The sequence below is a fragment of the Durio zibethinus genome, chromosome 16 (genome assembly GCF_047325235.1).
Source record: "Durio zibethinus cultivar Kanyao isolate XHJ-2024 chromosome 16, ASM4732523v1, whole genome shotgun sequence".
Classification (NCBI taxonomy): Eukaryota; Viridiplantae; Streptophyta; class Magnoliopsida; order Malvales; family Malvaceae; genus Durio; species Durio zibethinus.
Window position 1 is genome coordinate 5,825,959 of NC_143177.1, and position 72,089 is coordinate 5,898,047.

Consider the following 72,089-nt stretch of genomic DNA (forward strand, 5'->3'; position numbering starts at 1 on the left):
AAGTTATCTTCTTTTTCTCCTTTGTTCTATTCAAATTGCTAAACATCATCGTGCATCATTTCCTATTCAACCTTTTAAGTCTTTTAAGTCATTTGCTCTTATTCATAGTGATGTGTGGGGTCCATGTAGAATAACAATTTCTAGAAAAAGATGATTTCTAACATTAATTGATGATCATAAAAGGATTTGTTAGGTTTATCTACTTAAAAGAAAAAAAATGTCGAACATAATTTGAAAATTTTTTATAATATGGTTGAAATACAATTTTAAGAAAAAATTCAAGTGTTTTAAAGTAATAACGGGAAAGAATACTTTAATTGAATTTTTAGAACACATTATTTGAAAAAAGAGATTATTTAGCAAAACTCTTGTATTAACACTTACGGTAGAATAGAATAGCAAAAAGAAAAAATAAACATATTTTGGAAGTAGCTAGGTCTTTAATGTTTACAACTAAAGCACCTAAACACTTATGGGGGGAAGCTATTTTTTTTTCTTTGTTCCAAAAATCAAAATTTTCTTTTTTCTTTTGAAAGCAAATCTTTTTTTTTTTAAAGCAAAACAATTTATTTTTTTGGATCAAAATGAAAAAAATTCCTAAATATCAGGACACTTTTTCCAATTTCTTATATTTAGGTAAAGCTTTAAAAATATATTTAATTTGAAAGCTTTTAAATTACCTTATAAAAACTGAGATGACACCTCACATAAATAATAGCTATTGAGAGTCCCCGTATATTTAGGCCAAATCTAAAAAACTATATTTATTTGATATATCATCTTATTTAAAAATATTTTTTTAGAAAAAACCTTATTAATAAAACATATGCATTGAGTGCATGAACATAATGATATATGATGAATACATAACAATCAAACGTGAATGATACAATATTAATGCATAATAATTAAAGAATGCATGTGACAACAAAATAAAATGAAATGCAAATGCGATAATTCTATTTTTTTAAAATTATCATGTACTTAATTAGTTAAATTTTAACTTACTTGATTTAATTTTGCTTGATTATCCACCTTAATTCTTTGAATTTCATGTGTAGGAAAAATAGAAACGCCATGCCTGCACTTAGTGTGATCATATAAGCAATGATTGAACTTAGTGAAAAATTTGTCAAGTCAATTTAAGGGCCTTTAGAAGATGAGATGGGTTGATTTCCATGAGAAAATGGAACCATAAAGAAGAATAAATAAATGCCAAGCCATGACCATGAAGCCTCAAGCTGTGAGCCACCAATAAAGGCATGTGAAGCTTTCCTTTCTTGCATAAGATAGCTTGCTTGAGAGGAGTTACTGTAAAAGCTAATTTAGGGGAGATTCAAGCTGAGTTTAGAGCTAAAATGAGATAAAAAAACAAGCTAAAAAATCAAGTAAATTTGATCAAGAAGATTTGGCAAAGAAGGATAAAGCAAAGGGAACAATTTGCAAGTCAAGCTACAAATGAGAAAATAATGAAAAATAAAAGTCAAGCATGGCTACTGGTTTGCATGGCTCAAGAAACCATTTATGGGCTAAGAAAAAACCTAAGATAGAGCTAGAAAATAGAATATTATGGTAGGAAGCTTTCAATTTTACATTTTTGCTCTTGTTCCCTTTACGTTTTTAGCAATGAATTTTTAGCTTCATTTTCAGTTTTTCCCTAGCTTTGGTTCTTTCTAGTTTCTGCCTTAGATTGTTTATATTTGAGCTTTTAATTGGAAGAAAAGGATAGTCTAGGGTGGCCTTAGCTTGAGATTCCCATGGAGGCATTCTTTCTTTTTATTTTCATTTCATGTTATTTCACTTTGTATTAATCTTTGCCTAGTTTTCTTTTTTCTTTTTTTTTTTTTTTAGTGTTTTGCCTTATGGTTTTTGGTGCATGTTTTTATGATGTTTTTGCATTTAAAAAATGATAAAAAAAGATGTTGGTTTATGTTTTGTGAAATTGTTGGAAAGTTGTTTTGGTTTCCATGCATTTTTTTGCATTTTTCTTTACTAGTTTTCAAAATTGTTTTGCATCCATTTTCGGTTTTGTTTTAATGAAGTTCCCTTACATATTTTTTTTGTTCATTTTCATGTCTATTTTAAGATTCTAGGCTTAGATTTCATGTTGCATTTATGCATTTTTTTTATTTTGGGTAGCATTTATTCTATTAGATTTTCATTTTAGGCCTTATTTTGCTTTTGGTTTGAACACTGTTTTGCTACTTTTTTGGTTAGTTTTAGGCAAAGCTTTCTAACACCTCTTTTGCTTGTTTTTATGTTTCTTTTAAGGTGTTAAAACAGTTTTTGTAAATTCCTTAAGTAGAATTACATTTGCCAAGCATTTTAGTTGATAGGTGTTAGTGTCCATGCATTCTAGTATTTTGGTTTGCATTTAATTTTCTACAATTTGTGTACTGTTTTAAGGAGGGATCACATTCATCTTTTTTTTTTAGTCTATTTTATGATAGAAAAAGATTTTTTGCAAACTTAAGATCCTTAAGTAGGGTCAAATTTGCATAGCATTTTAGGCCATAGATTTTGTGTAGTGTGCATTTTTTGGTTTGGTTTTGCCCTTTAAATTTTTGTATTTTTGGTTGGTATTCAAACATATTTTTCATACATCATTGTAGTTCATTTTTAGATATATTTTTATTTAGTTCAATTAGTTTTTACAGTACCATATAGATTTAGGTAATTTTCATGCTATAAAGTAAGCTAGATTGCATTTTAGCTTTAATTAAGATGTTTAACAAATTTTAATTATTTTGTGTTGTTCTACATTTTTATGTCATTTTCATTAAGATTAGCTTAGATTTAATTGGTTGCATGCCTTAGAATTTTGATAAGTTAATTTAGGAGTTTGCTTGTAATACATTAGGTGTTCGGTAAAATGCCTCAATGAAAATTGATGGCTTTGCATTTAGATTTTAGTTTAACTTTTAGGTAGTCTTTTAATTTTATTCTTAGGACATCATTCCATGCATTTTTATGTCAAATTTATGTTTAATTTTAGTTTTACATTTTCATGCATCTCAAGTTAGGTTAAGAATTTACTTAAATTAATTTTAAATTAACATTGCTAATTTTTCTGTTTATGTTTTGTTAGGTTAATTTCACTTTTTATTGCTGAATTCAGGTTCTATTTTTATTCTTTTACTATTAAATTTCAATTTTAAATTATACTTTTAATTATGTTTAATTTAATTTTCAAATTTGTTGCTTTCTATTTTTAATAACCTGTTATTTTAGGAAATGACCTTTTTCAGTAATTTTCTTTGTAGATCTTTAACCTTTATAATTTGTAGTTAAGTTTAGGTTTTAATTATTTGATAATTTTATTATATTAATCTTAGGTTAATTAGATCTTTAAAAAAAAATTCGTAAGACCAGATATACTTGAAATGTTGAAATCAATATTTACCTCTAGGTTTAGAACTCTCAAATCCCTAAAGAGATCATATTCGGAATACTTCTAATCTTTATTACTTTTGTGACCGATACACTTACGGTACGCCTGATGGGTAGCAACAAAATACATGTATAAGATCAAGTTGGTTTTCAAGTTTAATGGTTGGTTTGGGGTCTAGAGTTAGGGTTAGAGTTTAGGGTTTAGGGTTGAGATTTAGGTTTAAGTTAGGGTTTAAGGATTAGGTTTTGGTTTAAGGTTTAGTATTTAGGGTTTAGGTTTAGACGGTTTAGGTTTAAGATTTGGATTTAAGGTTTTGGAATGCATGGAACAAAATTATTGAAATGCCATCGATAAAAATGCAAAGTTTGATGCATGTAAAAAAATTACAAAAATATCATTGGTAAAAATGTAAACATTGATGCATGGGAATAATGTGACAAAAATTACCAAAAATACCATTAATGAAAATGCAAACTTTGATGCATGGACCATATATGAAAGCAAACATATTATAAACTGAGGCATATTTATAAATATATTACAAATTAAACATGTATGCAACAATATGGTAAAAATAGATCAAACACCAAGGGTTTAAAAAAAATTTAAAGACATGTTCCACCATTTTTTTGTTTTGAATTAAAACAAATGCAAACAATATAAAATCATCAAAACATCTACTAATCAATCATTTTTATTCATTGAAGATTTCATCAAACACATAGATAACATAAAGAACAAATAAAAACTCAAGCAACCGTTACGTAAGCAACATTTAGCCATTTGATAAAAAAAGAATTTAATGGTGAAAATTTTCTATTTCTTGATCCTTGTTGTTTCAAATACAAATTATTGATTAGTTGGTTCAATTTTTGGATCAAACTTGGAGTTATAGAGGAAAACAACCATGTAGAGAGTTGTTCCTCTTTCAAAAATTATAAAAATCAAAGAAAACTAACATAAAAAAACATAGAAACTATCAAGAAAATGTATGGGAGTAAAGATAGATTTATACCTTCCAAAGCTTCTCCGAATTTTTCTTTTTTTCTTCCTTTTTTATCCCTTTTCCTAGTTGATTTCCAGCAGCCACCTTCTTTTTCTTTTAGCCATAAAAGATAAATAAATATCTCATACAAAATGCATATAAGCCCTTGGATGCATTTTTTATCTAATGGCCATTGATCTTTTCTCTCTTTTTTTCTCTTGCAAGGAGCCATCTTTCACCACTGGATTCAGCCCCACAAAATCATTCCATGGCTCAGAATGTTCATGGCGAAAGTTTACATTTTTAATTCTATCATGACTGTAAAAAGACCATTTTACCATTATTAGAAAGCTTTCACCTTTTATACATTTTTTTTTATAGAACCATGATCATTTTTTCATTTTTTTTTAATTTTAAAGCACTAAAAATCTTGAAATAGAAATGATCTAAAAGTTTTCGTAAAAAATCAATTTTGGAAATGTCAAATTACGAAAATATTTTTAAAGGATATTTTGATAATTTCACACATTTTGAGGTGTGATCAAGGTTTTCAATGCATCAAAAAACATAAAATAATTTAAAAACATGACCCAAAATGTTTTGTAAAAAATCAACCTCGAAAAGGTCAAATTATAAAAATACCCCTTAAGGATATTTTGGTGATTTCATACATTCGTAGGTGCAATAAGGGTTTTTGATATATCAAAAATCATAAAATAATATTTAAATGTGATATGAATGTTTTCACAAAAATCCAACTTTGAGAAAGTTAAGTTACAAAAATACCTTTAAAATGTATTTCAATATTTTACCTCTTTTGAAGTCCAATCAAAGTTTTTAGTGCTTTAAAATCACAAATATCATTCCCAAGGCTAATTAATCCATTTGGTTATGAATTTTAAAAAATTGTCCTGAGTTCAATATGATTTGATTGATTTTAATTGATTTTGACTAAATTTGACCTTAAGGCATTTGGGTCAAATTGGTCCTAAATTTGATTTTGAAAGCTTGTCAAAATTAAAGAAATATTGGATTTGAACTGGGTCAAATTTTAATAACCTCACTACTGGTTGGATTCTACCTGAATAAAATTAAGTGTTTACAATAGTTGTCTTTTTTTGCTTATTGTTGAAAATAAGGAATAGAGTAAAGATAGAAGACAATAATTTTGTTTGGTCAAATCAATTTACATTTTATGACTAAACAAAGACAAAACACAACAAAAACACCAATATAATATCACAAACATAAACTTACTTAAACTTAGTTCTCGACCAAAATCCCAAATTTTGGTGTCAAAAAATTCAACTGACCATTGAAAACTTCAAAATTTCTAAATTTTAACCACTAGAAATTCCTTTAACTAGCACTTATCGACATTGAAAACACCTAAAAATTTCTAGAATCTCTTTTTTTCACCCTTCATACGCTCATAATTACTAGATTTTTAAAAATCTATGCCAAAAATCTTAGATTTGCACCTAAAGCCTTCGGTTTCAAAAGTTCAAATCCCTCATCTCCACTATCTTAATCGTACTAGTTTTTTATATGTAATTCCCTTACCTTTAATCTTTCTTTCCTCAAAATTTCAAGCCTAGAGTTCACTTATAATACCTTAAACTGAAACCATATGAGAATACCTTTATATATATTTTTTATTTTCTTTGATTTTTTATGGCTTCCTTTCGAGAACGATATTGGTAGATGTCAGGTTATTTCTTGTTATTGAATTTGAATGGGTTTAGGATGGGTCTTGGTTTTTTTGTGTTTGTGGTTTTAAATTTCAAGTGGGTTGCTTAGGTGTGCATCGAGGTTGTTGACAATGGTGAGGTGTTGGTTATGGTTTGGGTAGTGGTGTAAGGGCTAAGTTGATGGTTGTAGTGTTGGAGAGTTGAAAATACAAATAGAATAGAGTTTGAAGATTTTTGTTTGTTAGGTTCTTTTTTTAATTTTTTTTTTTTTAAAGATTTGGAAGCTTGATTTATAGATCTAAGTAAGGGTTTAAATCCTAGAAAATCTAGGAATTAAAGAAGACTTTAGGAGTCAATCGGAGAATTTTAGGACAACATCGAAGAATTTTTTGGCCTTGTGATTTTTATTGCAAAATTTGGTCTTTGGCAAGGTGGCTTGCAAGCAATCCATTGAATGCATATAAACTTCGGGAGAAAAAAAAGAAAAAAGAGAAGAAAAAGAAGAAGAAAAGAGAAATAAAATAAAATAATATTTTTGATCGAATTATTTTTAGGCTTGATGAGATTGGGTTTAATAGTTTGACTTGGGCTTTATAATTAATTTGGGCTTCTAAGTCAAGACTAAAATTGACTAAGGTTTCATTGACTTTAAGTGAAATCCAATTAGACCTAACATGAAAGCAATTCAATATATCTAATTAAATATTTGAACAAAATTGAATAAAATTAAAAAAATCGATTCAAATTTATTTCAAAAACAACATTTGAATTTTTTGAACAAAATAAGTGTCTATACACACTGTATGTTAAAACTATATGGTTTTTTTAAATAGAGGATATAATTTTATTTATTTTTTTAATAATTCTAGATGCTTTCCTCACTTTTCTAAGTTGGTTTTTTGTCTAAAATATTTATAAAAAAACCTTAAATTATTCAACTATCTTTTCATTTGTATCCATATAAACTCTTATTTCAAATAAAAAATTGATTTAAGAACTTATTTAGATATAAATTAAAGATTAAGTGTTTATTTGGATACAGATTAAATGTAAAGAGTTTATTTGGTTACAATAAAATATAAAAAATTATTTAAATAAAATGATAAAATTCTAGGATTTTTTTATTATTTTAACCTAATTTTTTATTACATCTAATTAATTTCATTGATAGGAATCAATTGTATATGTATAATATTTTTTGGAAAAAAAAAAGAAATTACAATATAGTATTTTTTCCATCTCATTTTTTATGCATATTTTCTTTTTGTAATATCTCAAAATGATTTTTTTAAAAAATTTTGAACACAAAATACTCTTACTTTTTTATATTTCAAATTAATTTTCATAATTTTATTTTTAACAATAAAAATAAAAGAAATTACATCCATGATCTTTAAACTTCAAATCGTGTATCATTTGGATCTTTAAACTTTCAAAAATAATTTATTAATCATTATATTTTCAATTTTCTGTCCTTCCATTAATATTTCTATTAACTTTAAGGTTGAGTGCCACGCACCTAGGCAACACATGTCACACATTGCCGAACACTTGTTTGACAATGCGTACATAATTGCTTTGTTGAAAATTTTTAATTTAGACTTAATTTTTGAGAAAGCTATTTTCTATTTAAAAAAGAAAAATATTTTACTAATAATTTATATTAAAAAATATAAATGCTATGGCTTTTGATTTATAAATTAAATTAATTTCTTTGTTGAAAATTCTTATTTAATCTTTATTTTTAAAAATCTATTTTCTATTTTACAAAACAAAAAAATATATTTTACTAATAAATCATACTATAATAAAAAATAAATGCTAATGGTTTTTAATATTATAAATTAAATTAATTACTTTGTTGCAATTTTTTAATTTAATTTTACTTTTTTAAAAAACTCTTTTTTTTTTTCAAAAGGCAAATAGATATTTTTCTAAAAAAAAATCATACTATAATAAAATTAAATACTAATGATTTTTAATATTATAAATTAAGACAATTGCTTTGTTTGAATTGTAATTTAATCTTAATTTTTTAAAAATATATTCTACTAATAAATCATATCATATTAAAAAAATAAATACTAATGATTTTAATACCCAAAAATAATTTTAAATTTTCTAATGTACCCTCGAAATGCACCCAAAAATCCAAAAATGTCCAAAACAAATTGAATGTAACCTCCATATCTAAAAAACAAATAGAGTGTGTCTAGATGAAGTTTTTGAAATTTTAAAGAATTTTAAAGTGCTTTGAAATAAATCAATTTAAAATAAGTAATTATATTATTTGAATAATTATTTTTTAAAAAGAAAATTTAAATATTAGAATTTTATAAGATAAAAAATAATCATAATATAGAAATAATTAATGATATTAGAGTTTGAAAAAGAAAAATATTAAAAATATAATACGGGTGTCATTAGATTTATAAAAATGTATAGTCATTACTAACAATATGGAAAAAAAATTAAAAAATAAATTTATAATGAGTTTTGTAATTAGAATTGCAAAAAATAAAGTAATGTTAAAAAAAAATTATATAATAAATATTGATTTCTTACCATAAAAAGAATTTCACAACTTTCACCTCAAGAGGTCAAATTTGAAAAGAATATTTGGGCCATACAAAACCGTATTTAAATTTCAAGAATTTTGACAAATTTTATTTTATCAAATTAGATAATTTTATTTTAGAATTTTAAAAGTTTCTTTAAAATTAAATCTCTCCTTGATAGAAAATTTAAAATTTTGAAAATATTTGAAATGCTAGCATCTTAAAATTTATAAATTTAAAATAACAAAATTTGTAATTAAATTGTTTCGATAATTATTTTTTAGCAAAAATTCTAAATATTAGAATTTAATGAGATAAAAAATAATTATAATAAAAAATAATGATATTAGAGATAGAAAAAAGAAAAATACTAAACAAATATATGCAATATAGATATTATTAAATTTGGAAAAATGTGTAAATATTGTTAACTATGTGAAACATTAAAAAAATTATAATGAATTTTTGTAGTTAAAATTAAAGAAAATAAAAGTTGCGTGAAAAAAGAAATATAATAAATGCTGACTTTTTATTATAAAACTAAATACTTTTATAAATTCTATGTTTTAAATGAAATTTGAAAAGAGAATTTGAGTCTTATGAAATTTTTTATTCAAATTTCAAGAATTTTAACAATTATAATTTTTACTTTGTCAAATAAAATAATTTTATTTTAAATTTTTAAAAATCTCTTTACAACTGAAATCTTTTTTTTTTTTTTTTAAATCTTCTTTCAAGGGCATCCTTAAAATATGTTTGGATGAAAAATTTTAACAGATTTCGAAATGCTAGCATCTAAACTCTAATTTCAATAAAAAGTCTTTGGATATCTAATATTTGCTATACGAGTTCACACGTTTCGTAGCATCATTCTAATAAAGAATAAGTTCAAATTATACTCTGTTTGTGAACAAAAATGGAAAGACAAAAGAAAAATAAAAAATAAGCCGTAAATGTTTCTCATATTTTTTATTTATAAAAAATAAGCAGTAAATGGTCACTAAGGTACTCAAGAACTTGCTGAATAATACCATACAATTTTTAACACTTCATTGTAAGCTTTTTTTATATTTAAAAATTTAAATATTTACTAAATATAATACTTGAGTTGGTGGAGCACCAAGATCATTTACTATAAATTGTTGTTGCACAAAATTCATAAGATGATCGAATCGATCATGTAATTGCTAAAATTTTGCACACTCTTGCGTCATTCTAGCACGTTCTTTCTCAATTTTGGCATGCTCCTGTTCTCTTTTTGCTTTCATTTGTTGAAAATGTTGTTGCATATTTTGTAACTCCCCTCTCAATATTGAAATGTCTTGCGAATACTGACTTGCTGAGAATTTAAATTGCTGAGAGCTATGTCCATAGTAGGCAGATGGTGTTGGACCCAATCCAAGGTCTCGGACCTGTCTATGCCTTTCTTTTCCAACAACTTCTATGAATATTCGATTTTTCATTTCTTGCATGTTGAAAGAACCATCAGACACTACTTCAATCTCAATAGCCATTTTCTTTTTCGCTTTTTCCTGTGAATTTGTCATATACAACTATCAAATTTAATGATTAATTGATAATATTTTAAAAAGAGTAAATATTTACTTTCTGTTAAAATAAATGATACAAATTACCATAATTTTTTGTGTTTTGACATTCATGTAAGATCTATCTTTTTTTGTGTGTGTTATGCGAAAAAGTTTCACACGTCCAATTATATCGCCCATCTTATTCTCTTATACCAAAACATATATTATTTGATAGGATACATATCAACTACAACTTATTCATGCATATCAAGCCTGTCAATCAAGTATTAACATTTCAAATAATTTTAATCTAATGTATTTATATTTTGACATCGTAACAACACAATAGTCTTAAACATACGCAAACAATAAAAGTATTTTAAGCTTTCACATATATCGATCATGAAAACTAAATTCACTTATTTTTTCTTGGTTTAATATCAAAGATTGAAGCCATTCAATATGTTGAAAGCCATCCAAAAGTTTAATTTGTATATTTGCCTTTTATTTGCAAAAATAGTCTCAAATAGACATAAACGACAGCTTTTTCTCCCATATCAACTATAGAAACCAAGTTCAATCAATCGGATAAGTTTAATATCAAGTATTGAAGCTATCCAAATTGTTAAAATACAACAATAACAACGAATTTGTATTTTTACCTAAATATACGTAAACAATAACTTTTTCATACATATCATCTGTGTCAACCAAGTTTAAAACTTTCGATAAGTTTAATATCATATATTAAAACTATCAAAATTATTAAAACAGAACAATTACTGTTAATTTGCATATTTACCTTTTAACATCAGAAAAAGTTCATTCATTGGAATAAGTTTATTATCATAAACTTACTATTTCTTTTTGCTTTCTTGCAAAACTTTTTGATCCACTTGTGTGGCTATATTTCTGTTGTTTTTTGCTACCAATCCCAATATGTTCTCTTTTCTGTCATAAAAAATAATTGTTTATATGATAGAAATATAAATATTACCAACTTAAACCATAAAACACTTTCATCATTTCATTATACTACACAAAGTTATAAACTAGTACCTCTATTTTTCTTGAGAACCAAAATCTAACTAATTGTTCATATTGCCACATAATCACATTATGAGGTAGATTTTCCATCATCGCCTCTGTAGAAGTATTTCGATCGAAATACTTATTTTTCAAACTATGCTTATAATATTTTCATTTCTTTCCCAATGACTTAAGCACAAATGAAGTTGGTATTTTAAGTACAAATCTTGATTGTAATAATACAATAAGAAAAGTTTGAGTAAGTAAACAAAATGTAAAATAAAATTTTTTTTATTTCTAATTAATCATACTAATACCTTACTAAAGTTTAAAGCATCGTCTTTAACTTCTTCTGAAACTTTATGTCATGTTTCATAATGAATAGGTAATTTCATTCCATTACAGGCTAGCATGCCTAGAAATCCAGCCAACAGTTGAGCCTCTTCACCAATTGGTTACCTATTAAAGTTTGCAGACACTACAATACGCTCATTAGGAGGTAGTGCAAATAATTCCTTTAAAGTTGTCCGACCTTTGGTCCTCCGTTGACCATTGTTATCAATTGCAACAAATAAAAAATAAATTTGTAAAATCGCAATACTTTTATCATTATACTCGAATTCTAAAATTAGAGTATATTATACCTGCATTCAAATTTAAATCATAATCAATTGATGGGGTACTATATAAACCTGGACCTCTCGTATTGCTAGATCCAATGTCAGTTGAAGGGTTAGAAGTGATGGAGTTAGATTCGACAGTACGTTCATTTCTTTCCAAAGGATTCAGTCCATAGCCAAAATCTACAGGTGCCACAATTGATTCTGAACTAATACTCTGATATATTTTTCTTTCAACCTACTCTTCCGCATTATAGCTTACCTACATCATAAAAGCGAATATAAAAAAGATATTAGTTTAGAGCATATATAAAGCTATTGAGAAGTTAAGAAATCAAAACCTATGATATATAAAGAACATATCGATTTAATTAAATCAAAAGATAATGTATGATTTAGAATACAATAATTATACAATAGCAAATGTGACATTAATTACATACAATCATTTACTACATTATGTCTTAAACACTCGAATTACAAATTATAGATGCACTATTTCATGGTTTATAAATGTCTTCAGTAACATTTTCGCGGACCCACTGAGCGTAGGTACTGAAAATATTTTCATCCAAATTTTGTTCAACAAAAGGATAACATTCAGTTTCATGTTCAACATCATCTCTAGTATCTAACCCTATATCAAATAAGTCTCTAGGTGTGTTTCGAAGAACAACAAACCAACCCAAATCTTTGGGATCTTTAAAGTAAAATACTTGTTTGACTTGAGATGAAAAAATATAAAGTTCATTGATGAGTTGTTGTTCAGTGTGAATTAATCGAGAAAAATTCATAAGTGTAAATCCATACTGATCTTTTTTAATATCTTTTGCAGTATTCACATCAGCCCAATCACACCAAAATAAGATAACTTTCCACTTGCCATAATAATCCAACTCAATGACGTCATTAATCATGCCATAATAGTCAACATTTCCTTCAAAGGGTTTGTGTCCCTAGCACTAACATAGCTAGTAGTTGATGAAGTCACAACAACTCTTGAATTTTGTGTACTTTTAAATCTCTCATATGATTTAGTGTGAAATTTAAATCCATTAATGATGAAACCTTTGTATCGTTTCACAATCTGGTTCGAACCGTGTGAAAGACACTTCACCTCTTTACTAACAAACCTTCAACTCCAAACCTATAAAAGTGGAATAAATATATATATATATGTTATTAATGTTATTTATCTCGTAAGCATTCTATGTAGATTTCTCAGAATGGAAAGTATGATATTACTTACAGTTGCTCTTAACCATTAATAATAGTTTTCAACGAATAATTTATCAAGCTCTCGAGGGTTTGATCATCGATAATATACATGATCTCTCAAATTATTTCTATACTCACTATAAAGCATCATGATAAAGTATTAACAAAAAAAAGACAATAAATTATGCTTAATGTAAAGAATAATTTATGTGCTAAAAAACTTACGTGCGAAACGATTCAATTGAGTTATAATGAAAAAAAATATATATCGATGTGTTTGTGCTCAAGATTTATCTTTTAACTCCACCAATTCAACTTTGCCTATTGGTTGTCCAAAACTTTGAAAAAGATAATTGTAGGCAAAGTCTGTATATTGCATACCAATATTTCTCGATGGTCTATTAAATCTCGTTTCAACATCTTCCAAATAATGGGAACAAAATGTCATAAACTCTTCTGTTAAATATCTTTTAGTAATAGAACCTTTCGGATAGCGTTTGTTGCGACAATATGACTTTAACCTCCCCAAAAACCTATAGCATAAAACATTAGTCATATGTTATTTTAAGTAGAGTGCCTTAATCATCAATAAAAACATAATTAATCTATTAACAAGTAATACCTTTCAATAGGATACATCCATCGATAATAAATCAGCCCATCGACTTTTGCTTCATATGGAAGATGGATAACCAAATGCATCATAATAGTGAAGAAGTTTGGAGGGAAGATTTTCTTTAAATGGCATAAAGTAATCGTGGCTCGATCTTAAAGTTTGTCAAACTCTTCCACATTCATACATTTTTGACATAGAGATTTAAATATGTTACTTAATTCAATTATGGCAGAAGTGACTTGGTTTGACATTGATGAATGTAAAGCAATCGAAAGTAAGTCTTGCATCAAAATGTGATAATCATGTGACTTCAATGAAAAAAGTTTTTGCTCTTCATATTCACACATTTCAATATATTTGATGCATAGCCATTCGAAACTTTGACATTTTTTAAAACCTTACAAAACACATCTTTTTTAGTTTTAAAAATCTCAAAACAAGCAATAGACAACCGATATTTGGCATTATGAAGCAACTTTAGATGAAGGTCTAGACGAATCCCCATATCAACTAGGTCAAGCTGACTTTTTAAGTCATTCTTGGATTTTCTATTCATATTGAGAATTGTCCTGATAAAATTTTCGTAGACATTCTTCTCTATGTGCATCAAATCAAGGTTATAGCGTAATAAAATTATTTTCTCAATAAGGTAACTCAAAAAAGATACTTTTTTTTCTACAACTCAGACTTATTGGGGTCATTTACTTCATTGTCTTCTTCATCACTTTGAACATCAAATCACCAACTTGAGTATGAGCATCACCAACTTGCATAATACGAGGCCATACACCTTCAAAGATGTCATTCACTCTTTTTTTTGATGAAGTCATTTTTCCATAAGTGAAATTGATATCTTTTAACTTTGACAAGATATTAAACCCACTAATGGGTAAAGGCGATCTCTTCAACTCTTCAATTCCATCAAATAGATATTTTTGGAATCTAAATCAATGATTATCATCTAATCATTGACGATGTCCCATATAACAAAATTTTTTACCATTAGGTAACCACGTTGAACATGTTTCTGCAGCACAACATGGACAAGCATAATGACCTTTTGTACTCCAACTAGATAAATTCACATAAGCAAGAAAATCAATGATAGTCCATAATAAAGCAGCATACATATTGAAGTTCTTTTCTTTTGATGCATCATAGGTCTCAACTCTTTCTCATAATTACTTTAACTATTTAATAAGAGGTTACAAGTAGATGTCTATATCAATACCCAGACCTTTTTCTTCGAGAATTATCATAGACAATATAAATGATTGTTGCTTCATAGCTATCCATGGTGGTAAATTGTAAGGAATCAATACAACTGGCTAAGTACTATAAGAAGTATTCATCATTTTAAACGGGTTGAATCCATCAGATGCTAGTCCAAGCATAACATTTCGAGGATCAAATGCAAAGTCTGAAAACCTAGAATGAAATGATTTCCATGCTAAAGAATCTGCAGAATGCCTCAATAATCCATTATCCGTCCACTTCTCATGACGTCAACTCATTGAATCTGCAGTTTTGAAAGACATGAAGAGTCGTTGAAGTCTTGATATTAATAAAAAATAACGTAAAACCTTAATAGGCTTTTTTTTCCATATACCTTATCATTATCCTTATTCAACCTTTCATCGGGGTATTTGTCCACCCAATGAGAAATACCACACAAATGACAAGATTCTTGATTTTTTCTATCCCCTCAATACAACATGCAATCATTGGGACAACTATGAATTTTTCATATTTGAGACCTAAATCTTTGATCATCTTCTTTGATTCCTTATAAGATTCAGGGATTTTTGTAAAAGAAAAACATTTCTTTCATAAACTATAATAATAAAGTTAGAGAGTTTACTGTCCATCCACATAAGCATTTTAAGTGAAAAAGACAAACACAAAAAGATAATCTTAAATGCTTCGATCCCTTAAAAAGTTTTTCATTATATCCTCAAGTAACCTATAAAACTTTAATGCTTCTCTTTTAGGTTGTTGGTCTCGTACACCTATCCCAAGTTCACCAAATTCATGCATTTCAACATTGGACTGATTAAATCCTTCATGTTAGGGAAAAAGATTATGAAAATGTTGGTTATGAATGTTAAAAATATCTTGTAACATGCCTTCAACGTCATCTACTATAAAAAGATCATGTTGGTGTTAGGGAGCCCTTGAAGTTAAAGGAACTCTAGTGAAAAACTTTGACGATACAGACTCTTCATGAAAATACCAATTAACATGTCCCGAAAGAAATCCAATACAAATTAAATGTTCAAAAACAACTTGACGTATTTGCTACTCGATATTAGCACACTTCACACATAGGCATAATATCATATTATCTTCACTTGTATTCTCAAATGCAAAATTAAAAAAATTTTTCACTCCATCTCTGTACTCTTGACTTAATCTTGACTTTTGCATCCAACTCTTTTCCATTTAGTACTTGCTACATTATCAGACTAAATGTATATAAATAATTTATATGAAAACGAACATGTACAATACTTAAGTTTATTATGTTTTAAACAAAAGATAATAACAAGACTAGTACTTACACAAAACGAGAACTCCTTGTTGTGAAGTAATTTATTAGCTATCAAATATTATGAATGTTAAAACTCTACTGCTAACATAGACAGTACCCAAGAGTATTTGTAGTTGGGGTTGAAATAAGGTAGGTTTTGAAGAAAATTATTTACACAAAAAAAAATCACGAATTACAAAAGCTGAAGGAATAGACAAATGAAGTAAAAGCTAAAGTAAATAAGTAATGAATAGTCAAAATAGGGTTATAAAAGACAATGCTCGAATACTAAAAGTTGAAGGAAAGGGAAAAAATTGTACTTAGTTTGAAAAGAAAAATAGTATAATAATGAAGATAAAGCTTAAAGTTGGTGATTGGATGCACTAAGTTTGGAAAGATTTTTATTGGATTGGATTATGAACGACGTTTACTAAGAAAAATGCCTACAATAATTCCATCTTAAATATTTTTTGAATATATTATAGGTGCCTTCAATAGAGTCGTAGTAGAAAAGTTGTGTAATATTAAAGGCATTTACGTCACAAAAAATGCTATCACTAATTTTATCTAAATTTTTTGTATATTTATTTAAGATATTTTTTACATAATACGCCTTCAATAACTTCTTTATTTTTATTTTACAATATCAGTGAAGATGATTTTTTACAAAAAAATACCTTTAAAAAATTTTTTTTAAAATTTTTTGGGATTATTAAAGGCATATTCTGTTGAAAATGCCTTTAATATTACACAACTTGAATTTTAAAGGCTTATTGAAGGCTTTTATTCTAGAAAAATACCTTAACTAATTCATTTTATTTTTTTAAAGCAATTTATTGAAGGTGTTTTCTAGTGCAAAATGTTTTCAATATTCCACTGCTCAAATTTTAAAACGGATATTGAAGGCATTTATTATAGAAAAATACCATTATTAAATGCTTTTATTTTATTTTAAGTACAAATGCATTGAATAATTTTCAATTAAAATTATTGATATTATTAATGGCATTTTCTAGCGAAAAACGCTTTCAATAATCGAGAACTTAAAATTTTTAATAGTTAGTGAAGGCATTTATTGTAGAAAATCACCTTTATTAAGTACATTTCCTTATGTACATAATTATTAAAGGTGTTATTTATAACAACCGCCTTCAATAATTTTTGTTTAAAAATTTTGGGATTATTAAAGACTTCTTCTACTGAAAAACGCCTTCAATATACCACTACGGTTATAGAAGGTGTTTATTCCATAGAAATGCCTTCAATAGTTTTCTTCTAAAAAATTTTGAGATTATTAAAAGCGTCTTCTACTGAAAAAAGCCTTCAATAATTTTATTTAAATTATCTACATAAATATTAAAGGCATTTCTTGATAATAAACGCCTTCTAAAATTTGTTGGGATTATTAAAGACGTCTTCTATTACAAAACGCCTTTAATATACAGCTACATAAATTTTACCATGGTAATTGAAGGCATATATTCAAGAAAAACACCTTTAATAATTCATTTTAAATTTTATAGATAATTAGTGAAAGCATTTTCAGATAAAAATAACCGTTGATAATTTCCTTTAAAAATTTTTTAAGATTATTAAATGTGTCTTCTACTGAAAAACGCCTTCAATATACCACTATGATTATAGAAGGCGTTTATTACAAAAAAACACATTTAATAATTCCTTTAAATTTAGTACATAATTACTGAAGGTGTTTGTTAATAACACATGCCTTTAATAATTTTCCTCTAAAAAAGTTTTGGAATTATTAAAGGCGTCTTCTATTGACAAACGCCTTCAATAAATAAATTTTAAATTATCTTCATAAAAATTAAAGGCTTTTCTTTATATAAACGCCTTCAATAATTTTTTTCTAGAATTTGTTGGGATTAATAAATGCATCTTCTATTGTAAAATACCTTCAATATAATGCCACACAAATATTAATATGGTTAATAAAGGCGTATATTCAAGAAAACATTTTTTATTATAAATTATCTACATAAATATTGAAGGCATTTCTTGATAATAAATGCTTTCTAAATTCTGTTGGGATTATTAAAGGCGTTTTCTATTGTAAAATGCCTTCAATATAACATTACACAAATATTAACACAGTTAATAAAGGTGTATATTTAAGAAAACATCTTTTATTATAAATTATCTACATAAATATTGAAGGCATTTCTTGATAATAAATGCCTTCTAAATTTTGTTGGGATTATTAAAGGCATCTTCTACTATAAAACGCCTTCAATATATAGCAACGCAAATTTTAACATGGTAATTGAAGGCGTATATTCAAGAAAAACACCTTTAATAATTTCTTTTAAACTTTTAGATAATTAGTGAAGGTATTTTCAGATAACAGGCACTGTTAATAATTTTTTTTAAAAAATTTTTGGGATTATTAAAGGCGTCTTATACTGAAAAAGGCCTTCAACATACTACTATGGTTAGAGAAGACGTTTATTCCAAAAAAATATCTTTAATAATTCATTTAAACTTAGTACATAATTACTGAAGGCATTTGTTGATAAGACGTGCCTTCAATAATTTTTCTTTAAAAATGTTTTTTGGGGTTATTAAAGGCGTCTTTTATTATAAAATACCTTCAATAATTTGTTATAACTTTTGAAGTCCATAATTGTTGAAAGCGTTTTCTACATAATACACCAATAATAATTTCTTTCATCCTTATCTATATCAGTAAAGGTGATTTTCTACTCAAAACGCCTTCAATAATTTTTAAAAATTATGAAAGGCATTTTTTAAGGATAGACACCTTGAATAATTTTATTGGAAAATTATTTTTTGGATTACTAAAGGCGTTTTTTTGTAAAAAACATCTTCAATAATCTTCAATAAAATTTTAAGGGGATTATTGAAGGCGTTGTTTCCAAAAAAATACCTTTAATAATAATTTATATATTCATTTCTCTGCCTTGAATATCAGAATCACAAGTTGTTAGTACACAAAACAATTAAAAGCTACATTATTCAACCAAACCTATATTTTTATCAAACCATTGGTTTTTTTATCCTTATTGTCGCCATCGACCTTCAACAAATCAACGGTACACACCTCTCTTTCTACCAGTAAGTCTTTTTTTTTAGTTTATTGTATTATTTATAATATTCGATAGAGATTTTTTTTCCAGTTCCTTAATATTTACATATTCATTTATATATTTTCATTAACTTTACTATAAGCATAGTCATCAAGAACCTTTCATTGCATTTATGCTATTTCTATGTAGTACGCTTTAAATATTGTGATTTGCTAAACCTTGTTGTCTAATTTTTTTTGCTGAATGATATTGTATGATATTAGGGGGCTGAATCATATGCTGAATGATTTACTGAACCTTGTTATATGATATTGTATTACCAAATGGTATTGTATGATATTGGGGGGCTGAATCATATGCTAAATGGTTTGTTGAATCTTATTGTCTGATATTGTTTTGCTAAATGATTTTGTATGATATTAGGAGGCTAAATCGTATGTTGAATGGATTGCTGAATGATGTTTCTGAGTGGTTTGCTGAAGGATGTGTCTAAGCACACTGTTGATTGGTGTGCTGAATAGTATTTCTGTACGTAATATGGTATTGATTGTATTTAATAACGTACAGTGTTAAATTTAGATGGTTATATTATATAATTCGTATAATTATGATCAACATTGTGGGTATCATAAACTCCAAACAACATCATTCCTCTTCTAATGAACATGCACAAGACACAGCTGTAGGCTAAAAAAAAAAAGGAAGGGGCCCAAATAAACAAATTAAAGTGACTGATATTAAAATTCATGTTGACTTCAATCAAAGTAGGTAGCCTGTGTCTGAAAGAGCTGCCAATATGGCTACTCATATTGGAGTCATCGTCTGTCGTAGGATTTTCATTACGTACACTGATTGGCAATGAGTTTTTGATGATCTAAAGGATGACATATAGCAGTCGGTTGTGGTATGTTTATTCAACTATTTCATAAAATTTATGAAATGATCATTTAATTGAAATTCAATGTGTTCATACTAATTGTGTTAACTTATTTAAGAATGGTTCAAAGTTCCAATTGACTGTAAAAAGATTGTATTGCAATCTACTGAGAAAGCATTCAGAGTCTTTAAAAGTGGATTGATAACCCAATATATTTTATCGCTGGTTGGTGAGGGTGATGTATTGGCTGTTCCACCTGCGGCATATGTAGATGTGATAAATGTTGAAGATTGGATAAATTTTGTTCAATATCGACTTTCAAAAATTTTCTTAGTATGCAAACCCATTACCAAAAAAATTATTTGTAAGTTTTTATGCAATATAACCTTTGATCTTTATATGTGATTGACGTAATTTTTTTATTTATAAAAAATCAAAGAACAATAATGGGATATTCGGGCCCAACAACAATATCACCATCGGACAACGAGAAAGGGATATGCAAATGTGAAGTATGAGCTTGTATGTATTCGCACTCTTGTTTTATACTCATTAATGAATATTTATGAACATTCATTTCATACATTTTGATTTTTTTATTAAGGTATTTTAATAGAAATTAGCAAACTCTGGCATAGAAGTTTCTAGATGGGATGTTTGAATGTTAGGAAATAAAGACATCTACGAAAGGATAGATCCTTTGCAGATGAAGCAATCGAAGAAATGACAAAAAAGATTGTATGTATAACTATTTTTTTAATATAATGTATGATTGACATTGTGGTTGTATGCATGAGTGTATACTAGCTTGTATAGATTTGTTGTCCTTTAGGATAATTATGCTGTCAAAGTCTAATATAGTGAACTGGCAACCCAGTATGGCGAAGATGTTTTGCCTTTAGCATTAGGCGTTAAAGAAAGGCCTGGTCGGGTTCATGGGGTTGATAAATTTGTCTTGACATTAAAATTTTTTAGTAATCAACAAAAAATCTCGTGAATGAGAAATGCACAATATGAAGTAATCATTGAGTAACAACAGCAATGAATTGATGACCAAAAGTAATGTCTCAATGAGCAATAGCAAAGACTCGTTGCTTTAGAGTCCATGTTGACAGTAATGCAGCATAACATGCTAGTACACTGGTCTGATAGTATCATTCTTGTAAGAGAAGCTTTTGTTGCAAGTAAGGAAGCGAACCCATCCTTCGCTACCACCTAAGAAATATGATATTGTTTATAATTTTAATATTAATTTGTTTATTACATTGATTGATTTGGTTTTAATACTTATATTTTATTAAATATTGTAGCAGGATGTTCGGACTCACAGTATGACCCCTGTTCAGGCTTCCATAGATGAGTTATCCAAATATTCACTGAAACATTTTTCAGAGGAAACTTCATAACCATTGAGTCTAAGGAAAGGTTATTTGATAATACCATCATTTTTTTTCATTGGTGTGGAAGAGGTTAAAGAATTTTGTGAACTGGATGAATTATCAGCTATTAAGATCGTTGCTTATATGAAGTTAGTTTATAAATACAAATATGCACATTCAATATGTAGTAATCTATATTAAGGTGTAATACTAACTAGCGGTGGTAGTTGTTATCGTGCAGCTTCTTATATAGAGAGCTAAAAGAGAGACAGTTGACCAACGGATTTAGATTCATTGACCCCAACTTCATTAGTGAGCAAAGTGAAATAGTCACTTATCATGCTAATCATGTGATCCTATGCATGAAAAGACTGACTGATTATTATTTGCTCCCGTATAATGCATAGTAAGCTATATTTCAACTTTAATTACTCCAACCTTACCTAAATTTGATCTAATGCGTAATCTGAGTATATCATTATTATTATTTTGCAGTCGTCATTGGGTGCTTATTGTGATTGACACCAAATCCTTAACGCTATACTTACTTAATTCAGTTAATCCGATAACGATGCCTAACATCGATATTCAAACTTTTATAAAGAGATATTACACTTTATTATATTATATAACTTCTGTTTCTTCATAAGTAATTTTATTTATGTATTAAGTAAATTTTTTCTTTTCAATTTAGGGTAATATCTGCATTCGATAAAAAGATAAAGAAACCGAAATGAGTGTCATTACTAATAAATGTGAAATATATTTTTTTATGTTGAGTTTGTGTAGATAAATATTTCCTAACCCACTCAATTTAATTTTTAGGTACCTCGTCAACTTAGTAATACTAAATGTGGATATTATGTCCTTCATTTTATGTGGGAGATAGTGTTACATGATTTTATGACCACACCATTCAAGGTTAGTATAAATTTCATAAACTCGTTATATCTTCAAAAAAATAAAAAGGTACATTATGTTCTCATTTCTTAGCATTTACTTCTGATTTTTTTTTAGTGGGAGAGCAAAGAAAGCTTTATGGAAGAGGAATTGGGTGAAATTCGTAAAGAATGGTTTGATTATATATTATCATTTATCAATGTTGATAAACCTTTAGGTTAGACATTGTTGGTTGAATGTAAATATATAAGAAACAAATTGTTATAATGTTTTGAACATGCCATGTTGAATGGAAACTTTAAGTTTGTACATTGGAGTATTGGTTTAAAATTATTCTTATACTTAATATGAATACACTATGTATACTTAATAAATCATTGAGTACGATTATTTCAAAAAAGTATATTAATATGGCAATGTTATCAGTTTTAATTTCGATTGTGTGGTCAATTTATTGAAATACAACAATGTTCATTATGTAAATTCCAAAATATAATTCGTGATATCACATATAAAAATCAAATGTTTTCTGGGCATTAATATACAACTGAGAGCAAACATTTTCTGGGTATAAACCTAAAACTGACTTGACATATACAATATCAAATATGTTTTTTTGATGGGATTAATGAAGGCGTTTTTAACAAGAAAACACCTTGAATCATCCATAATAAAAAATTTTGAAGGCGTTTTTAACCAAAATCGCCTTTAACAATCACCACAAAAATCAATTGTGTGAAATATTAAAGGTGTTTTGGGAAAAAAATGCCTTCAAGAATCCGTCACGTCTTTTTTGTATGGATTATTGAAGGCGTTTTAAAAAAATGCCTTCAATAATACCAACTCAAAATTAATCGAATGATTTATGAATGGTATTTTCCTACAGGTAACGCCTTGAATAATTCCTAACAAAATGTTATTGAAGACGTTTCTGGATATAACAGCCTTCAATAATCTGACTATTAAAATTTATCGTATGGAATATTAATGACGTTTTTTACCAAAATCGCTTTTAATAATCCTACCAAAAATTTATTGTGTGAAATATTAAAGGCGTTTTGGGCAAAAAACGCATTCAAGAATTCATCGCATCTTTTTTGTATAAATTATTGAAGGCGTTTTACGAAAAACGCCTTCAATAATACCAACTAAAAATTAATCGAATGGATTATAAAGGGCATTTTTCTAGGGCAACACCTTGAATAATCCCTAACAAAATGTTATTGAAGGCATTTTTGGATATAACTGCCTTCAATAATCTGATCATAAAATTTATCGTCTGAAATATTAAAAGCTTTTTGAGCAAAAAATACCTTTAAGCATCCGTTCAAACTTTTGTCTATGGATTATTAATGACGTTTTTTACAAAAACCGTCTTTAATAATCACAACAAAAATTTATTGATTGGAGTATAGAAGGTGAATTCGACCAAAAACACCTTCAAAAATTGGTTCTATGTTTTTTCTATGGATTATTAAGGGTGTTTCTTTGTGAAAAATGCTTCAATATTCTCTGCAAAAATTTTTAAAGCAATTGATGAAGGCGTTTTTGCTAAGAAAATCCCTACAATAATCAATTATAAATAATCTTTGCAAAAACCCAAAAAGGCTAAAAGGAGGGATCGAACATACAACCTTATAGTTAACATTTGTATGATCTAAACATTTTGATATGATATTTCTTAAAGGTGTTTTTAACAAAAACGAATTCAATAAGCCAGTGGAATTTTTTTTGTGTAATTATTAAAGGCGTTTCTTATAAAAATGCCTTCAATAATCTCGTATAATTTTTTATTAGATGATTATTGAATGCGTTATCTACAAAAAACATGCCTTTAGTATTCACTGAAATTTTTAAGGCATGATTATTCAAGGCGTTTTAGTCAAGAAACGTCATTGATATCAAGTCTTGAGTGGCATTTATAAGTAACAATGCCGCTATTTGAATATTTAGTGACGTTTTGATAATAAACACCTTAAATTTTATAAAAACACAGAAGCTAGCGACATTTGTAAGTGAATGGTCACTACAAAACTGCCTTTAATACATCATTTTCTTGTAGTGGTAGATTCAGGCCAAAAATAAAGCAACTGGTATAATATGTTTTCAATTTAGAATTTCTTCTCTTATAACATAAATTAATATCTTACATTTTAAGTCTAGAAATCATCTTTACATGATCATATATGGCATGCCTACATCTTGTTGAATTAGATGAATTGTATAAAATTTTCAACAACTTTCAGTAATTCATGGAGCACAAGATTTACCTGTTACAAACTTTCAGCCGATCAATAAACCAGGTAATGAAAAACCTGCTACTAAGTAAGGTATAATTGGCTGATTATATAAAATCCGACCTGTGATTTTAAACGTTTGAACAAGCAATGTGTCGTCTTATTGTCTGTATAACATCTTTTGTCCTGATTCTGGGATCGGCTGTTGCTGGAGAGTCTAGCTACTGCTCAAAAGTGGCAAATTACTTCTTCCCATGCTTAACATATCTAGTCGATTTTGAACTAAAACCAGCAGAAGGTTGTTGCGGTGGCCTTGAACAACTCAATAAAATGGCAAAGGACAAGAATGGTCCAGAAAATATATGTCAGTGCATTGAAGACATGGCTTATGTAATGAACGCTCTATTCATTGCTTCTCGAATCCAGTCTCTTCCTGAAGAGTGTCATATTCACTTCAGTTTCCCGGTTTCTATTAGCATGAATTGTTCCAGGTAACAGCGGCCACACTCACTCTCCTTTTCTATGCCAATTATACCTATCTGATCTCTTTCAGTAATCAAAATTGAAAGTGTTCTCTTGGCATTCTGCAGGGTTTGATGTTGAGAAGACCCTTTACTGTAAGAGTCCAATAGTAATCGGTAACAAACTAGTGTTTATAATAAGAATGAATCTACTCTATCAAAAAACATGCATGCATTTGTTAGGTAGGTTACCATGGTAAATAAAATTAATAAAATTACATGTACTCAATCAAAATTTAAAATTTAAGCCTAGCAGTATAATGCATACAACTGTTTGTATCCTTAAAGTATAATTAATATAAATTGGGTTTTTTTTTGTTATAAGATTTGTTACTGTTAGTTCAAATTATTAACGATGCAAAATTAAATATGTTGATATAATCATTAATCAAGTTGATTTATCGATATTTTTGAATAATTTTAAAATAAAGGAAGATAACGTGGAATTTTTTTTTTTTTTTTTGGTTAGATAGCCTATTTGTGAGGTCCATTATAAGGTTATCCCATCTCTTTTTCTTTCTTTCTTTATTCTGGTCTGTTGCCAGATTCCGTCACCGGCCACCACCTGACGTTGCCAACTGCCGGCGAGGATCACAGAGACCCCCTTTTTCTTTCTCCTATCTTTTATGTTGCGGTATCCTTGTAAATAAACTAGCTACAGAAAAGGCGATGGTGTTAAACACCTCGGTGGTGTTGACAATAACAAATGTGGTGGTCAGCAAATGTATGCCAATACATAGCCTGTAACCCAGAACGCTTAAGCAGCGATCAAGTCTTGCATCTCTTCTGCCTTGTCTCCATCATCTTCGCCCCTTTCCTGACTCTTTTTGGCTCTACCTATGCTTTAACCCTTCCCATCATCCTCTCTCTGATTACGGCGACGACGACAGCTCTCACTTAGAATGAAATTTCAGGCTATATATTTTTGAGATACCCACTTCATTTTTCTTGTCCTCTTGGTATTTGGATCAGGAATTTAAATAGTGATCGCGGTCACGTTTTCGGTCGCATCGCGTTTATCATGTTTTCGGATATAACAGAGATCATTGCGGTCACTACAGTCACCGTTGTCGTGAATTTTTTTTTTGTACAATTTATTATAAAATGTTATAATTATGATTATAATTATAAAAAAATATTATTCAATGATTTTAAAAATAATTTATGACACTCTATGTTTTTTATTTTTTTAAAAATTTATTCACAATTTTGTTTAGATTATAAAAGCATTCATATTTGGTTTATCCACAATTTTTCTTGGCCAAGTTTTATTCAATATTAATTCTAGACAAATCAAATATTAACAAAACATAATATGTTAAATACCAAGCATCTATATTTAATAAAATTACAAACTTAAAAATATAATAATTTTAAATTTCATTAACTACAATTATTGATATATATTTCAAATTTTATCACATGGTAGAATGGCGAGGAGGATCAAATTCTTTATCTTCACTTTGAGAGCCATGTTGATTCAATCTCCATCCCTGAGGCCTTTGTTCTTGATACATTAAAGGTGGAGGATATATTTGAGGATGATACATTTGTGGTAAATGATACATTTGAGGAGGTAAAAGATACATTTGAGGTGGATAACAACTATATGGAGGTAGATAATAACCATATAGAGGTAGATAACCATGAGGAGGTTGAAAATTAAGTTGTTCGGTGGATAGTAATGTCCTTGAGTACTAGCAAATGATTCACTATATTCAAAGTTATTAGAATTTGGTCTCCCACCTGAAGATGAAGAACCTCTAGAAATATCATAGTGGTGCTTCTTGGCTTTTCCTTTTGATCGAGCTGTACGTGTACTTTGACCTTCACTAGATTCAACAAATGGATTTACTCCGTATTCTGCCATATTAATGAAAAGTCTACCAATAGCAGCAAGCCCAAATTCTTCTCCAAGTGGGCTGTAAGGTCAATTTACATCCATATTATCACTAAAATCGCACCATCACCATCACCATCACCATCTCCATCACCATCATCTGGACTTAAACCACCACCATCATCACTCTGACTTGGTGTTGAACTTGAACTTGAATGAGACACATTCCTTTCTTAAGATTGTCGTGATTGTTCCATATTCATTTCATTATCAGAATTATCTGTGGGCAACCAATCAGAGTTTTGACCATCTAATAGAGGATTTTCTTTCTCTTGCAGCCATTCTGTTAGTGGATCATCATCTTCAAAAATGTAGTCAAGGCTAATAGGATTAATACTATTATTTATCTCATCAATGCTCATTCTTTTTTGATGTCTCATCTTCATCCTCATGTTATAATAGGTATATGCAAGTTTCTGAAGTCTTTCAAACTTTAATATGTTTTTTTCTTTGGTGTGAATATAGCTAAATATGCTCCAATTATGTTTACAATCTGATGTAGATGTTGTTTAACTAAGCATTTTGATTGTTAATTTTTATAATTCAGAAACACAAGTGTCATATATCATCTACCACTCAGCTGTATAAAATTATTTAAATTAAATTTGAATGTACTATACAATTAAATAATATAAATAAATTATAAATATTTAATTTACTATTTACCTAGATTCATTTGCTTCCAAGCTCTTTATGCTTGTGGAATACAAATGTTTCATGCTTGTCTCGAAATAATAATAACTACATCGATTGAAAATAAAATAATAAATGAATAAATAAAAATAATTTAATTTTTAATACATAAAATAAATGTTAAAGTTATAAAATAGTATTAAATACTAACCTGATTAATCATTTTGATTTGAGTATTTATCAAAGGTTCCAATATTTCAATAACTACTTTTATACCTTTCAATGTTTCTTTAAATACATTTGCAGAATATTTCATTCCAAATTGAAATTGTGGATTTAGATAATAACCTAAACATAATTCATAACAATATTATATTAAAATAATAAAAATAAATATATAAGCAATTTAAGTATAAAAAAAAAAACATATTTTTTAAATACCATCGATATTCTTGGTTTACTTACCAGCTGAATGTAAGTCAGAGTGCATGAAACTCTATCTATTATCAATAATCTTTTCATATTTAATAGAATAACGATAATTTTGCTGAATTGCTTGTTTAGCTCTATCCACAGCCTCGTAAATAAAGCCCATTGTTGGTTTTTCATCACCATCCATAAGGCGCAACACTTTTTACCAAAGGCTCATAAACTTTTATTATATTGCCTACTTTTTTCCAAAAATCTTTTCCCAAAATGATTTTTTTTTGGCTTCATAAGTAGGTCCTGATTTTTGTTATCTTCATTTTGAATCTTTAAATTCTTATATATTCATCAATAAATTTTTCGAGTAATATATTTTAAATTAATATTTTAAAACAATGATATCATAAAAAGATGCTAAATTTAAATAGTTGTACTAATTATTAAGTACTAACCTTTGAATTGAACATCTCTCTTAAATCTTGCTTTTGCTCATTATTTTTTCTAACTGTATGAATGAATGGCAAATTGGGTAAAAGCAGGACGAAGTATTTGCTTCCCTTGTGTATATTTTTTCATCAAATTAACAGTCCAAATGTGATTGTATATAAAACAAGTCACTTTTTTTGCATCATCCAAAACCTTTGCCACATTTTTTTTCTTCCCAATATCTTCAAGGCACAAGTCCAAACAATGAGCTGAACATGTTGTCCAATACAAATGTTTTCTCTTCTCTATTAGTCTTTTTCATGTGACCTTAAGTGCTGCCTCGTTATCGTAACTATTTGAACAATGTATTTTTCTCCAATTTCTTCCACAACTTCATCTAATAATCTATAGTAAAAATTTACATCTCTACTATAAACGCTTGAGACATCTACAGATTTCCAAAAAATGATCCCTTTACTACAATAAACAAGGAAATTAATAATATGCATTTGATTTAAACTATTGGTCCAACCATCCCACATCAACGTGACACCCAATTCATTCCAATGAGCTTTTAATCCATTAACCCATTCATGAATTTGTTGATATTCAAACTCTAAATACACATCTAAGACCTCATAAGGTGTTGAAAATTTTACATGTTGGCTAACTTCTGCTGCCACAAAAATCAAATTATGCAACCATGGAGAATTTGCTAACTGAAAAAGAAGTCGATCATATATAAAAAATTTTGACACTAATTCACCCATATTTCTTCTTAATGTTTTTAAAATTGAATCACTTACTTTTGGTTGCCTTGAACTCTTAGTTCTAACCAATTCAGGTATAGCTCCCCTTAATGAAAATTTAGACTCATTTGGAGTTGATTTCCTTGTTCTTTCTTCAAAATATTCAGCAACTGTGACATGAGAGTTTCATCCCTCTTCATACATGTTACTCCAACCACTAGGTCTTTGTCTGAATTCTTGTCTTCTGTGCCACTCATGTTGTGATTGAATACTATCTTGTACGGCTTATCTAGTAGCGATGTCTTCATTAATAAATCCTTCATAATCATCTTCCCCTCTTAACTGTGATAAAAATTTATTTTTTCTCCTTTTGTTGTCAACTTTTTTTTATTTGCTATCTTGAAGGAGTTTCATCATACTTTCTCTTACTATACCTATTAATAATATAGTTAAAAAAAAGAAAAAATTAGTTACACATGCTTGTGTAATTTTATAATTTTTATTAAGAAATTAACAATAATATTTTCAGAGGAATTATAAAAATATAACATCCAAGTAACATTGGGGCATGGTGTAACATTGCCAGTTTTATAAACAATGTGTTCTTTGAAACGTGTTATTCCTCCTTTTACAACTTTACCACAAAATTCACATGAAACATTTCCTCTTGTATTTGGCATTGGTGTTCCAAAATACCAACCTATATCATCACTTGGCGTGCCCTCTACTCTTTTACTAGGGAACTTTTCATGTGGTGGCATACTTGCTATTTTGTATAAAAATAAAATAAGCTTATATTTATAAATATTAATATTACTTATTACATCATTAAAAATTGATTTTACACTAAATTTTTTAATTTTTAGTTTTTAATCTTAAGAATATTATTAAATAACTTAATCTTTTTAATACACTAATAGATATAAATTTTTTTATCACAAATAATTTTTAATAATTATATAGCAAATACAATCTTCAATAATTACACAAAAATAACAAGAATTAATCTAATATCAAAAGAATTAACAATAATATAAATATCAAAACAACAAAAAAATTTATTAAATTTCGTATAAAAATTATAAATTAATATATAGCACAATCAAAATATAATATTTAATTTTAATTAATTTTTGTCTAACTTATACAAAAAAATTTATCAAAAATTTTCATCTAAAATCTCTATATATATCATATTAAATTATTAATCCCTTAATTTTTTTTAATTATAAACCTCCAATCCCTCTAATTAGATTTTATCTAAAAAAATTTCAAAAATTAAAAATGTTCAAACTTATATTTTAATAAAATTTTCAAACCTATATTTTTTATTTTTTAGTTTTTAATCTTAGTAAGAGTAATAGATCATAAAATGTTAAATTTATTAAATAACTTAATCTTTTTGATACACTAATTGATTTAAATTTTTTTTATCACAAATAATTTTCAATAATTATATAATAAATACAATCTTCAATAATTACACAAAAATAATAAGAATTAATCTAATATCAAAAGAATTGACAATAATATAAATATCAAAATAATAAAAAAAATTAAAATTTAGATACAAAATTATAAATTAATATATAACACAATCAAAATATAATATTTAATTTTAATTATTTTTCATTTAACTTATACAAAAAATTTTATCAAAATTTTTCATCTAAAATCTCTATATATATTATATTAAATTATTAATCTTTTATTTTTTTTAATTATAAAATTTTCAAAACCTCTAATTAAATTTTATTTACAAAAATTTCAAAAATTAATTACAACACCCAATCCCACCCCACCTCACCCCACCCCACCCAATCCCTCCCCATGTGCTTGCCTTAATGTCCCTCAATTTGTTTAATTGTAGCAGAACGACAGAACCATCTAGAACCAGCTTGCTCTCTTCTATTCATCTTCGTCCGTCCGAAGCTTTACTTTTCAGAAATTTCTTTTTCTCTTTTTTTTTTTCATCTCTCATTTTCTCTCACATCTTTTCATCATTATCACTTACCCAGTACACTTCATTCATCTCTCTCAAGTCTCAAACTCTCACAACAGACATCATTTTATAAAAAATTTACAAAAAAAAAGGTAATTTAACTTTCTTTTCTTACCTTATTTGATCTTAAATATTGATTGAAAACTTGATGCTGATTTGAATTTGGGTGCCGAAATGCCGATTGAATGGTTGAAACTTGAAATAATTTGTCTGTTTTTTAGCTTGTTCTTAGAGTAATTTTGATGCTACAGATGTGAGAGTTTGAGTTTTATTTTTTGTTTTTGCTTTTACTTTTACTTTGCAGGTTTATTGCTTTATTCTCAAAGTTGAAAACTTAAAATTTTATTTTTTTCTTGAACTATTAGATCTGTGAGTAGAAAAACAGAATAGTGGCAATAATAGTCCGTTATTGTCGCTATTCTCTGTTACGCCGTTATTTGCGGCCATTACATTCTGTTTTTATCGTGAATGAATTTTTTAACCGTGTTTTGTTCAATAACGGTGGCGGGTGGTGGCGCTACCTTTATTTTGTGGCCGTTATTCCGCTTTTAAACCGTTATTTGAATCTTTGATTTGGATAGATACTACTTGCCTATGGATATTGAAAATTAATTCAGCTCACAGTTTTATGAATTGATGCAAAAGATTCAAATCAGACCAATCTCTGTGTCAATAACCAAATTACGACTGACTACATTAGAAATTCCGAATGTTTGACAGATCATGTGTGCAATCCATTCATGAGAGAAAGCGTTTGCCTTCGAATTTCACTAGGCTTGGGAGTGTGGACGTTTGACAGATTATTCGACGTGTTGGTTTTGATTTTGTCCCAACACAAACCAGTGCAAGGTAATTGGCATGTTAGTAGCCGCCCAAGAACCCCTGCATGGAGAAACGTCAGATAAGAAAAAAAATAAATAGTAAGTTTCATCATTCATGGGTTATTATTAATCGGTGAAGTTTCAGACTTTTATTGATGTATTTGACTAGAAGCGGCAATTTTATTTTTAATTCAAGTGTTTTCCATGTGCAAAATATGGAGATGAAAACCAAATCACGAAAGGTCGCAATTCCAAATTCCCCTAAAATTTCCATTTTGATTTTGATCTCTTCCTGAGATTAAATTAGTAGCCAATTTTGCGTGAGTTGAAACACTTGATTAAACTTGTTTCCTGAAAAAGAAAAAATATTATCAACACGAAAATCCTTTTTTTGGTACATAAAGCAGAAGCTAACCTTTGAATGGTTGCAAGAAACGATAGAGTTAGCCCCCAAATAGATGTTCCCGGTCACATTAGTAAACCAATTATTGTGTGAATAAATGAACGTATCCTTTGTGTAAAAATATATCAATGTTGTATGATTGTTTGGGGTTTGGAGAAACATCCACATCAACTAATATTTTTAAGCAAAATTTCAAATTTGTCATTTTTCACTAAAACTAAACTTTTGCTCTTATGATGATTAGATAAGATCATTTTAAATGTGATTAATGGTACGATATAAAAAATATACGAAAATGATATAATTTAAAATTTTAATAAAAATAAAAAATATTTTATATTTAATATTTTAATATAAATTATAATATAATATATTTTATATTTTATATATAATAGATATGAAATAAGTAAATATAAATATATAAATTATATCGAGTGACAAACAGGTATGGCTGTGTGTGGATGAATCCTACCTAATGCATGCACATTTCACAGGGACCTAACTGCTTTCCCGTATCCTTGGTTGGGTTGGGATGAGATATGTTCATTACCTTTTGCTCCATTTCATTGACTTTTTCTTATTAATAATTTTCCTCTTTAAATGCCACAGAGAATTACCTATTTCCTATCTAAAAAATTCATGAACGAGTAATCCACTAGCCCAAACTGACCAATTTTGACTAGACTCCTTCAAACACAAATTTCTCTCGAGGAAACTGAAAAACAAGATATGGATACCAATTATATTTTTCTCCTTTTTTTTTTTTTCTAAAACACAACAACGACAGCTAGCCGAGAGAAGAAGTGGGGAAAAGTTCAAAAAAGAAAAAAAAAGGGAAATTGAGTGATGTCAAGAAAAGTCGTCGATATGAACGCGTTCATTTCAAAACACGCGGTCCGTAATGCTAAAGTCACACGTAGGTCAGATGTGTTCCCCGGTCAAATCTCCTCTACGTTTATATAATTGCTTTTCTTTTTCTTTTTTTTTTTTTCCCTTTGAAGCTTTTCTTCTTCTGAATCAAAATTTGATATTCTTCTTTTCTAGTTTTTGAAATTTCTGTGTAAAAAAGAGAACTGTTTAGGTGCTTTAGTGTGATAAAATAAAGCAACTACACCATGCATGGAAAAGAGATTCTTCACAAAATGAAGGTCAGTTGAAAGTTCTTGCCTTTTCTTCATCTTTGATGTAATTGTTTTTTTTAAATGTGTTTCATTTCGTTTGATTTTGTTGCTTTTTTGTTGTTTTGATTTTTCAGTTTATTTTGCATTTGTTGTTAGAATTAATGCATACAAGCGGAGCATCCTATTTGGTGTTACAGTTGTTTTTGTTAACTAATTTGTTCAAGGTTGTAATTTATTTATTTATTTATTTTGGATAAGTTGGGTTAATAGCTGAATTGGGTTATGCTTATTTCATTTCAAAGGATTGTACTTACATTGAAGTTTTTTTTTTTTTTTTCAATTACTTCCTAAGCAAACTTGAAAAAAAGTACTGTATTAGATTTTTTGGATTGAAAACTAGGTTGGTGCCAAAATAAAAGATGTTGTGTTGATAAGTAATAGAGAGAAAGTTTCTGCTTGACATGGGAACTGGGAAATGCTTCATTTCATTATAATTGTGGATTGCATCATGAGATTGAAAGTTAAGGTATTATGTAAATTTGACGTCCTAAGCAGGATTGTTCATTTTGGTACTTGGACCATATTCATCAAAGTTGTTGACAAGTAGTGGAATGCTGTTGCTTGATAATAATGTCTGTGTATTGAGATGATAGTAAATCAAGCATTAAACAAGCTAATGAGTTAATAAATCTCAAGTAACTTTGCTGAGATTATTGTTCGTGGAATCCTGAGTAATGTCATTGGCATGGAAGACAATTGTAATCTTATGTATAAGCTATGCGCTGCTCCTCTTTCTGCTATGAAGGAAACCAATGCCTAAGAAATCTATTGTTGGATTTTATGAAATGCTGACATATGGATAAGACACGTGTGTAATCCTAGGTCATGCAAATGAGCCAGGATCCATGTCCAGCCACTTTCAGTACCTAGTGACTCATGGGTTGGATAAAACATTTAACTTCTGTTGTCTCATGCTGAGATACAAGACTAGTATCTTTTTATTACCTGTCATGGAAACAGTTAATGCCATCTAAAACTCCATCTAGCACTTTCTTTGAGCTTCTCCATGTTCTGCCTTATCCAGGTGGAGACATTTTTCTTGTTTCTTGAAAATGGGATCTGCTATAACTATTACATGCAATCTTATTGTTGTATTATGCTTCTCTTGATGAAAATGTTCATGCTGCTCTCAAGTGATTTATTGCTTATTCTATGTCGTGAAGCAAGGTAAAGAGTTTCCTTTCGTTTGAAAAAGGAATTATCTGGTGCAACAAGAATAAGGTTGTAGCATAAATTGGCTCATAACTTTACTTGACCCCTGAATTGACAGGCAGATTTTAGTTATAAATACATAATAATGTGTCTGAATGTTTTGTTTTTTATTTTTATTTTTTTTAATTTACAATGTTGTCTTATTGTTTCATTATTTCGTCTGTGAAAGAAGGCTTATGAATTCTGATGTTAGAAAACCATGCTTAGTTTCTAAGGGATAATTTTTTGTGGATGGAATTTATGAGACTAGAGCAGAACATATTATAGAAGAATAGCACATATTTTTGTTCAGAATTAAATTGAATACTAAAGTAAGAGCTGAAGATGTACCGAAGTAATTTGCATTTGAAATGAAAGCTTGACTTGCTTGAAATCATATCTCGATGTCTCAAGTCTCAAGGCATAGTTAAATATTGACTGGACAACTCCACTTTGTCTTGCTTTAGATTAACATGAGATAAAACCTGTGGCAAATCACTGTGAGTGAAATTCCGGCCCAAGGTTTCCTTTTGAAGAATTGTGTGCTGGAAAAATTACCTAAGTCTTTTATGTGCTTTAACTGGTGTGTTGTTTTCAGCTGAAGTCTGTGCTATTTTCATCTGGGGCTGACACAGGGAAAGGGAAGAGCAAAATGTCAAAGCATATTATGCATGGTTTTCACTGCATGAAGGGAAAATCAAATCATGACATGGAAGATTATGTAGTTTCTGAATTCAAGAAAAAAGATGATAGTGAGTTGGGTTTATTTGCAATCTTTGATGGACATTTGGGCCATGATGTTGCAAAGTACTTGCAGAACCATCTGTTTGATAACATCTTGAAAGAGGTAGAGATTGGTTTAATCCTCAACATATGATTCTTTCATTGATTACTTCTTTTTGCTATGTTCTAGCTGTTTAAATTTTTACAGGATCTGATATAATGTAGATTTCTTAATCATAAGCAGCATGACTTTTGGATCAAAACGGAGGATGCAATTAAAAGAGCTTATAAGTCGACAGACAGTGAAATATTGGATAAAGCAAGGCTTCTAGGCAGAGGAGGGTCAACAGCCGTGACAGCAATACTTATCAACGGTCAGAAACTGGTAGTGGGAAACATAGGAGATTCTCGGGCAGTTATATGCAAGAATGGTGTTGCTAAACAACTATCAGTTGATCATGAGCCAAGCAAGGAGAAGAGAATGATTGAGAGTCGTGGTGGTTTTGTATCAAACCTTCCAGGTAGCTAGAACTGTATGCTAGTGGTTCCACTTTCACATGTCAAAAAAACTCAATTTTGATGGTTTGAAGTTTCTGGTGCTTGTTTTATTAGAGATGTAACTACCTATTGGAGTTGGTATTGGGATTATCAATCCCGCTTAAGATGGATTTTGGTTTTGCATGTATGGGAAACTTTCATTAAAGACTAAATCAACTATCAGGTGTCATTAAACATGTTACATGCTTTAGGAACTGCTACTGGCATGTCTGATACGTGGAAATTGGAATTGACATGTACTATATGATGGTCACAGGGGATGTTCCTCGTGTTGATGGTCAGCTGGCTGTAGCAAGGGCATTTGGTGATAAGAGTTTAAAGATACATCTTAGCTCGGAACCTGATGTGACTGTGGAGCTGATTGATGACAATGCAGAGTTCATTATTCTGGCCAGTGATGGGATATGGAAGGTTATTTGCTTTGCGATTCTAGTTTCTGTATGAAGGAAAATCAGAGTTACTTAACTTCTTGTTCTTTATTTTCAACTCTTAATTTGTCTTATGTAAGTTTTAATTTAATTGAGATTCAAGGTTTCTCATTCTTATCCAATCTCTTGGCAGGTTATGTCAAACCAAGAAGCAGTGGACACTATCAAAAACATAAAGGATGCACAATCAGCAGCAAAGCTCTTGATAGAGGCAGCAATTTCTAGGAAGAGCAAGGATGACATATCTTGCATTGTTGTAAGGTTCCATTGATATTTTTTAGGAGAAGTACCATCCTTTTCCCCAATTAATTGGAGTATATTAATGGCTGAATATGTGTATAACATCCAAAGTTTTTTCCGTTCTTTATAGCCATAGTGATTGCTGAAGCCTCCTATAGAACTGTTGTATGTAAAATTGACTGAGCATTATAAAAATGATTACTTAATTTGGCTGTAATTCTTTTTATTTGTTAATGATGCATAATGCCCTGATGTCAATGCTGTGTCGAAAGGACCATCCATGCATTGAATTTGATCACACTTCTGGAACTGCTTTATAAAACTTATTAGAATATCAGAATATGGATAGAAGTATGAGATCTTCTGAAGACATTGTACAATCTATTTTTCACTGGGAGACCTGCAAACCGGCTAGTGCATATTCCATGGAAACCTGTTATCTATAGCATTAAAACTCGTTTCGTAATAGATGCATGGTTCAATAATATTCTCTTTTCCAAGGTCTCTAGTTTCTAGACACATTGTAGTATCATCTTATATCAGGCAAGGAATGCTGAAAATTCTCTAGGCCTTGAAAATTCTATCAGAAGTGTTGGATTATAAACAAACAATTAGAATCTGTGTTTAACGATGATTTAAATGTATCTGACTCTCTTCCTTTTTCAGAGGAAAATAAGGGGCTTTTTGGCGGCCCCTGCCTGCTATACCTTTGAATATTTAAGCTCAAAGTTACCCTTGGTTTCTAACTTCAAATCCTGTGCTGTGTGGTCCTCCTCTTTTTGCTGATTTTAAAAATGGTTTTTGAAGGGATTTACCTCACCTCTGAAAAGCTAAACCAACTATAAATACCCCACCTCTACGTGACTACAGCAAGCCATGACGCATGGTCCATCCAAAACCGACAATTGTAAAGGCAAAATAATAATTTACAAACAATAACACTACATATAAGACGAAGAAATATAAAAATTTACTGACAAGTGCCCTTAATCCATAAAAAAAAAGTCCTCGGGTTGTAAATTTTGAAAGCGCCAAGAAATGTAGCACTGCCAGTTGTCGGAGTCTTTGATCCCAAAATTCCCATACCAAGAGGATCATGTCAGCTCATCAAAACCCAAAAAAGGTAAAAGCCAAAGCCCACTCAGATTTCTCGGTAATGATCGGGCAAACACATAGCAAGATCTTGCGTGCTGTGCATTGTGAAGCTGCCACATACGCCTTTCTTGCATGCTATGCACCAACGCATCTCTTCAGTCTTCGCCCATACCTTTTCCTGTTAAAAAATTAAATAAAAGAAGAAAAATAATAAAAAAAATTAGTTTTGAGGTGTAAAAAATATTTTTTAAAAATAATTATATTTTTAGAATATGACAAAATTTTAAACTCTTCAATAAAAAATAATAAAAATAATTATATTAAAAGATTTATTTATAATAAATAAACAGACATAAAAATAATTATAACTTTCTATATAATCATGATTTTTATGAATAATAATTTATTTGTATTCAAATAGTTATGACTTTTTATCATATGATAATTATTTTTGTTCAAACATAATTATTTAAAATATGAATATAATTAATACAAAAAATAGTTTTATTTATCAATAATTAAAATTTTTTTATTTAATGTAAAATATACCATATTCTAAACTATAAATAATCTCTCACTAGTTTGGAATGTTGGTACTTAATTTTCACCTTTCACATAAATAAATATTACAAGAAGGTATCTCTTGATTTAAACCTTCAATTAGCGTAAATATTTTAGAATTCTAACAAAGTTAATGGTATCCGCAGATTAAATTTTAACTCTTAGTATTAAAATTGAAGATATAACACACATAATACTTATTTATTCTTTTGTCAAAGGTTTATAATTATTTTTAGTACTATTATGGCTATGTGCTTATCCTATTTATAAATATTTGCAAAAGAGATCTTAATTCTTCTTGTTGAAGTGGTATCACTTCTACCTTTATATAGGTAGAACTTCTATTATATCTCTATTATTTTAAATATTTAAAACTTCATTAAGAGTATAAAAACTCATACTTCTAACACAATAGATTGTATTAGTTTCTAAATTTTAAATGGATTTTACTAATGTTTAATAGACACATAATAATAACTTGTTTTTACCCATTAAATTTTATAATTAGAGGTTACTAATTCAAAATTGGATTTTCATTACTGGTGTCTAATAATAAGGGTTTAAATTTATTCCACTTATAGTACTACTAACTAAATATCTTAGAATTCAATTTATTTTATGATAATTATCTCCACTTAAGATTGAATCTCTAATATAATTACTTTAGGCTAATATGTCCATACTTTTCATTTTACATATCATTTATATGCTTTAGACATTATTGCCTTATTCTTATCATTTTAAGAAATAGTTGATTTTGGTTGTGGCTACAATTCTATACTTATAACTTTCAACCATTTTATTTCCATACTTTTATACATATTTAATACAATTATATTTATAGTACAATTGAAAAAATTCAATGAATAAACCAAACCATTTTAATCCTTTTAATATTTTTAAGGACCTTTTTATGATTTTACTTTAATAAGTATCTAAACTTATTAGTTTGTGTAATTTACTTATAAAATTATACTAAAATCTTACAACACTATGGTGGTAATTTTTAATTTTTTTTTTTTTTTATTCTTATCACCTTCACCATTTGCAAGTATGCATTCTTTTATTAAAGAATGTCTCATTCTATTGTCAAGATATCATATATACTTAATCAAGTTGCCAATTCATTTACCTTTTCACTATTTGGTGATTTTTTTTTTTAAGTAGGAGGCCTCCAAATCTACCCTTAGTGAAAGATAACTAGCAAATATCTTAATATTTCAATAAAAGTTTCAAAACTTTTATATTTTAACTTAACATAAGAATTTACATCAATAAACAAATTTTAAATATAATCATGCTTTTATAGTCTCCTTTTAAGACTTTTTATGTTAATTCATAAATACTTATATGAATTTATTTCATCATGAACACTATTAATAATTTTTATTACTATGAACAAAATCATTTCCATCACCTAAATGGATCAAATAGCATTCTTTTTGCTATTATAAAAGTTTTCATATTCATAAGAATTTTGAATTATTCATGGCTTTCAAAGTAAATATACTTTGAAATTTTTACTATATAAAACCATAAATGATAAATCAATTGTACAATAAATGAATTAGACCATATACATAACAAAAAATTAACATAACGTAATTAAGATTGTGGCATCAATTTTGGCTTATGGCTATTATAAGCCAACTATAATAATACACATCATATCTACAAATCATGTAGATTTGCTATTGAAGTTATCTCATTTATAGTAATGACTTTTAGTGAAAATCAATTTATCTCAAATGTTATATTGAGTTTCCAATGCATATATTAATTGCCCAATAGCCAATTCGAAGTTCATGACTATTGAAATCTCTAAACTTGATTTCAAAATTTTATGAGAATTTTATTTCTCTACCATTGTGAATTGTGAAGCCCATATATCTTTGTTACTTACCACTTTTAATTGGTTATAACATTTTCAGATATATAATAAATTTAAACTTTACTCATATAACCAATATACCTATGTATAATAAAAGTCCATAGTATATTTAACTCCAATTTCAAATACTTTCATAATCATTTTGAGATCAATATGTTCATATCTAGATCAGTATATCAACACAGTCATGAAACCTGAATCCAAAGAATTATTTTCATAAAATAGTATAAATAATAATTATAATATGAGTTCTATTCATATTTGATGCAAAAACTTGTGTTGAATTTGCATTCATTAAATCATTAATTGGTTAACTCTAAGACTTACGGTTTTCACAAACTAATATTATTATTTAAGCCTATATGTTAATATGGTATACAACCAATCGCATCTTTGCCATTGTCATGAAATTATTGAAAACCTTGAAAACTTGTTCACTTTTCATTTTAACAGCCTACAAAAGGCCATTTTTTTTTTGTACAAGAAGCAAAAATACCTTCATTGTCTTTAACCAATAATGTATTAATTGGATAATGGTATTTTATCTCCATAGTTCATATCTTTCTTACATGTATAAGAAAGAAAATTCTATCCCATTTAGTTCGTTTTTATAATATATGGTAAACTGTACCAATATTCTCCATACCATCACAAAATGAAATTAAAAACATGCATGTATTGGTGCCTTTGGAACATTGAATTTGCATGTTCTTTTTTAATTTATAAATATGCCTAATTAGACATTGATGAGCATCCTTCAAAATGCTAGTAACCGACAAATGCTTTAATATTTTTTAATGACATACATTTTCTTTTAATATATATATTAGTTAGTGATACTAATATAAAATTTACAAAATATAGGGATGCCATAGATATATATATTTAATGAATTTTACATTACTACCAGCCATAATTCTTCATGAAATTATAAATTCATTGCATATAATAAACTTGTATTAACTTATTATATTATAAATTCAAACAATTTATAAATGCTATCATTAACGAAAATAATATTTCAAAACTCAGATCTTTATAAACGTCATAGTTATAAAAGTTTGATTTTTTCTTTTTAAACAAGCATCTCTTTAATCTCCTACCTTTTGTAAGCAAGTTTCATCAATTATAGTTATACAACAGGAACATTTATATTCCAAATTCTTAAGTTTATTTGTCTTACTTGTTTTAACCATCAAATACAAATTGAATTGTACCTTAAACTTTTTCTTTGTGATTGTTCACAATAAAATTTTATTTTGTAAAATTACTTCTAGTGTAATATATCCGGTAGGCAAAATGCATGTCACATTGCTAATGTTTATGATAATAACAATTATTTAGTTTATTATCCATCAATTAATTTATGAAACACCATATCTTAATAATAATTATTCACATACATCAATTTAATTTTAATTGGTTTTTATGAAAATTGAACACAAGTCAAAATTTGAACCAATAATAAATTTAAAAATATATATATCAACATTTTATTTATAAATGACCAACAAAGACAGACCTATATAAATAGCTTGATTCAACTTATTATCTCAATTTTAGTGCTATGATTTAAAAATAAAACTAATCTTACAACCAAATTTTATTTTTTGCATATATTTTTCACTTACATATAATTTTTCATGGTAAATTCCTTTACCCATTTTCAATTATTTTTCATAGAACCATGGGACAATTTGCCTATTCTATATATAACCAAAACATGATAATTAAACAATGGACCATTCCATTATAATCCAATTTAATTTGTTACTTGATAACAAGCGATAATTCTTTTGGCTGTATATCAATTCATGCTTTTTCTTTTATGTTTTTAGGCTATTTCCCATCTCAATCTTTAGAAGTATTGATTTTTTAAATAGATATAATACAATTCATTAAACACAATTGTGGAGCCAATTTTAGTATATGCATAAACTTATGCAATGTAATTTATATTTTGTATATTATGTTTTGACTTTATGCACTAATAAAATTAATTATTAACATGTTTATCTCATTCAATCAATTTTTTTACTAGCAATTATGCAAAAAATAAGATCTCATTCTAATAAAGATCTTTATGAAAATTACTATTTTGGTTTATGAAAATATTAATCCTTTGACACCTTGAGCTTCCTTTAATATTAATCTCCAAATCATGCCAATTTCTTTTCCTTATATCTTCATTGTGCGAAATATAAATTTTTTATAATTATCTTTAAATTGTTAAAAAATTAAATAAGAAAAGAAAAATAATATAAAATAATTTTAGCTTTGAAGTATGAAAAACACTTTTGTAAAGGCAATTATGCCTCTAAGATATAATAAAGCCTCAAACTCTATAATTAAAAGCAATGAAAATAGTTATGAAAGATTTATTTATAATGAATGAACATAAATAAAAATAGTTATGACATTTTATATAATCATGACCTTTATGAATAATGATTTATTTGCATTTAAATAGTTACGACCATTTGTTTTATAATAATTATTTTTATTCAAACATAATTATTTAAAATATAAATAAAACTAATAGAAAAAAATAAATTTATTCATTAATAATTAAATCTTTCTATCCAATATAAGATGCACCACATTCTAAACTATCAACATTACCTCCATCCATCCTTGCCACCCACGCCTCCCTCTCCCTTTACACCACCCCCTGATCCTATATATCTAAGCCCCCCATCCCAAACTCTTTGTCCCCATATGGTCACTTCATTCATGCTCTTTCCATCCATCCCTCAGCAGCTAAAAACATTCATTTCTTTTCCTCTTAATTCTAACAAACTATTAGTCCATTAGCCATCCCCCAAATAAAAGATGAGCACTGCTTGTACTGAGCAACACAACTTTCAGCCCTCTCACCAACTCTCCAAAAAAGTGCCCTTCAAAGACATTGAAATTCCTCCAAGGAAACTCCTCCTTTCTCACAATCACATCCAAGGGAACAACACCATGCAACTTCCCTACGAAACTAGCCTTCACAAATATCTCCCTTCCAACAGGAATAACCATGAAGATGAAGACAATGACGCTGATCCCTATGCTACTGACCATTTTCGCATGTATGAATTCAAGGTGAAAAGTTGCAGCTGGAGTAGGAGCCACGATTGGACAGACTGTCCTTTTGCTCATCCTGGCGAGAAGGCCCGCCGCCGTGACCCTCGCCGCTACCGCTACTCCTCCACCGTCTGCTCTGACTTCCGCCGTGGTGGTGGCTGCCTTCGTGGGGATGACTGTGACTTCGCTCATGGGGTATTCGAGTGCTGGCTGCACCCTACCCGCTATAGAACTGAAGCTTGCAAGGATGGCAAAAACTGCAAGCGGAAGGTTTGTTTTTTCGCTCATTCTTCTCGTGAGCTTCGTCTCTTGCCTGAGGCATCTCCAGAGTACAAGAATTCAGGTTCTTGCCGCTCTTCCCCAATGAACAAGAATAACCATTGTTGCTTGTTCTGCCACTCTGTCACCTCGTCTCCTACGAGTACTCTGTTGGGTTTGTCTCATTTATCAAGGTCACCATCTTTGTCACCGCCTTTGTCTCCTATGAAGCAGCGGAGATCTTTGGGTGGGTTTTCACCAATTTCCAGGTGCAGTGATCGTTTGAGTAAGTTTGGAATGGAAATGATGAGTTACAAGAACGTTCTTAACGACCTGATGTGTTCTTTGGATAACATGAATTTCTGTGAAGTCCCTTCACCTATGGCAGGCGGGAACAACTTCAGTGCTGCAAACATTCCCTGGCTTGATGTTTCCCTCAATGGGGAAGATCAGCAGCAGTTTGTTCTATCTCCTTCCAGGCCAAGCCCTTCTGGATCTGGGGAATATTTTGGTGCAACGTCCACAGGATTTGGTGTTGATGAGAAGATCAATGAAAATGGCGTCGCTTGTGATCCTGATCCCGATCTTGAGTGGGTCAATGAGCTGTTGATGTAGAGAGGAGGATGATGATGACGACAATGAAAGGAGAATTGCATGTGTAAATACAGTCATGCATCAGCCGCACATATCTATCTCTCATATCCAAAGTGTGTGGTTCGGTTAATATTGCCGATGTGATCAGTATTGCTTCAAGCTCCTGATAGTCCTTTAAATTCAGATTGCTAAGTTTGTTTGAGTTTTTTTTTTTTTTTTTGGTGTTTTTTGAAGTGATTTGATCTGATCTTCTTTTGCGTACTCAACTTTTGAATTATTGATGAATTCAAAATTTTATTTCTCCCCAAGTATGGAATAGTAATAGTAGTTTATATTGTTGCATGTGACGTACGTGGTTAACCTAATCGCAATAACGAGATTTTGGGAAAAACAATCAGGCTTAAAGAAGAAGTTATTCGGGATGTGATCACAGCTTACGTGACAAACATGCATGAGGTGAGGTGGCGAAGCCGATTAGATCATCCGGAGAGATGAGGGATTCGTTTAATCTGCCAGATATTATGTGGTTGATTCTGGATGTTTCGCTAGTTTTTTAGCTGCTGCCTGGCATCATAGTCTTCTAACTTTGAATGGAAAATTTTGCTTTGTATAATATATAAATAGACATACGATATCGCAAGCAAGTGTCGTCTCAATCGAAGCGATTATAGTCTTTAAACTATATAAAAAGAACATGCATCTATTAATTCATTAAATGGACAATCATGATCATTAATAATTCATTATATTCAATAATTGATATTCAATTTGTAAATAAAAACAGAAAGCTATTAAAAAAAATATGGTTCAAAATTTTCTTCTCTAAATCAAAAATAAAAAAACAAAAGTGTTTTAAATATTATCTGCCTATAGAATATTGATCATTTTGGTTGGAATGGGGCCAGGCTAGGAGGGATGAATGTGTGTTATTTTTCTCATGATTACAGGTGTGGTATTCTTTTTTATTTATTTATTTTTTTTTTTTTTTGAGAAAAAAATGTAACATTTGGGTTTGGAGGTGGTAGAAAAGGGATTTTCAGTGAGGAAAGAGAGCAAACATTCATTTAATTATTTTAGGATATTTTTTGGCCAATAATTATTTAAGATTTGACAGTTTGCAATGTTTTTTTTTTTTTTTTTTTTTTTTTCAAGGAGCTTAAGAAATTAAGAGAACAAAAAATGTAAGTTTTGGAATTGAATTTCAGTCTTGTAAAAAGATAGTTGAACCATTTCAGTAGTTTAACTTCAAATTTTGTTTCCAAACCCTTTTAATGCATTAAAGTTTTTCTTCATAACATTATATGAGAAGTGATATCCAATCCTTTATTGTGTACAACTTGTAAATCACAGTACACTATTATTAATATATATATAATATAATATAAATAAAATTCCGCTTATATTACTATAGTTTTTATTTTTTTTTAATTCTTAGATCAAAATTATTAAATTTAAAAGTATCTTTTTGATTAAAATAAATCATAAATTTAATTTTGACCCAAGAGTTCAAAAAAATATAAAAATTAAACTTATGTTAATATAAGTGGATCTCTTTTCATATATATATATATATATATATATATGAGATTAAAATTTTTTTAATTTGTTTCTCTCATATTTTAGATTTATTGAGATTAATTATTAAAAAATATAAAATTTATTAATATTATATTGGTATAAGTTAATTCTTTATATATAAGATGTTTAATTTCTTTTACTTAAATAATTTAGTAAAAAATGAGAGTTGAAGGAAAGAAGAAATTTGACTCCATCACCTTGGTCCTTGAGAAAAAAATGGTAGTTATATTTTACTTACGCACATGAAAGAAGACAATCATTGAACTTGAAGAGACAAGGAGTCTTGTTCTAAATGTAGCTGATGTATCACAGCATAACGTTTGGTTCCTAGGACTAGCAGTATCTGAAAGACAGCTGTGGTGCTGAGGAAATGACCCATAAGGATGTGCTTGGAGTGAATGATTCTTTTAATCGGTTGTTGGCAGTGCAGGGTTAGGTGGAGATTGTCCAAGGCTCGCAAGAATGGTGTGGGGGTGAGGGAGTACGTGAGCAGCCCATCATTCACTGACTTTAGCTGGGGCCTCTGCCTGGGGTCCCCCACCTGCCCTCACCGTTTCTTTTTGGGGGGCATTTCATTTATTATTTGTGAAATTGAGTGTCATTCATGGGACCAAAGGCCCATGCTTTCCTTTTTGCACCGTCTGTATCGTCGCCCCGCCACCATGAAATAGATGGCCCATGTACGCAAATACAATGCAACATAATTCTGTATCGGCATGGCATCGGCTAGAGAGGTCAAATTTATTTATAACTAATGAAAATTTTGATTTTCTATTCAAATGAAAATTAGTATTATATTTTAAAGATAAAAATAAAAATGAGATAATTTTAAATTTTTTATTAAATGCAGAAATATGGATGAATAATATAACATTTATTTTGTACCCGTACTCATTTTTTTACATATATATTTATATATATTTAGTAAATAATTTTTTATTAAATAATATAAATTATTATTTTAGATTAATTAAAATTTATATATTTTTATTTAAAATATATATTAATATATTTATAAAAAATTATATAAATATAAAAAATATAAATAAAAAATATAAATATAAATATTTATTTTTTAAAAAAATTATGGATGTGCGAATTATTCATACTTATTAAATACTCGTGAGAATAAGAATAGAGAAAATTTTAAAATATTCATTAAATATGAATATAAAAATAAATATAATATAAAAATTCAATAATAAAAATAAAATATATTTCACTCGCTTCATTCTTTACCTATTAACATTTCCATTGCCATGAGAGCAATATATATATATATATATATATATTTTAAATCAACATATACTAGTTCTTATGTACTTAGTCTCATTGCCTGACATACTAGTAAAATAGAAAATATATGTAACCCAATTGAAATTGATAAGATATCACTTGCTGTTCATTTTTTTCCCCTCTTTGGTTCGTTGGAATTTAGGGTTACGTGCATTAGTAGGCAGCTTTAGTCGGTAAGACAAGTTGTGGTATGGTATCTTAGTTTTCTTAATTTTTTTGACAACGTATTATCTCTGAACTCTTACAATTACAATATAACCTATTTGGTTTCAACGTTTCATTTTTTTAAAAAATTTTTTTTTTGGTTTATCTATTAATTATATTATATTAGATAAGATGGAATTATAGGAAAGAAAAAGAAACTTATTACTTATGTAAGTCCGGTTGAATTTGTTTGAGTCACAAGTAACAACAGTTTTTTTAAGAGAATTCAATTTTTTTTCCTTTAACAATGATGGATATGAGTATCAAAATTTGAGATAAAAATAAAAATATTTATGATCTTAAAATACTCATTAAATATGAAAACAAGTATGAATAATATAATATTTATTTCATATCAGTAATCGATATATATTTAATAAATATATATGGATATAAAAAAAGGATCAATTTATATTAGTGTAAAGTTTTTTAATTTTACACTTTTCTAACTATTAATTTCAATAGTTGCAAGAAATGAGTGATAAAAGTAAAAAAAAAAAAAGTTTATTCTTTGAATGTTTCATATCCAGGATTACATTAGCGTAAAACTTTTTAGTTTTACATTTTTTTTAATCATTGATTTTAATAATTTTAAGGGATGAGTGAAATAAGTTAAAAAGTGAAAAAGTTATTTAATCTCATCCTTTTAAGTTTATTGAAATCGAAGATTAAAAAAAATATATAAAACTAAAAGATTTTACTTTAGTTTAAGTTGATCCTTTCTCAATATAAAATATTTAAATTTGTTTTAATGTGTGCATTGTAATTGTTTTAATGTGTGTAAATTGTTTTAGTTTTTATTTATTGTAATAAATATTGAATATTTTAATATTTATTTTTAATTTTTAAAAAAATCATGGATATACGAATTTTTCATACATATTAATTTTTTATGACAATAAAAACAAGTATAAATTTGTATCAAAATTAAAGCAAGTATAAAAATTTTGTAAAAAACAAGAATGCAAATAGAAAAATGCTATACTCTTATCGTTGACGTCCCTAACTTAAAATCTAGAGTAAAATTATCTACCCATGATATAAATCTTATTGAAAATTGAAACTTGTAAAAAAGATTTAACATAAAAAAAAAAAGGAAAATTTTTATCTCGGGCTCAATTGGCATAATTTCATTAATGTTAATTGACTTGACCAACTTTCCAAGTCGTCCCACCTCTGGTTTTGTCATGAATGCTAAGACATGTAGATTGAAGACAATTTAGACTGCGACCGAAAGAAATCAAATGGAGTTCCTGTTAGAAAAATAATATGGATTACAAGGTTATAAGATACAACTTGATACTTGATTATTTTGTGAATCTGTGAACTTTTTGTGGTCTTTTTGTTAAACAGTTGGAGTTTAGTAATTATGGACTTTCAATCACAAATAAAATGGGTTCAAGACTTGCTATAAATACTACTTAAGGATTATTTTGTCCCAACTAGTTATAATATGTAAATGGATGAACCAAAACTCTTCTAAAATACAATGAAACCTTATTTGTTTATACTTTGCACTAGTATAATAAACCACTAAAAACACCTTAGTAGGAGCAAAAATACATTATCTTTGCAAGGTTTTCTACAGCAAACAATGCTAAACCAACTTGCCTTTTTTTGAGAAAGAAATGAGAGAAAAAAGAAAGTAATTCAAAATTAAATTGGATAATCTAATGAACTCACATCAATCTCTATTTATAAAAATTGAATCCTAAAGTTGTGACTCTTTGATTGTGTTGTTTCAATCAAAGATCACTTTCTTTTATTTATAAATGCCTTCTTGAAAGATTACAGATATATTTATTAATTTGAATAATCAAACTTTTCATTCAAAGAAAAACTATTTTTTACTTTTTTGAAAATTGTAACTTTTCATATAAAGTAGTCGATTGCCCCAAAAAGGCAATCGACTACCTCTTTGTATTTTCAATTTCCAAAATGCTTTCAGAACTAGGGCAATTGACTCATCCATGGAGAATTTGACTCCTTGCTTCATTTAGAATGCATTCAACATGTAAGTAGTCGATATAGAAGTCGACTCCTTTCAAATAGAAAGATTTCTACATTTGGTCTCCTATTGGATAGTCGATTCCTCTTTGATAGCAATTGATTGCTTATAGTATAGATCAATCCCAAAAGATATCACCCAATGCCAATCGATTCCAAAATTAGAATAGATTTTGCACTTTATCCAGACATACCAGTCGATTACTCTAGACTAGCAGTCGACTACTATTTATATAGAACCTAAGTTTAGCTTTGCTTTAACAAAGTAGTCAATTTCATGCCTTTGACAATTGGTTATTCCTCCCAGATGATTAAAGTAGTCAACTGTTCTAAGCATGGCAGTCGACTGCTCTCATGTATAGTTTTCTTATACAATTCTTTTTTAAGTCTAGAATCATATCGTTGACCTTTTCAAGACTTTAACTTAAGTTAATTTATTAACTTAACTTTGATTTCTCTCTGATTAAGTTTATTACTTAATCATATTTTCATATTTTGGAAATGTTTTCTAACATTCTCCACCTATTTTCAGAATGGGGCTAAGTTTTGGTACTTCTAAAAATCTTAAGCATAAATAAAGATATTATATAACATGATTTCAAAATATTTACCTTAGTGATAAAATATTGTTAAGTTAGTCAAATTGAATGATGGATCTTAGATCTTTAAATCAACTAATCTATGCGATTAATCATGCACTAATACTACACATAAAACTTTCAATCTTACTTGTTGCGATGCATGGGTCCGAGAACCCGATCATCGAACATGGGGAATGGAAAAAACGAGGCTAAAAAGCATTTTAAATAAAAACTAAAACAAAGAGTCGCCACTAATCTTTTTTAGGGTGTGATTGGCCACCTGAAAATATTTTCTTTTTGATAAAACATTTAAAATAGATTTAAAGTTTTATAAAAAAAATATATATTTTTATGGTCTACGAAAACAAAGTTAAGTTTGGAAGTCGATTACGCGTAGGGAAGAATTAGCACTTCTATAGTGTCCGTCGAAGATAGTACCAATTGATTGCATGTTATCCTTTAATTTTGGTAAAAATGGTCATTTTCTAATGTTTAAAAATTAATTCCTTTCTTTTCATTTATTTATTTCAAAAATTAAAAATTTTTTTAAAGCAAATCATTTTTAGTTTTTTTTTTAAGAAAGCAAAACAATTTATTTTTGGATTAAGATGAAAAATCCTAAGATTAACACACATTTTCTACTTTCTTATATTTAGATAAAGCTTCAAAAATATCTCTAATTTAGGAATTTTCAACTTGCCCCACAAAATCGAGATAACATTTATATTTAGGCCAGATCTTAAAGACTATATTTATTTAATATGTCATCTTATTTTTTTATAACATTTTTCTTATGAAAACTCATTTTTGAAAATCATGTGCATGATATGCATGAACATAATAATAGTATGATAAATACATGATGGTTAAACATGAGTGAGAAGATATGAATGCATGTAATTTAAAAATGCATGTAACAATAAAGTAAAATGAAATGCAAATGCATGAATGAGGCCAAAGTTTGATTTTAGGGTTTAGGAAATTGGTTTGGGTTTTTAGGGTTTAGAATAGTTTTAGGGTTTAGGTTAGGGTTTCAAATTTCAGTTTAGGGTTTAAGGCTTGAAGCTTTAGTTTAGATGATGTTTAGGGTTTAAGGTTTGAATGGTAGTCTAAAATTTAGAGTTGGGATTTTATGAGAAATACATGTGACAAAAAATAAATAACAAGAATGACATGGGTAAAAATGTAAATATTGATGCATGGATGCAATGTGACAAAAATTACCAAAATGCCATTAATGAAAATGTAAATTTTTATGCATGAAACATGCATGAAAATAAATATATTACAAACTAAGGCATATTTACAAATATATTACAAACTTAACATGCATGTAACAATGAGGTAAAAATGGATCAAAATCAAGAGTTTAAAAAAAAATTTTAAATACGTGTTCCAACATTTTTTAAAAATTCATGCAAATAATCATAAAACCATAAAAAAGTTTACTAATATATCATTTTAATTTCTTGAAAAATTGATCAAACACATAAAAAACTTAAAGAACATAGCAAGAACACAAGCTAACCAAGATGAAGTAACCAACATTTAACCACCCAAGCAAGCTAAGAGGTTCTGCCAAGCATGAGAATAGCTTGGCCGAATGCCTCCATGGCAAATCCTTGATCATACATCCTTTTATTTGATCAAAACATGCATAAATCATATATAAAATCATCATATAAAGGCATTTATATCATGAGAGAAATTTTATCAAGCATGTAATGAACTAAATAGTAAGAAAACCATAGAACCAAACATATATAGCTGAACAACACATACAAACCATTAAACTAACTAACATTTATATGTTAAACATATGAAATATCATTCATATAATTCATAAACATTATTAGAAGCAAGAAAACAACCAAGAAAGGCCAAAAGAAAGTTCGATCATGGAGAATGGGATCTTGGTCAAACCTCCCAATGGCAAACAATGGTGGATTTTTTTTTATTGCTTAATCCTTTTGGTTTCAATCTAAACTATTTTTTAGTTAGATGAAATCTTAATCCAAGTTTGGATTAAAAGAGATGAAAAACTATAAATTTCTCAAAAAAAAAAAAAATCAAAGGCTAAATGCTATGAAAAACGTGGTAAATGTTGTGGAAAGCTTATGGAAATGCAAAGAAAAAGGTTAAAGAATTATACCTCATCCATGCTCACCAAAAAAGTCTTTATTTTTTTTTTCTTTATTGTGTTTCACGTCCCCAGTTGTTGCCTCTTCCAACAAATCCTCCTCCTTCCAACCCCTAAGAATGAATTTATAAGCCATGCAAAATTCATGCAATCTTTAGATTGATTTTTCATCTAATATCTATAATTTTTCCCTTGTTTTCTTTACAAAGTCAACTTTCACCATTTGATCCAGCCCTTCAAGATCAACCCATAGTTAAGAATATTCATAGCCAAAGATTATACTTTTAATGCTACTAGAACCAAATGAAAAGATCATTTTACCCTTTATTAGAAAGTTTTTGGTTTTTATGCAATTTTCTTGGAGAAATATGATCATTTCTTCATTTTTATGATTTTAAAGCACCAAAAATCCTTAAATAATATAAAATTATGATCTAAAAGTTTTCATTCTACTAATCTTCTTTTATACATAAGGTTCATCTACATTTTTATGAATTCGAATTCTTTAATTACTTAATCAAAATGTATATTCTAACTCTTTAATACTTGTTTAAGTTCATAAGTTGACCTTTGAAGCTTACACACCATGTTGGCATTATCTTTGGATTTAAACCCTTAGGTTGTGTCGTGTACACATCCAATTGCAAGTTCCATTAAGGAATGCCGTTTTGACATCCATTTGCTATATTTCAAAGTCATGGTATACGGCAACAGCAAGCAAAATCCTAATGGATTTTAACATGGCTACTAGTGAAAAGGTTTCATTAAAATCAACTCATTGTTTTTGATTATATCCTTTTGCAACTAGCTTGACTTTGTACATTTGCACATTGCTTTCTATGTTGGTTTTTTTCTTAAAAACCCACTTGCACCCTATGGGTTTTACCCTTTCGGGTGGTTTCACCAAAGTTCATACTTGGCTTGCATACATGGATTCCATTTTGGATTTCATAACCTCATGTCATTTTTCAGAATCAATGTCCAACATTGCTTTCTGATAGGTAATAGGATCATTATCTATACTCAACTCATCTTTATCCATGAAAAAGTAATATCTTTTATAAACTTGGCAAGTCTTACTTGACCTATGAAGTTTTTGTGTACTTTGAGTTTTCGATTACGTATTTGATGCATTAACCATTAGCTTACCTTCCATCCCAGTGTCAATTTATGTTTCTTGAACTTTTTTAAATTTTACTTTATTCCCATTATTCTTTTTAAGGACAAACTCTTTTTTCGAGAAGATAGCATGTCTAGAAACAAGCACCTTTTGTTTCATAGAATTGTAGAAATAATATCCTATAGTTTTTTTTGGATATCCTATAAATTTACACTTAACTAATATAGCTCCAAGCTTGTCGGCTTATGCATGCTTTACATAACTATCACATTCCTAAATCCTTATGTGTGACAAGTTAGGCCTCTTATCTTTCAACATTTCATATAGTCTCTTGTCAACAAATATTGATAAAACTATATTAAAAAGATGAATGGTTATTTTAAGTGTATAACCCCAAAAAGATAAAAGATGATTTGAATTGTTCATCATGGATCGAACCATGTCTAACAAGGTTTTATTTTTTCTTTTGAAAACTTTATTGTGTTGTGGTGTTCCATATGGATCTATTGTGAGATAATACCATTATTTTTTGGATAACCTTGAATTCATGACTAAAGTATTCACCACTTTAATCAGATTTAAGTGTCATGATACTTTTACCCATTTTTTTTTTAAACTCTATTCTAAATTCTTTGAACTTTTCAAAAAATTTAGACTTGTGTTTCATTAAATACACATAACCATATCTTGTAAGATCATTCATAAATATAATGAAAAAAAAATATCCTCTTTTAGCATTTGTATTCATTGGACTACATACGTCTCAATGTATTAGTCTAAGAACCACATCAGCTCTTTTTTTTTTCTCTAAAAAGTGATTTAGTCATCTTTTCAAATAAATATGATTCACAATTTTCATAAGATTCATAATCAAAAGGATTAAAGAATCATTATTTATGTAACTTTATGATTCTTATTTAATTTATGTGATCAAGCTTATAATGCCATAAGATTGATTCGGTTTATCTAGTTTAGCTTTCTTGAAATTTATATTGAGAACATCATAACATACAAATCATTATCATATATTCACATGCCATAAAACACATCATTTAAAAATAATAAACAATAATTACCTTTAAAATTAAATTAAAATACATCATTCATACTTAAATAAGAAAATAAAATGGTGTTTTGAGTTATGACTAAAACATAGTAATAGTTTTTTAGTTTTAAAATTAAACCATGAGGTAAAAGTAAATATAAGTCCCTACAGTATAAGTAACAACACTTACACCATTTTCAATTTGCAAGGACACCTCTCCCTTTTTTAAGCATCTACTCTCTTTAGTCTTTGTATATCATTAAATAAGTGAGAATCACATTAAGTATCAATACCTAAAGAGATGTGTCAATAAGAGATAAATTAATCTCAATTATAAACATACCTAAAGTAAAAGTCTTTTTAGACTTCTTATCTTTTAAGCTTACCAAGTAAACCTTATAATTCCTCTTCTAATGACCTTTTTTCCCACAATGGTGATAAGCACCTTTATCCTTATTGATGTTACCATTAGGCTTGATAGCCTTGTTTGCATCCCTTTTTTATCAACCTTTTTATTTTTCTTCTTCTTAGCTGGCTTCTTATTAACCTTAGATAAATAAATTAGAAGAGCCTTAGGCTTTTGATTCTTTATGGATTTCTCAATAGTGTTTAGCATACTCATCAATTATGGTAATGACATTTTCATTTAATGCATATTGAAGTTCATTAAAATTTGTGAAAAGTTATTAGGAAAAGATAATAAGATCAAGTCAACAATATTTAACTTATGATCCATCACAATCCTTAATTGTCCAAGTTTATCAATCCAATTAATCATTTTGAAACAATGCATTTTAACTGAGGTGCTCTCAGACATCACTGTTTAAAAAATTCCTTAAATGTCTCAAACTTTTTAGTTTGTCCTTGTTTATTAAATAATTCTCTAAGGTACATAATGATTGTGGGAGCATCCATTTTTCATATTGCCTTTGCAACTCGCAAATCATGCTAGCCATTATGATACCTGCGATTTGATTAGCATGGTTCTCATGGGTTTCATAAACCTGTCACATTACATCATCAATACTAGCTTTTGTTTTTGATGGAACCAGCCTATCAAGAACATAAAACATTTTCTCTTACCTTAGAACAAGTTCTAAATTGCAGTACCAATCATTGAAGTTAAGCCCTATGAGCTTCTTAGCATCAAGTATGCTACAAAATTGTAAGTTACTACTCATCTTTTGAAACCTATAAAATATGAATAATTATCAATCATATTGTTCAATATCAATATAGATAAGGTCCAAATTTATATATTGGTTGCTTCCACTATTTTAATCAAATTAATAGCCCTCACTATTAATTTGAAAAAATCATATTTTTCTAGTGGGTTAGGATCATATTTAGTTTATCATAACCTTGAGTTTAGACTAACAAGCTAGGATAAGTAAATTAAGTAGATAACTTGATCATCAATCACATCTCATTTGACTTCTAGATCAATTAGGTGATAACTCCTTATCTAATCACATTTTGTGTGATTTGCCCAATCATTGCCCCTAACATGATACGATCAAGTTTTGCGCATCCAGATAAGATAATGTTAGGTAAATAAGACCCATCAACCGTAACATAATCTTATTTTGAATAATGAATGCCTTGAGTATAGTCTCAACAAACCTCACCAGTAAAAAGTTTTGTTGTTTATGTTAATGGAAGGCATCAAGACTTAATATTTTCATGAGGATTTTTTATTCATCATAGTTCTAATATAGCATGCATAAAAATTTATCACATATCCAATACATGTAATCTTATCATGCATCTCATAATTATACATGGCATTTATCACACTTAAATTCTAGAATTTATAATAACAAACCAACATAGCATACATGGTATTTATCTCATAACTAATATGTGTACTACAAAAATCATCATGTTCAGTTCACATTCATAATCTTACACATCTATTCTTTGAATCAGTATTAATATCACATATCAATCATTAATTCAACTCAATGTGATGCAAGGCATAAACATGTTTAGTTAGGTGGCCAAATATGTATAACTTATGTCTTGGAAATTTGTAATTTGCAATTATAATTTCCTAAATCAATTAAGGAATCATAATTTTACTTGGATTTTAATGTAATATGGTTATCATAATTCTAAACAATTTAGGAATCCCAATTAATTAAAATCAAGCCAAATTACATGCATTGGAAATTTGCTAGTCCAACTAAGTGTCGTAATAAAGTAGTTTCTTATTAATTAGAAGTTCCAAACAATTTAAAAAATCCAATTCAATTTGGATTTTTATGTAAAATCTAATTTTTCAAATCCAAACTATTTAGGAATCCAAATTTAACAGGAATCAATCTCAGACTAGGGCTTGGCTGAATCTTATTCAAAATACGAAAGTAGTGTGCAGCTTGGATAACATAGATGGAAACTTGATAGTCTTAGCCTTTGGCTACTATGCCGCCCCTACTAGGCCATCATTCAGTAGTTTTAAACTCCTTCCCATGCTTTATTATGTCTCTGGTCATGATTCTTTAATCACAAATAACAATTACTTGACTTTTACAAAAACAATCCACTATTCTTGGTGATTAAGAAAGCAAATCTTGAAATCTTAGTGAACAAGTTTTTTAAGATTGTCAATATTGATTAGCAAGTTGGTTTTCATTAAAACTTTAGTGAAGAAGTTTTTTAAAGCCTTTAACTTTTAAAAATACCAACAACATTAAGAAAATCAATTACCATAATCATATTAGAGTTTTTATGCATCCTATGCGTATTATACATGCCCAACCACCACTAACAGATTTCTGGGCTGAGTTTGTCATCAACTTTTGAATGACCAAATCAACTCCAAAAATTTTCAAAATTTTACACAATGATCATCAATATGTCTATTTTCATGTGTTAAAATTTCATATCTAGATAATAGCCCTACGTTGAGAAACAATTGTCATAATATCACTATAGTAGAATTTTCCTATTTGTAGACAGATTGCAAACAAAAAATTCATAGAGCATGCAAACAATGTCCAAAAATCATAAAATTTATACCTAATCTTCCTAAGACATCACGTTTTGATATTCTAAAAGAATCCATTAAAAAAATACAGAAAAAATCAATTTCTAGCCTCTACATCACAGTAACATATTGCAATCAAAATAGTTTTGATATCATGAATACCCAAACAAGTTTCCAAGTTTTATAATCTATATCAATAAGGCTTTGATACCACTTAAAGGGAGTTATACATCATCAATCAGAGTTATAACAGCAGAATTTTAAAATTTTTTAATTTTATGAAAACAAGATCAATCAACAAGATTATATAAGTATGGTTCGACTAAGGGGAATGTACCTCTATGCTGACTTTTCTATGCTTCCAGCTATTGATCACCCAAATTCTTTTGGAAGCCACAAAGCTATCCAAACATGCAGCCTAGAATGGTGATCCACACGAACTTTTGTGAACGAGCCTTTTCTAAGGATAGGAATAACACAAGCCATACTTTAGCTAGTAAGTGTTTTCAAAAGCCTCTTGTTTTCCTCTCAAGTTTTTACTTTAAGTTGCTCTTAGTTTATTTTGCATCTAATATGTCATATTTCTTGCTACAAGAGGGGCGGCTTATGTTCTTTTTATAAAGGAGTATTCATTCAAACTAGGTTTGTACATAAGTTGTATAATTCCACATTAATCCTTATGCTAGCCGAATACATATAACAAATAGATATTATGTCTCTTATTTTATTTCTTTTATCTTTAGGTCTAATGCAAACCAAATTAAGTCCAACTTAATTTGTTACAATTTTAATCTTTCACAATTATCATATTGTGTGTGATCCAATAGATTCTTTAGCATGTTAGCAATAAATATAAGCATTGTAAGCTTTTACATTCGACTTAGATGAATCAAACTTTTGGAGTTCATCACTAATTCTCCAATTAGCCAATCTTGTATTTATAAATCATGATCAATGCTAGCTACATTGTTATGAACCCAATTGTTGAAGAAATTCAAAATAGCTTGATATCTTATCTGAGAATAGTCTTAATGTATAATTAATATCCTTTCATAATTTAGTATCTCGGCTTAAACATTGAGTATGATTTAGTGTCTATTCAATCTTATTCAACCATATCAAGTCTTATCTTTGACATTAATTCACAAATAAACTTTAGAATAATTTTAAACTCTTATTCACTTTGGCCAAAGATTTCTCAAGTTAATTTAATCAAAACTAATCGAGATACTCTTTTAATCATACAAGGTGATGAATCCCATCTTGATTACTTTATAGATCTTCATATGCCTCATGTGATACCCAATAATACTCGACTAGAGTATTCTTGGTTAGAATCATAAGTAAAGTAAAATCAAAGCATAACATTCATTATATATGAATATATAATCATAAGTAATTTCAAGTTAAAGAATCACTTATACAACTATCACATAAGAATATAGTAAGAGACACTATGTGAACTATCATATAGCATTCTTATCTCGAGTCATGTTTAGTGAACTTGTTCTAGTAACAAGTATGCATATGTTAGTTCAAGTTTACCCAAACTTCAACCCATGAGATCAATTGCTTGCTTCATAAGTAAGAACATAATTATGTGTTAATCTCAAAAGTTTTTGTTAATATCTTCTTATTGATCAAACATTGACTAGGAACTATTTTGGAATATATAATTTTTATGTAATGATAATATCATAATTACAATTTCATTGTAATTCTCTTGTAAAACTTTATTTATATTCTGAAAACTTTATTATATAAGTGTCAATAATAAAATATATATAAATAAGCTCGGTGATAAATAATCAAAACCTTTAGAAGATGTCAACTATAAATATATTATATAAATATGATAATGTTTTAATCAAAAAATTACTCAACTTGAAAGGCAAATACCAACATGCTCTTCCTGAACGATTAAGGTAGTCGACTTCGTGCCCTTGGCAATTGACTACTTTCTTGTATAATCTTTTTATATGATTAAATCTAGAATTATATCTTTAACTTTTTTAATACTTCGCATTAAATTAATTGATTAACTTAACTTTGATTTTTTTAATTAAATTTATTATTTAATCATATTCTCTAATTTTGAAAATATTTTTAATAGTTCTTGACCTGAATAACCTTCTAAGAGAGTTTGGTGAATTTGATAGAAGAGGTTAATCAACTGGTTTCTGTTCTTTGGTTGAGTAATTGACAAGGGAGAAACTCCTTTCTATTAATCTTGGTTGTGGCTCTATATTACTTAATGTTAGAATGGCCTGCCGAAGTGTGTTAATTTTGCTTGGTCTGTATGTATACTGAAAGTACTTCAAAGCTAGAACAGAGAACTGGACGGTCTGGACCCTTACCTGCTGCAAATATACGCTGTTTATAAGAAAACAAAAGAAAAAAAAAAAGAGGAAAAACAGGAGAAAAGGAAATGGAAGTGTTACTTTCCCTCTCTATGCCATCAAAATGAAAGTAAATGAAAGGCGAAGTGAAACTCACAAACATAGTCATTCAATAAGGGCTCATTTGTAAGCCACTGAAGCGTCAATGCGGCACGGTTAGTGTTCCTTTTTGATCCTAATCACATTGTCAATTCGTCTGGCTCTCCTTTAGTGCGGCAAGATTGGGAATTTTATTCGCCCGCACTTTCGTTTGTAACCGGAGGGAGAGCCTTCCAGTGGCCAACTGAGGGTGTTTTTTCTCATTTTTATCCCAACTGTTTTATTTATCAGTATATTTATTTTTTTATTTTTTAAATTTTAAAAAATATATAATAAAATTTTTAAATATAACATAAAACTAAATTTTATTATATAATAAAATATAAAATATATTATTATATTAAAAATTAAAAATATTATTATTTTATAAATAAAATTTTTTATTATTTATAAATTTTAATTTAATATCTTTAATAATTATTTTTTTAATATAATTTATTTCATCATCATCTTTACGTTTACATCTAAACATATTTTTTTACTGATTTTAATTTTATAATTATAATATTTAATTTTATTATTATAATAATTAATTTTATTTTTATTATTATATTCAATATCACGACAATCAATTTTATTATTTATTCAAATGAACTCCAAAACGATTGTATGCATAACCCGAACATAACGGTGTACATTCCCAACGAAGGAACCGCACCGAAACTCTCATTGCAAACATCTGTTTTGTCCGAAAGTTTTAAATATTATTTAATCTCAAATTTGTTACTAACTTTTAATTTGAATTTAAGCTCAAGAATTAAATGTCCTAAAATATTTTATTTTATTTTTTTATTTTACTTTATTTATTTATTTATTATTTTTAGTCAAAATCAAAAGTCAAAAAAAAAAAAAAAAGACAACCGAAATTGAAAATTGAATGAAGGATTTTTGGAAACTTCGATTTGCTCTGATTATTCTTAGATTCAAAAATTAATGATTGAAATTAAACTTGGAAAACTTTGGCATCAATTCACTGCAAGAAAGGAAAATAAATTTTTGAACCTGGATTTGGTTAATTTAATTTTTCCTACAAATTTTGAGACTCAATGGACAGGGAGAAAATTCACACAGCAGTTAACAAGCAATTCACTCAACCAATTTTCAGCAATTTCAGTGATCACAAAACAGAGAACAGAGGCAGCCAAGAACACCCACAATTCATTGGCAGAAAACACAGTCACCACAGCAGCAATGACAGGAATTTACAACTAGAAACACCAGACCAGTTTCAGAGAAAATCCCAGAATCAAAAAACAGAAGCAATCAAGCAGAAAACCCAACCAAAAAATCGAACCCAAAAAGCAAGGAAACACAGGCAGTCGGCCACAAAATGCGGAACACAAGCAACCTAGAATTAACCCAGAAAACAAGCAGAAACCAGAAAATACAGAAGCAAGCACAATAGCTAGCAATTGAAAACAGAATCCGAAAGAAAATCTTCATTCAACATACCCTGAAATCACCCAAACTCAGAAGCATTAAAAATTCAGCAACACACAGAGGCAATTATTGTGAGAAAATACATAAAAGACAAACAGCAAGCATATTTTTCAGAAAGTTTTCCAGTCTATTTCCGGGTATTCTCTAGACTAGGAACGAGCAAAGGAAAACAGTGAGCTGCTAGGTGGCTTTTGCGGCAATAATTTGTGGTGGAGCTTGGGGTCTGTTTGGACAGTAAGAGAAAGGCCAGATGGAAAGGGGAAGAAAAAAGGAGAAATAGAGGCTGTTTAAAACGCAACAACACATCGCAAATTTAAGCAAAAGAGGAAAGTTAAAAGAAAGTGAAGGGTCCAAAGTTTGCTTGGCACTTGACCCAATTAGTGGAAGCCTAATAACTCAAGTTTAAGACTTGGGCCAAGCCAAGAGTTAATTGACTATGCCCAATAATAAACTCAAGTCCTGCGTAAGCTCAATTTTGGTAATTTGCTTTCTTTCTTTTTTTATTTAGATTTTAGTTATTTTATATTTTTATTACATGAATATCTTTAAAATAAAAATTTTGTATAATTATTTGTAAATAATGTGTGAATAAATAAAAAGATGTAAACAAATTATATTTTCATAAAATATTAAATAAATTCAAAGATGGAACATTTTCAAGTAAATAACTAGTTTATCTTAAATAATCTTGATGTGAAGAAAATTTTTTTGATAAAAATTTAAAGATATTTTTTTAATATTTAATTATTGAAATTAATAAAAATAAGTAATAAAAATCATTTTAATTAAAACTTAAATAAAATAATCTAAGATTAATTTAATACTAATTTTGGACGTTATGAGATTGCTAAAACTTTCCTTACACGTTATGGAATGTCAAATTTAGTTCTATTAATGTAAAGTAAAACTTTTTTTTAAAAAAAAATCTTAGTCATGTTTAGAATAACTTAAAAAAAATAAATTCATATAAGTGGCGACTTCATACTTTATATCTAATTATCAAATTTTTGAACTTGAATGATATGACACCCATTAATGATGCATAGAAAGCAACTAAATTCTCTTATATGGAGAGATGTTGCAATATTGTGAAGGAACTACAAGCACTAATTAAATTCAGCAAGTCAGATATTTGCCTTTAAAATACCAATGGAATTGAATTATTAAAAGTTGTAGGGAAGTTTTGAATTAGGGATGTTCATTCAACTAATTCGGTTAATTTTGAATTAAATTGCTTAAAATTAAATAAATCAAATTAATTTATTTTATTTCATTAATCAAATCAAATTTATTAATTTTAAAATTTTATTAATTTGATCAATTTGATTGATATTTTCAATTAATCAAATAATAAAATATATTCAAATTGATTTATATTTAAAACTTTTAATGTTTCATATTTAAAACATACTAATAAAAATATGTTGGGCTAAAAGCCCTAATCCAATCATACCAGAGGAAGCAAAATCAAATAATTAATCAATCATATAAGAGACGATAATTTAACATGGTTTGATTTAACTGACCTATATCTACGGATGAGAAATAAGATCCATTAATTGTAGAGAATTACAAATATACATCAAAACATATCAACCACTCAACAATTAATACTCACAGACCCTCTCAATCTTGTTTAGTTTTATGAAGTATTTTCAACTCAAACAAACACATATCCATGTGCACTCTTTCAACACAACCAAACACATACCCATATGCACCCATACAACATACCTATGTAAACCCTCTCAATCTTCTCTAGTCCACTCACAAACAAACATTTATACCCATAAGACGTAAATCTTCAATAGTCTTATGAGGTGTTGACCCATAAAAGCCCTACAACTCTTTTATATCTTTTTCTCATATCAAACCCTGTTGAGACTTCATCTATTTAGAAGCATACAAACTTACCTATTAAGAATCTCTTTCTTTTTAGAATTCTTCTTCTGCAAGTCAAACTTGTCCATCAAGCAATATATGACAAATCTCAAATAAATCTTTTATGGGATTTAAGTCATTATTCCTAACAATCTTCACCTTGACTCAAATTTCATCAAATCATTTGTCTTCATGCTAGACATACTTGGCTTCACTTACAATGAAAGTCTTACAATTATCTTCTTTTGTGTGTTTTCATGTTTCATGCAAATCGATTCTTATAATACAAACTCGAACTTCTTTATTAAATTGAGTTCTTCTAAGCTCGTCTTTTTTCATGGCTCAAATCTTCAGTTCTGATACCACTTGTTAGGAAATCAATATGCATACGCAACACCCACGAACAAAATAACTAGCTCAAATCAAGAATAAAAACACACAAATATATTTGTTTCGGCCCAATTCAAAATAGCCTACTACAAACCCAATCACTAACAAATAAATCTTTACAACTATAAAACTTTTGGAATAAGAGAAGTCATAAAAAATTTTTTACTCAAAACTTAACCAAAATCCAATTACATCCTTTTAATAGCCTACTCATCTAGCTATTTTCTTAGTGTTTAACTATCTGAGATTACCAAACCAAATCCAAAATATCTTATTTATAAAGATGAAACCTTTATACCTTTACTAAACTCTCGATGTGAGATACAAGGCAAACTTAAAACTCTTATAACTTTCGATGTGGGATTCTGATATTCAAGGCAAATCCTAACAAATCTTTCATTGACTTGAATCTTCAAACACTTTAATAGAACTGCAAAGCTAACACGCTTACCTTATTTCTTTTCTTTCATCATAGGAATCTCAACAACTAAGCCTCCATCAAGCATGTACAAGTGATTTTTAATCGTATTTCCTTGTAGAATCACACTACCATTTTTATACACTTTCAACGAATCATTACTACCATAGTATGTGTACCCTGAGAAGCTATCTTACCCAAAGTAATTAAATTATAGCTACAACTTGATACATACCTTATATGATGAAGTGTTCTAATAACACCATTGTAAGATTTAAGGTGAACACTCTTAATGCTTTGAATCTGTACCTTTTATTTGTTAGCAATCGTAATATCTCCATACTTCTCATTCTCATCCAACTCTACAAAGAAATTCTTATCATTGCGAATATGAATGGTAGCAGCAGAATCTAAAACCTAATCTTTATCACCTTTTAAAGTCTGAATCTCATCCACACAAGTCGTCAAAACGATATCATCATTACTAGACATAATGACAGCAGTATCACTCATTTCTTGATCTGATTTTTTCTTATCATTTGTCCTTTTAAAAGTAACTATATCCCTTTTCAGCTTCTTGTAGTGCACTTGGATATGTTTTTTTTTACCACAATAATAACATTCTATATCATTGTAATATTTATCTTTTGACTTGGATCTTTCTCTTGATTCATCAATCCTCTTTTGAGTCCTCTCTTGATCAAAACCTTCTACAGCTAGTGTACTCCTCTAAGTGGGCAAAGGTGACAGTAAAATTAGAGCTTTTTTTTCATCTTTTAACTCATCAACAGAAATCATCAGTAATTATGAAGACTCGTACCTTCTTTCATTTTCAGAAAATACAGATCCATATTTAAATATAATCTGTTAGTTAACGATTTTGAAGTATAAATACCCTCAAGCTTATCCTACAAACTCTTTGGAGTACTCTCAATCAATATATTATACTTTATCTCTAGGGCTAACACCAATTTAATAGTACTAATAACTTTCTTTTTAATTTTACTTTAATTACTGTAAGATATTTTTTCAAGCTTACTACTCTCTAATACTTGATCTAACCCTTGTTGTACTAATAGATCTTGAATCATACTTTGTCATAACATAAAATTACTCTTTCCATCAAATAATGAAATCTCAAACTTAGGCAGAGCCATACTAGATGTACTTTCTTTAGACATCTGAAAATACTTGCTTCATGATCTCTTGGGCTAGCTTCGTCTTCCCATGAACCTTGCTTTGATACCACTTATTGGGCTAAAAGCCTTAATCTAATCACATCAACGCAAGCAAAATCAAACAATTAATCAATCACACAAGAGATAATAATTTAACAGTTGTAACAATTTTGAGACCATCAAATGTAAATAATTTTTAAATTGAAAAAAATAAGAGTCACCACTAATCTTTTTTAGGGTATGATTGATCACCTAAAAGTTTATCTTTTTAATAAAACTATAAAAATAAGTTTAAAATTTATCAAAAAGATAAATTTCGGTCTACGAAAATCAAGTTGGGTCTGGGAGTCGATTACGTGTGAGGAAGGATTGCCACCCTCACAACGCCCATAAATTGATACCATTTAATCATGTGATAATTCCAATGTTAAATGGAATGGTTTTGATTTGAAATTTAATACTAGTTCCCTTCATTTAAAAAAATATTTTTTTACGAAAATTTTTTATTTAAAAATATTGAGGTAATCTTTAAGTTAAAAAATTATCTTAAAATTCTTCAACATCTAAGCAGAATTTAAATAACTCTTTTCACTTAAGATTTAACGCAATATTCCTTAAAATGAAAATAATATTCTTTGTATAAGATAATTATCAGTAACTCTCCAACATCTAGGCAGAGAACCAAGAATTATTTTCTTCGAAATGTTATTTTGTTTTATTTTATAAATTCATGTTTTTAAAGTAAAAATTTGTGTGAAAAAGTAAATAATGGAACTATCAGATAGTGAATAAAGATTAAAGGCATAAATATGTAAAGCAAGTACAAGCAATAATAAATAGATATGTACATGCTAACAAATGTTATGCATGTGGTGAAATGCAATTTAAAAAATGAGTTCTTAAATATAATGAGACCACCTTGATTCTCCAATAGTTAAGCAGAGCATAGGTGCGATTATTTATATTTAAGATCCCATTTTATTAATATACTTTTATTATTAATAAGTTATTAATCCCATTATTAAAGCAAATTAAGGACTCGCCTAAAAAAATTTAATGGAATAAAGTTTCCTAAATACCCCATCTTCTCGACGACATTCAAGAATAAATTACTTCACTTAATATTTTCGTACGTATCCTTAGGATTTTGAAATGGTTTAAATATAGATAGGTGGAGGCTTTAAAGGTTGGGGTTTTAAGATTTTAGAATTTTGGATTTTGGGGTTTTGGTTTGAGTTTCAAAGGCTTTGGGATTTGGTCTTAGGGTTTATAAGGTTTTAAGGCTTGAATTTTAGGGTTTGAAAAGTTTAGGGTTTTGATTTTAGGGTTTGGGGATTAGGGTTTAATTTTAGAGTTTGGAGGTTTAGGGTTTTGATTTCAAGATTTAAGGTTTGGGGTTTCAATTTTGAGGTTTGGAAGGTTTAGGGTTTTGTTTTTGGGTTTGGAGGGTTTAAGGTTTAGTTTTAAGATTTGGAGGGTTTAGGGTTTTATTTTAAGGTTTGGAGGGTTTAGGGTTTAATTTTGGCATTTTGAGGGTTTAGGGTTTAATTTTGGGGTTTTGATTTTAAGTTTTTAAAATTTCGGGTTTTGGTTTTAATTTTTGGATTTTAAGATTTATGGTTCTAATTTTTTGATTTTAGATTTTAGGGTTTATGAAAAACGCGAACCTCCCTAAAAATCTCCAACATCTAGGCGGACTTACGAAATAAGTTCGATTTTTATAATTAATTTTCAAAAAATAATTAAAAATTTTCATATTTTTTATGAAAATTTATTATTATTATTATTATTATTATTATTATCCTTTTTGTACCCTTTTTTTAATTAATCTTTTTTTTATAATAATTTCCCACCATCTAGTCAGAATTATTTTTAGAAATATGTTTTTATTTTTTCCAACATCTAGGCATGAAAAAAATTATTATTCAATTATTATTATTTTTTAGATGATCATTATTATTTTTTTAAGCATTTTTAGCATTTTTTTAGGTATTATCTTACTTGTTTTCATTTTATTATTATTAAAAACAAACAAATATTTATTTTAACAAATTTAAAAAATTTATCATGCATGACTATTAAAAAATAAAACTAAAAATAATAATATAAAGAAAATTAGCAAAAAAATGAGAAAAAAATAAAAAAATACCTAAATCGAATCGATCAATGGTTCGATCAACGTCGATTTGGGCAGTTCAACGGTTCAGTCAATAGTTTGAGCTGATTGGTAGTTTGATCAACGGTTCAAGCAGTTCAGATCATTCGGTCAATGGTTTGGTTGAACCGATTTAGGGCTGGCTAAAAAAAAGGTCACGGGTCGGGTTATACGGATCTCGAGTCAGATCCTGGTCCACGCATGGATCCCCCTTGGTCCAAAAGGACCTCGTTTTGGGTTTTACTTTTTTTAATAAACCTAAAAGAAATTTTTTTAGCTCATTTTATCTCTTCTACCCAAAAAAAAAAAAAAACTCGATTTGTTTCTTTCAACCAAAAAAGTAGATAGCTAGTTGACTGCCAGAAGTCGATCACCGACGATCGTACCAACCATCGTGCTTCACCGTCGACGCTAGTCAACAGCATCAAAAAAGCTTCAAAAACACCCTAAAGCTTCATTTCTTCGTCTTTTTTCCAGATCCAGTGTTCCTTTCATAAAAAATAACCTCGATCAATGTAGATATAGGTTTGAAAGTTTCTGTTTCTTTTTTTTTTTATAAAATCGACACTGATATGTATTTTTTGTTTTTGCAACTAGCTTGGCGCTAATGGTTCCTTGCTTAATCAACAATGACTGTGTTGTTTTATTTTTTTTTTTTTTGGTTTTTTTTATGTTTTTTTGGTTTTCTGGTGGATGCAGAGTTTTGTGAGGATTTGGAAGAGCTTGGGTTTGTAGGTATGAGAGCTTGGGTTTTCTGAACGTTGAGCTTCTTCTCCTTCTGCAGTGGCTAGATGGGTTTGGTTTTGTAATGATATGGGATTGATAGGGTATGGGGCTTTTGGCGTGGAATGAGGTGTTAACAGTGGTGGTCCAGGGGTGAACAAGGTTTGCAGAGTATGGTGAGAGGACAAGACAAGGGTGGCAGTGGTGACAGGGTATGGGTAACCATAGGGATGGATAGCCGCCACCCCAGTCTTTTGTTCTTTTTTATTTTTATTTTTTTGTTTATTTTTGTTTTTATTTTTTTACTTTTATTAATTATTATATTTTTATAATAATATTAAATTAATTTCATAAAATTTGAAAATAAATTCAAAAACTAAATTATTTAGAACATAAAATTATCAACCTGAACAAAACTTGGTGTCTACGTTGACTTTCTTTGCACATTATTGAGAATCAGGAATAGGGCAAAGATAAAGATAACAATTTTGTCCGAAAGTAAATCGAAGATGTTTTTTTTTGGATTGAATCGTAAATCAATTGATAAAGAAAGACGATTGGGATAACACCACGAGTCGAAAATAAAGAATTGATTGGAACAATATCGTAAGTCGAAAAGTAAAAAATAGACGAGGACAACACCGTAAGTTGAAATTAAAGAATCGACCAAAACAACATCGTAAGTCAAAAAATAAAGAATCGACCAGGACAACACTGTGAGTCAAAATTAAAGAATCGACAAGGACAACACCGTAAGTTGAGAAATAAAGAATCGATCGGGACAACACCGTAAGTCAAAATTAAAAAATCGATTAAGATAACACCGTAAGTCGAGAAATAAAGAATTGATCAGGATAACACCGCGAGTTAAAATTAAATAATCAACTAGGATAATATTGCAAGTCGAAAAATAAAGAATCGATCAAGACAACACTTAGAATCAAAATTATGGCCGAAGGTCTTAGAAATCATGCCCAAATGTCTTACAAAATTGACCGGGATAATACCACAAGTCAAAAAGTAAAGAATCAATTAGGATAACACCACGAATCAAAATTATACCTGAAAGTATTAAAGATTATGCTCGTAGATCTTAGAAATCATGCCCAAAAGTCTTACAGAATCAGTAGAGATAACATCGCGAGTCAAAAAATAAAGAATCAATCAAGATAATACCGTGAATCAAAATTATGCCCGAAGGTCTTAAAGATTATACCTGGAGGTCTTAGAAATCATACTCGAAGGTCTTACAGAATCGATCGAGATAATACTGTAAATCAAAATTATGCTTAAATGTCTTAGAAATTATGCTCGAAGGTCTTATAAAATCGACAAGGATAACACCATAAGTCAAAAAATAATAAATCGATCAGGACAATATCGCGAATTGAAATTATGCTTAGAGGTCTTAAAAATTAAAATCTTTGAATGTCCTCACAATCAGAGGCAATGGAACTTCAAAAATTTAGAAATATTTTTAAACATGGCTTTTTCTTTATCAGAGATTTTTGAGACTCTAAAGGTCTTGTTTGAAGAAGGTTCCTCATAAACAGAAGCTTTGAAATCTTGATTGAAATTGGTTCTTCTTAAACAAAGGCTTTGAAACTTTAAAAACTTGCTCCCTTTTTCTTTTTTTATTTTTCATATTTTTTTTTGTTTTTAATACTTACAAAGTTGATAAATGCAATCATGATACAAATCTATCCTCATTAAATGATGTTAATGGAAATGTCAATGTGAATACAAATGTCAATGCAAATGCAATAATGCAAATGCTTGATGCAACTACATTTGACAATGACAATGTTCTTTTCATGTAAATGCTCCTACAAATACCTTTTCTTAGGATGCAAATGCCATGATGCAAACGCAAATTTTCTTATGGTGTGAATGCAAATATCTTGTACAAGTGCAAATGCAAGTGATGCAAATGCAAATGTCTTTCTTGTGGTGTAGATGCAAGTGATGCAAATACAAATGTCCATTTCATGATGCATAAGTGAGTGATGCAACTATGAATGTCTCTTTTTTTTTATTTGAAAGTTAAATATCTTTCTCATGATGTAAGCAATACAAATACGAAGACTCTTTTTACCTCTTTTTCAAAAAAATTTTTGTTAAAAATTTTAATGTTTCATTTTCACGAAAAAAATAATCTCAGTATTATGTACAAAATGCTCAAATAATCTTTAAAGTTTTTAAAAGTGATCAAAAAATTACCCCACATAAAGTATCTTTGCAATCAAATGAAAAAAATTTAAAACTCAAGACTTCTGAATCTCTTAAAAATTGATGACTACTATTTGAAAGGCTTATGGGTGGGGTAATTGACAATTCAATTCTTTTAACTAGTAGCATATTTCAAAGCTCGACGAGGGTTGTAAGGGCTTCTTTTAGGCTCATGGAAGAGATAATTTTCTAAAACAATTTTTTTTTATTAAAAATGTGATACTTTAATATGTGTCAAAACTAGCCATTACTTTTTAAACAAGATATGGGAAGAGGACAATGCTGGTTTTTTTTTTTTTTTTGAAATGTAAGGTCTTTAATAGGTATTGATCTTTCCAAAGGTTTTGCATCGAGAATTTTTTTTATTCTGGATAGAACTTTGAAACTCTAAAACGCTTTTGAGGCCTCAATAATAATTTTAGCTATAAACTGCCCTTTTGGGGTTTTCATCTTAGGCTATATTTTTCTATCAATAAAGAACTTGGTGAAATCTAATCAAATACCAACAAGTATATACAAATTCAAAGACATTGCTTTTCAATCCAAGTGTCCACATTTGATCAAAATGAACTTTTTAAGGTGTGTAATGTAGGCCGAGGTTAGGGGTTCTAAAAGAATGGATAAATAGGCTCAAAATATATTATTCAGAGTAATTACGCAAGGATCCTGAGAAGCATTCTCTGACTTTTTTTCTTTGTTTTTTCTCTTTTTTTTTTGTTTGAAACATCTAGCTTTAAATTTAACAACTTTATTCATTTTTTTTTTTAATTTTCATTTTCAAGGTACATATTTTCTTTTTTTTTTATTTTTTTGAATTTTTTGATTCTAACTAAAGCTTTAGATTCTTATTTCCAAGGTTTTTTTGCTCTTCTTTGGAAATGCCTATCTTCATCTTTTACTGTCTACTCTCTTGAATTTCAATTAAAGCTTTATTCACTTTTTACCTTAGACTCTCCTCTTCGAAGGGCATGTTAGATGCTTTCAATATCAAACACTTTCATTGAAGTTGATCTCTTAAAGGTATCCTTATTTTGGCCTCTAATGTAGAAAATGATTCCTAACCGAGGTTCATTTTAAAATAAAAAAAAATTTAATAGGCTCAAATGGGTAGCAAGTGGATAATTTTTATATACGATAAAGATAGAAAAAGATTGTCATTCATAATTTCAAATATGATCAATTGGTTAAAAAAGTAAATCATTGAAGATGTCTTTTTATTTTTTTTATCTTTTTACTTTTTTTATTTTTTTTGTGATAACGCATCTTGTTTTTCACTCAAGGTTCTAATGACGATCAAGTCGTATAGGATTGATCGTACAGTTCAAAAAGGCTCTTTGGGCTCAAATTTTTTATTTTCTTGATGAAAAAAAATGAAGATATGAAACAAATTGTCTTAGGCAAAAAAAGATTCTATTTTTTTAATCAAAATGCCTTAAGACGTGAAGCAAGGGTCACCTAAGAGAAAAAGTTTAGGTATTGTTGTGTCTATGGTCATAGTAAAATCTTGACACACAATGAATTACCAATTGAAATTTAAAAGAGTATTTGATTTTTCAAATTAACAATGAACTTTCAAAATTAACCTCTTTTGTTCTTTGTCGAAGAAAATATTATTGACCCTTTAAAGTATGAATTCAACCTCACATTCCCTAAAGGATTATGATGGATAAGTCAAATCATTTGAGTGATTAGGAGCATGAAAGTATTCAAAAGATGTGGAGGTATTTGATGAAATATTTCCTAATAGTAATCACCATTTTCTTTAAGAATCCTTTCATCTTTGTTATAAAAGAAAACTTTTTTTTTCTTGTTTTTTTTTAATCTTAAAAGCTACTTATGTGAAACTTTTTATTCAAACAAATACATAAATAAAAATTTCATAAAAAAAGATCCAAAGCATTTAATTCTTCCAAAAT

The 72,089-nt window shown here is 28.4% G+C and overlaps 3 protein-coding genes across 6 annotated transcripts; all 3 read left to right on the forward strand.

Annotated features, from left to right (window-relative positions):
- Positions 1-24,724: 24,724 nt before the first annotated feature.
- On the forward strand, positions 24,725-25,192 carry LOC149514246 (non-specific lipid-transfer protein 13-like). The gene has a single exon (XM_089745003.1). It carries the CDS (start codon positions 24,779-24,781, stop codon positions 25,121-25,123), a length of 345 nt encoding a protein of 114 aa, XP_089601129.1. The 5' UTR covers positions 24,725-24,778; the 3' UTR covers positions 25,124-25,192.
- A 7,989-nt stretch (positions 25,193-33,181) lies between these two features.
- On the forward strand, positions 33,182-37,047 carry LOC111290985 (putative protein phosphatase 2C 58). 4 transcript variants are annotated; one of them, XM_022882520.2, is made up of 5 exons: positions 33,182-33,657; positions 35,480-35,728; positions 35,849-36,125; positions 36,419-36,573; positions 36,724-37,047. In XM_022882520.2, the coding sequence occupies exons 1-5, from the start codon at positions 33,625-33,627 to the stop codon at positions 36,859-36,861; spliced, it is 852 nt and encodes a 283-aa protein (XP_022738255.1). In that variant the 5' UTR covers positions 33,182-33,624; the 3' UTR covers positions 36,862-37,047. The 4 variants fall into 4 exon arrangements, with proteins under 4 accessions (XP_022738255.1, XP_022738247.1, XP_022738268.1 ...); XM_022882512.2 differs by having other exon boundaries at positions 33,455-33,657; positions 36,419-36,600; XM_022882533.2 differs by having other exon boundaries at positions 33,497-33,657; positions 36,419-36,618.
- A 5,911-nt stretch (positions 37,048-42,958) lies between these two features.
- On the forward strand, positions 42,959-44,957 carry LOC111298480 (zinc finger CCCH domain-containing protein 2). Its single transcript, XM_022893193.2, has one exon. The coding sequence runs from the start codon at positions 43,210-43,212 to the stop codon at positions 44,320-44,322; it is 1,113 nt and encodes a 370-aa protein (XP_022748928.1). The 5' UTR covers positions 42,959-43,209; the 3' UTR covers positions 44,323-44,957.
- The last annotated feature ends 27,132 nt before the right edge of the window (positions 44,958-72,089 follow it).

What these genes read in the sequence shown, in the direction of transcription:
- LOC149514246 (XM_089745003.1), top strand. Translation starts at nt 24,779, where the DNA reads ATGTGTCGTCTTATTGTCTGTATAACATCTTTTGTCCTGATTCTGGGA.
- LOC111290985 (XM_022882512.2), top strand. Translation starts at nt 33,625, where the DNA reads ATGCATGGAAAAGAGATTCTTCACAAAATGAAG. An exon ending in AGATTCTTCACAAAATGAAG is followed by an intron (nt 33,658 to 35,479) that starts GTCAGTTGAAAG and finishes TGTTGTTTTCAG; the next exon opens with CTGAAGTCTGTGCTATTTTC. An exon ending in TTTTGTATCAAACCTTCCAG is followed by an intron (nt 36,126 to 36,418) that starts GTAGCTAGAACT and finishes TGATGGTCACAG; the next exon opens with GGGATGTTCCTCGTGTTGAT.
- LOC111298480 (XM_022893193.2), top strand. Translation starts at nt 43,210, where the DNA reads ATGAGCACTGCTTGTACTGAGCAACACAACTTTCAGCCCTCTCACCAA.